This window comes from Dromiciops gliroides, chromosome 2 (assembly GCF_019393635.1).
Source record: "Dromiciops gliroides isolate mDroGli1 chromosome 2, mDroGli1.pri, whole genome shotgun sequence".
NCBI lineage: Eukaryota > Metazoa > Chordata > Mammalia > Microbiotheria > Microbiotheriidae > Dromiciops > Dromiciops gliroides.
Window position 1 is genome coordinate 662,546,571 of NC_057862.1, and position 59,463 is coordinate 662,606,033.

At 40.1% G+C, this 59,463-nt stretch overlaps 1 protein-coding gene across 9 annotated transcripts; it reads left to right on the plus strand.

Annotated features, from left to right (window-relative positions):
* The first annotated feature begins 236 nt into the window (after positions 1-236).
* LOC122741056 (zinc finger protein 260-like) lies at positions 237-32,877 on the plus strand. 9 transcript variants are annotated; one of them, XM_043984113.1, is made up of 6 exons: positions 1,153-1,185; positions 8,677-8,768; positions 9,279-9,334; positions 21,838-21,964; positions 22,745-22,840; positions 29,567-32,874. In XM_043984113.1, the coding sequence occupies exons 4-6, from the start codon at positions 21,916-21,918 to the stop codon at positions 31,474-31,476; spliced, it is 2,055 nt and encodes a 684-aa protein (XP_043840048.1). In that variant the 5' UTR covers positions 1,153-1,185; positions 8,677-8,768; positions 9,279-9,334; positions 21,838-21,915; the 3' UTR covers positions 31,477-32,874. The 9 variants fall into 9 exon arrangements, with proteins under 9 accessions (XP_043840043.1, XP_043840044.1, XP_043840045.1 ...); XM_043984114.1 differs by having other exon boundaries at positions 1,157-1,177; XM_043984115.1 differs by lacking the exon at positions 1,153-1,185 and adding an exon at positions 1,224-1,252.
* Positions 32,878-59,463: the final 26,586 nt, after the last annotated feature.

The window sequence follows — 59,463 nt, forward strand, 5'->3', positions numbered from 1 at the left end:
TCTTTATTATTCATATTTTTATTGGTATAAAAACATCTTGTGTTGCTCAGGTGTCACTACGCTTTTACAGAGATGGGACTGACTCATTCCAGAAATAGTGCTATGGATGTGTATGCATTATTTAAAAGGAAAATAAGAGATAAAATGTGCACTATAGTAGCATGAGAAGATGAACATGCCTAAGGAAGTGCTTGAAATGGCAAAGGAGTGAATGCTAGAAAACCTTGGGGTGAAGGTGATGAGAAGAAAATTTAGGAAATTCGACAAACCATGCTAAGAAGCATACTATGTAGAAATGGTGAATTCTGATCCACCGGGAACCTCCTGGGTATTCCCTTTGAGAGACAGACAGACAGACAGAGAGGCAAAGACGAGAAGAGGGACAGAGACAGGGAGGCGGGGGCAGAGACAGAATAGGGGATAGGGACACGGGGAGCCTCTCCTCGGTCTCGATCCCTCGGCAGCCTCAGCCCCCTCTGAGCGCCCGGACCTCCCGGAATGAAGCCGCTGCCACAGGGATCCCACCGCCCCTCGTTCGGGCATCCTACAGGGTCCTGCGGGCACCGACTGCGGAGGTGGCTCGGACACACACGGAAGCCTCATTCGCTCCGGTCCAAGATTCCCGACACCCTCTTTTCTTCCTGGGCAGGGACACCCCCACCCCCGCCCTGGGGGAGAGGGAGGGGGCGGAAAGCCCAAGACCCTGCAGTGGCGGCAGGAAGGATGCGGGGAAGACTCGCTCGCCCTGCGCCCGGACATCTCGGCAAGAAGACCGATGGAGACCTCGGAGAGTTGACGCAATTGCGGAGGCCAGCAGGACACACTCTCGGCGGGGGTAAGCCCGGGCCCAGAGACCTCCAGGGTCCGGGAATCCAACAGGCAAAGAATAAAAGCCTCTAGACCGGTTGCTGGAGGGATTGGGTAGCGCGCCTGCGCAGCAGCATCCCGCCGACTACATTTCCCACGATGTCAGGCTGCAATGCGTCTGTTTCCCAGAATCCATGCCGAGGTAACTTCTCTAAGCACGCATGTGCTGACTGTTCCAATTTGGCTTCTCCTCGCCCCAGTGATTTCTGGGAATCGTAGTTCTGGGCTCAGTCTACGCAGGCGCAGTTTAGAAGGTGAGTGGGCGGGGCAGGGCTTTCCGCCCTTACTTCTTCGCCCGAGCTCAGTGCAGGTGAGCTGGTGAGTGGGGTGAATGTGGTGGTGCGCGCCCGTACGTGTGCGAGAGGATGAAAACAGGCGTGTGAATGTGAGTGCGGTCGAGTCCGGGCGGAGCCGGCCCAGGAGGGGGTTGGGCGTGGGGGAGGTGTGGGGGAGGGGCGCTAGGCGGGGCACTGAGTGTGTGAGCCGTTGGGGGGAGGGGCGGGGCAGGGGCTCAGCCCAGTCCGTGTCCTGGGGGGAGGGGGGGCGCGGTGAGGTTGGAGGAGGGAAGAGGATGTCCCCGAAGGGGAATTTGGGGGGGGTCATATTGTCGGAGTAGAACCCGCAGAGACGCCTTTTGTGACCTTCCAGACCCGCACCCCTTCCTCCTCCTTCGTCCTTTCTCCCCCGATCCTCCTTCTTCCCCTTCACCCATTCTTTTCTTTTCTCCCTTCGTCCCTTCACCCATTCTCCCCCGTCTCCCCCTTCTCCTTCGATCCACTCCCACTCGCGCCGCTCTTCCCCCCCATCCCCTCTACCCCCTGATCCCCTTCGTTTTTCCTCCACTTTCCCCCCCTTCTTCTGACCCTTCTCTTCTTCCCTTGGCCTCATCTCCCCCTTTGTCCGTCCCTTCTCCTCGTCTCCCTCCTTCCCCCCTTCTCGTCACCCCCTTTGTCCTTTCTTCCCCCTTCACTCCTTCACCCCTTCTTCTCTTCTCCCCCTTGGCCCCTTCTCTTCCCCTTCTTCCCTTCTCCCTCTCAGATGTAAATTCTGGTTTTCTTGCCTAATCTGTTCTTTACTGTTTGTGGAACAACCGAGTGAGCTTAAACCATCTGATCATCATCTATTAAGCATCTACCATGTGCCACGGACTGTGCGGCAGGGGGTGCAGAGATGAAAATTAAACAGTCCCTGCCCCTGAGGTGGCATTCTGTCATGTACCTGGAGAGATGGCAGGGCCCTCAGTAGGACAGTCTAGCTCCCCCACCCCCACCTCCATTACAAGAATCACCAGACATCACCTACACATCTCCTGCCTCTGCTGGAGGATCTTCCAGGAGTAGCCTCCCATTCCTCATAAGGCAGCTCATTCCAGTTCCCTTTGTTAGGAAGTTCTTCCAGCCTACGTTTGCTTTGCTTCTTTCCACCTTTATTTTATTTTATTTTTTTGGTGAGGCAATTGTGGTGAAGTGACTTGCCCAGGGTCAGCAGCTAGTAAGTGTCAAGTGTCTGAGGCCGGATTTGAACTCAGGTACTCCTGAATCCAGGGCCAGTTCTCTATCTACTGCGCCACCTAGCTGCCCCCTTCTTTCCATCTTTAACAGGTCCTTCTTGATTCCCACCTCCCAGGGAAAACAGAAGAAGTCCTTTTATGTGTGACAGACTTTCAGATAATTGAAGATGGTAGCTGTTGTTCCCCTCCTAGCCTTCCATTCTCCAAACTCAGTATGCCCAAGTCTTTAAGCCTCCAGCCATTCTGGTTGCCCCTCCTCTGGGCAGTCTAGTTTATCAGTATCCTTAAACCCTCTGATACCCAGACAGAACAGTACTACAGATGAAGGCAGAGTATGAAGGAATTGTCATCTGAAAGTTAGTCCTTTCTTAGTGCAGCCCAAGGTTGCATGAGCTTTTTTGGCTACCATTTAACTATATTGTCATTGAACCTGCACCCCACAACCCCCCCCCCACTCCCGTTCCTTTCAGTCTTGATGCCTGACTTGTTTTCAGATAAACTGCTATCTTCTTGTGAAGTTAGTTTTTTTTAACTCAAGTATAAATCTTTACATTTATTCTTACTAAATTTGATTTTGTTTCATTCAGTCCAATGCTCTAGCCCACTATACAAAATAAATCCTTTGTTATTTGTATTTAATAATACAGCCTCCCTGGTCACCCTTTCCAAGCATTGATTGCATTTTCATTCATTTCCCCCAGTAAAGGCTGGGGGATTCGGAATATTCTGCTCTCCATTGCTCTCCTACTACCATCATTCAGTAACATCTTCTTTGAAGTTCATTCAGTCAATATTTATCACCCAATCGAGATTCTGTTAGCAGACCCCTTCCGACATGCTTTTCATTTGTGCCTGACTCAGTTTTTCTCTCCTCCCCAACTCCTGCCCTCGTAACATACTAATATTCTTCAAGCACTATAACCTCCTATTTCCTTAGTGACCTACTCTTCCACCCCGACCGTAGCCATACACAAAGATGGTCACACTCTTGATTTTGCCATAGCCTGCAAAGTGACTACCTCCATGTTCACAAACTCTGAAATTGCTTTCCCTGATCACACCTTTCACTCTGCTCTGCAGCATCCAGATCTAGTCTTTTTCCTCACTGTGACCTCTGGTCTCATGACCCTGTAGTTCTTTCCCATGCGGTTACTCCTACCCTGTCTTGACCCCTTGTCAAACCAGTACAAACCCTATACTTTGTCTAAACTGTTTTGCTCCTTTATCCTGTCATCCATCGCTCTTGCCTTGCCACCCCTTAGCCTTGGATTATTTCCCACTGTCCATGCTGCCTTCATTCCTTATATGTGCTGGAGAATGAAGCTTGAAAAGATCATGACAACATGGTGTCAGGGCCCACTACAAATTTATATCACATAATCTCACCTGGGCTACAATGCAGACCTTTTAGCCCTCCCTAATTGAGTCACTTTCCTACTCATCATAGCTACTCTTCCAACACCCTTTATCCCAGACCTCCCATTGCTTCCCCATTCTCCACCCTCTCAACTGAGAACCTTGTCTCATACTTGGCTGAAAAAAGTGAAGACCATTTACCAAGAGCTCCCTTTTCTCCCCCTGTCCTCATCTCACATCACTGTCACCTTCTGCCACTTTCTCACGTGAAAAGGTGGTCTTTCTCCTCCTAAGGCTAGCCCCTCCACATGCACCAAATGATTCCATAGTTTCCTGTCTTCTCCAGCAGATTTCTCACTCCACCCTGCCCACTCATACTAGTCTTCAGTCTGTCCACTGGCTGCTTCCCTCCTGCCTACAAACATGCCTATGTCTCCCCTATCAGAAACCCTTGCTTTATCCAATCCATCCCTGCTAGCCAGCATCCTATATTTTTTCTCCCTTTCCTGGCTAAACTTCTCGAGAAGGCTGTTCACAATCAGTGCCTCCGCTTCCTTTCCTCTCACCCTCTTCTTAACTCTTTGCAGTCTGGCTTATTTATGACCTTATTACTCAACTGAAACTGCTCACTCTGAAGTTGCTATTGCTTTCTTAATTGTCGATTATAATGGCCTCTTGGTCCTCATCCTTCTTGACTTTTTTGTGGCCTGCAGCACTGGCCACTTCCCTTTTTCTTCTGGAGACTCTCATCTCTTCAGGTTTCTGTGATGCTCTTCTTCCTATCAGACTGTTCCTTCTCAGTCTCCTTGCTACATCTGCCACAGTATTTCCTCAAACAGCAAGTGTGGCTCCCAAGCTATTTGGTGGCTTTCCCCTCCTCCCATGGTTTCCGTGATCACCTCTATACAGATGGTTTTCAGATTTGTCCAGCCCTAATCTTTCCTGACCTCTAGTCCTCACATTTACAACTGCTTATTGGACATTTCAACAGGATGTCTCATAGACTTCTTCAACAAGGATCTCTAAAACTGAACTCCTTCTCTTCCTCTGCCCCCATCCTGCCCTCTTCTCAAGTTCCCTATTCTGTTGAGGGTCCCACCATTCACCCCTTCACCCAGGCTCACAAGCTAGCTGTCATCCTCAGCTTCTCACTGTCTCACTCCTCATAAGCCTCAGTTGCCCAGTCCTGTTGCTTCTTCCTTCCTAACATCCCTCATATATGTGGCCTACTCTCCTTTGATACTGACACCACCTCGCAGAAGCCTGCGGATTGATCTCCCTCCACACACCAGTCCCTCCTCCACTCAGCTATCAAATTGATCTTCCTAAAGCACAGGATTAGCCCCATCACCCCTCTTTATTCACTCATCTCCAGTATCAAATACAAAATCCTCTTTGATGTTCAATTCCATTTATAACTTGCCCCCCCCCCCCCACCTTTCCAGTCTTCCTTCACCTTAAACACTCCCCACATACGCAATCCAGAGGCCAGTGACACTCCCCTCCTGGCTGTTCCTCAGCCGAGATATGCTATCTTCTGAATCCATGCATTTTCTTTTCTTTCTTTCTTTTTGTCCCCCCAAGAGCAATGAGGGTTAAGTGACATGCCCCAAGGTCACACAGTAACTCTCATGTCTGAGGCCTGGATTTTGTTAAGGGGCTAAAATTCTAGCTAAACTGTCTAAAATATCTAATGAGTGGTCGCCAATAAATTATAAGCTTTAGCAAGAGTTAGACTTTTAAGCATTTATTAAGGAGAATAAGAATTTGGTAAAGAGAGAGAGAAAGGCCTAGATTCCTATCTATTAAAGGAGAGCACATTTTCTAGCTCCCTCTCTGCCAGCGTCCCCAGGAAAGAGCCTGAGACTGAGCGCCAGTCTCTTCTTCCTTTCCTCCTCCCACTAGCCCGCGTCCCTTCCTGACTCCTGGTCTTGCCCTCAAGACCTTCCTTCATGGCAGAACTCTTCTACAGTAAGTATCCAGCAGGTGGCGTTATTCCAATCGTTACAATTTGAACTCAGGTCCTCCTGAATCCAGGGCCGGTGCTTTATCTACTGTGCCACCCAGCTGCCCCCTGAATCCATGCATTTTCATGTATTTTCTCTCAGCTGGGATTCTTTCCTCATCTCTGTCTGTTTGCTTGCCTGTTTTCCTGCACGTCTCAGCCAAAGTCTGCAGGAAGCCTTTCCTGATCCCCCCTCAGCGCTTGTGCCCTCCCTTTATTGGTCATCTACAATTCATCCTGTATAGAGCTTGTCCATAAATTGTTTATTTTTCCTTGTTTTTTCCTCTGTTAGGCTGTGAGCTCCTTGAGAGCAGGGACTGCTGGCATTGTTTGTATCCCCAGCTCTTAGCACAGTCCCTGGCACATAGTAGGTACTTAATAAATTGGGGGTGGAGGCCACTAATTCCTGGGGAGGTCGGGAACGGGCAAAGCTATCTGGTATTGATTTGAAAGGAAATGAGATTCTACAAGGAAGACTTGAGGAGGGAGTTCATTCTAGCATAAAGATGAGAAATGGAGGATTCTGTGGAGAAATGTACAGTAAGTCTGGAAAGGTAGGTTGGGGCCAGTTGGTGAAAGCCTTCAGTGCCAAACCAAAGAATGGATATTTGATCTTAGAAGTGATAAGGAATCGCCGGAGTTTATTGAACAGAGGAGTGAGTTGTTAGACCTGCCTTTTAAGACCATTTTGCTACTTTGTGAAAGATGGATTGAAGGGGGAGGCTGTGTGGGGCAGTGCAGGTTGTGAAGTGATGAGGGCCCCAAATCCAAAGGTGGCCTTTAATAGAAGAGCAGTAGAGGAGGTACCAACTCTGACTTCTAGTCTGGAGACTACTCTCTTCCCTTGTTATAAAAAATTAAGATAATTAATTTTTGTGGGACCTCTCACACCCATCATTTTTCACAGTTTAATGAGAGCAGCTCAACAGTTAGGTCTCTTGGGTCTTTTGTTGCCTTGGTGAATCGGGGCCATTCATTAGTGTTGTCTGTTCAATTCCAAGTTTGAATGAGACCTATTTGTGTGAGCTCCAGAAGTTTTAAAATGAGACGGTGGGCCTAATCAGTATCTTCAGTCTCTTTCAAATCTTACATTTGGCAGGATTGTGGGTGGCGGGATCTTCCTGATGATCCTGTTCATAGGTGACAACGGTGCTAGTTGCCTCAAGTTTCAGAATGTTTCAGAGCCTCCTGAAAGAGATCTGTGACCGCTTGTTAGAGATTGGCCTGACTGTCCAAATGGGAGCGACCAAGGGATAGATAATGTCCATTGCTTGTGTAACAACATATATTGGTGGGCAACTTATAGAGCTTGCTAACAGTATATGTGTGTGTATATAGAATATACCCCTACATTTACCACTATAATATATAATTACATATATATGTGTATACAGTATATATGTGTGGTGTGTATATTACATACTTAGTGTGTGTATATATGCATATGACATATATGTATGTATATATATAGAGAGAGAGAGAGGGAGAGAGGGGAAGAGAATAAGAGATGTATCAGCATTCTATCAGAATTCTTTTATGGAAGAGAGATTTGGAATATGAATCTCTGAAAAATTTAAAATGAATATTACATAGAGAGCAATGGGACAGGAACCTGGTGGTTATGGAAGGCTGAAATATATATCAGAGGAAGAATTTTGAAGAACAGGAAGAAAAGGAAAGTATGGGGGGGCAGGGCAGGGCAGGGCAGGGATGGCTGGTCCTGTGCAAAAGGATGACATGGTGGGCAGCTAAGAGTGCTTCACTGACCCTGCTGTGGTGCCACGAGAAATCAAGGAAGGCCTTACGCTCTGGGGAGATACCATTCTACAGTCTTATAAAAGGATATGGACAGGAATCACATGGGGTAGACTGACTTGGAAGGGTCGGGGTTTGCATCATTACAATGAGCTTCCAAAGTAGTGGGGTCCCAGATCCATTGGATAGTTCAGGTTAATATTTGGCAACAGAAGCTTTTCAAATTAATGACGGAGTGGTAAGCGGGCATCTGCACCAGGAAGGAAAACAGGAGAAAACCCCCATGCACAAGGCTGATTTATCCGATTAGAAGTGTTTTAATGTATTTATTTACGTTCCAAATTAGATGTTATTTTCTGCCAGCTGGGAGTGGGAGGTTGCTGCAGTTTTCTAAGGCTTGTCCAGATTAGGGTGATGTGGCAGCTCTGAAGGTCGATTCCCAGCTCTCCCCTTTTGTACAGAAAAAGCCCTGTGTTAGGATGTTTCTACCTGTTGGGCTCCAGAGTGGTGACTGGTACGGAACAAGGTTTTATCGTTACCTTGCTTCCAGATCTGTGTTTTCAGACTTTTAGCATGGTAATTGGTGAGGAAAGACGCTGCCTCATCTCTGGACTGACTTTGGATCTATTCTCCCTCATGAAGATAAGAGTCTGTTCTTCATGGCCACGACTGGACATGCACGGGTAGTCCTGTGAGCCCATACAAGGAACAAAGTGCTAAAGTTTGCTTACGGCCTGGTTTTCTGATTTAACTTTTAACTTTCCTCTACAGATCTCTGGTCTCTAAAGCATACTGATGGTAGGTACAGGGAACAGTTTGGAATTTACTTAGGGCATCTTGTTTAGTATTTCACTAATAGCGCGGTCTCCAGGAGTTTGCAAGCAGATATTTAATCCTCAGGCTAGAATAGGGGTGGAGTTCATTGAAGGTAGCCGGTGCTCTCTATTATTTCTCTACTTTTCCTGGATTTCAGGTTTGATCTCTCCTCAGGAAATCAGTCCATGGCCTTTCCCTCGATTTTAGTAAAAGATGTGTCAGTTCTTAGTTTCCTTTTGACCTCTTCCCTCTGTAAGGACCATGGGGATCGCACCCAAAGGATAGGTGGTAAATTCTGTCCCCAGTGGGGCTTGTGAGCAACAAGACAGGGCTTGATCTCCTTCTTGATTTCTTTCTTGTCCTTCAGTTCTGGCTTCTCAAGATTCTGCCCTTGCCAAAGAAAGGAAAATGAAGGAGGAGATGGAAATGACTTCTGATCTCCTACCAGCCAGATCCCAGGTGAGTTAGGAGGTCCTCTTTCTTGAAATACCATTCCTTTTCTCAGAGTGTGGAGCCATCTTTCTATCCCTTGTCCCCCATTTTCTTTGTAGTTGCATTCAGGCCCTTGAACATCAGTTTTTCCTACTTCAGAATACTGGTGCTTCTGACAGATGATTATTAGAGATTATCATTGAGGAAATGCTAAAAATCACCCCTAATCCAATTTGTGAGGAAATCGAAGCCTAAAGAAGGTGGCATCATACTCAAATCTACCCTGAGCTAGAACCTGAGGCTTAACATATGCTCCAGGCCTACTGCTCTGGCCCTCTGTGTGGAATGTTTCCCACTTGCCATTTATCTTTACTCTGACCTCCCTCCTTTTGAAAATTCATTTGTTCTTAGTACTGAGGCAAAGAAGTATAAGGCCTGCTGCCTGTCTTTAAAGTTTTGTTAAGACAGAAAGATATGCTCACCAGAATTAATTTTTAAAATAACTGTATTGATAAATTTTGTCTTGATGCATCATAGATACCCATGAGTTACTCCCAGTTGAATCCCCTACAGTGTGTAGTTTTGGAAAAAAGGTAAGTAAAACAACGTAAATGAGTGATTGTGACCAACTACATGCAGCCTTAGTCCTTTACTGGTTAAAAGAAGAGATAGATTAAAAATTATTACTAATGTTATCCAGTGTTCATAGACGTAGAATTGTAATATACCTAATGGATCATCTGGTCCTATTGCCTTAAAAGGCAACAGACCCAAAGAGGTTAAGTAATTTGCTCAGGGTCCCAGAGGTATTAAATGATACAGCCAGAATTGAACTTAGGTCCTCAAACCCCCCAAACCAATATTCTTTCCTCTAATAAATGCCGTTCTTGTTTGTTTGCCATTTAAATTTGTTTTCATATGCAAGTTAAAGTAATTGTGTATGTTGTTCTTTTAATATTGCCTTGTTTACTTTTATGCTTTTCATATAGATCATACCATATTTCTTTGAAACCCTCATATTTATCATTATAGCACAGTAATATTCAGTCTTTGAGATCACAATTTGTTTTCACTTTTTTTCCTATTTCAAATAGTATTGCTATCAATATTTTTATACAGATATTTTCTTGTTGGCAATAACCTTCTTTGGGTATAAATAACTGGATCAGAGCACACGAACAGTTTTGTAAATTTTCTTGCTTAATTGCAAAGTATTTTGGTCAGACCAATGCATAACTACATAAGCAGTGTATACCTCCTGTTGTCTCACATCCCACAAATATCTGAATTTTTTCCATCTTTAGGAATTTGATCTATGTGAGATGAAAAAGCTCAAACTGGTTTTAATTTGAATCTCTCTGATTACTAGCAATGTTGAGCTGCTGGTTGATAGTTTGCATTTCATATTTTGAGAATTATTAGTTCATATCTCTTCTAAATTTTCTTTTTTTTTCAAGTAAGCATTTTCTCTCCATCACACCCACCTTTCTCCCCTCATGAAAAAAAAGAAGAGCAGAAACCTTATAACAAATATGGATTGTCATGCAAGGCAGACTCCCACATTGCCCAAACCTACCAACGTATAGTTCATTCTGCATTGCCTCTCTGTTAAAACATCTATACCGTGCTTCATCAACTCTGTGCTAGAATCATGGTTGGTTACAAATTGACGCCACCCTGAATCTCTTGTTTTTATTTGAACTGTGTGTGTGTGTGTGTATGTGTATTATATATACATATATATAATACACATACACACACACACATATATATACACATGTATATACATACACACATATATAGTGTATGTAATATATATACACATGTATACATACACACACACACATATAGTGTGTGTGAGAGAGTGAGTGAGTGAGGGTAAGGGTGCAGAAACTTTCTATTTTGATAGAATTGAAATAAACTATTTTATCTTTTGTGATACTGCCTTCTTTGAATCTGAGTTTGTTCCCATGCTCTTTCATTCATTGACCTCCAAGGAATTCAAAGACAGAATATTTTAGAATATGGACATTCTAAAATATTCATAGCAGCCCTCTTTGTTTTAGTGAAGAACTGGAAACAAATTGGGTTTCTATCATTTGGGGAATGGCTAAGTAATTTGTGTCATATAAATGTATAAAAAACAAGTGTAAGGGTGTCAGAGAAACACAGGAAGACTTGGATGAATTGATGCAGAATCAAGAAGGCAGAATCAGAAAAAATATGCACAATGACTAAAACACTGAGGAGAATTTAAAAAAAACAACAACAAAAGAACCGAGTTTAGATTAAATGCAATGACGACTCTTAGTTCTAAAGGACAAAGAGTAGAACATAGCTTCCTCTTCTTAGTAAAGAGATCAAGGACTGTGGTTGCAGGATGTCTCATACTTTGTCAGATTTGGTTGCTGCTTTGGTTTTGCTTTATCGTTTATTATTTTTACAGGGACAAGTAAGTTGGGAGGGAAGTATATTAAGAAATGCCTATGGTGTAAAAAACAAAAGGCATCAATAAAAAGTTTTCAATTATAAGCTATCTATAGTTGTGGGGAAAACTTTCATTATTTTCTCAGAGTTTAATTTGCATAGGATTTATCTCTACAGTTTATTATGACATAGCCAAAAGGTGCTGGTATATTTTCTGCTAAACTGCTCTCCAATATTCTCAGTAGTTTGTGAATAAAGAGTTCTGTCTCAAGTACATCGTGTTCTTAAATTTATTAAATATTAGATTGCTGCACACATTTCCTTTTTTTGTTTGTTTTGTTTTGTTTTTTGGTGGGGCAATGGGGGTTAAGTGACTTGCCCAGGGTCACACAGCTAGTAATTGTCAAGTGTCTGAGGCCGGATTTGAACTCAGGTACTCCTGAATCCAGGGCCGGTGCTTATCCACTGCGCCACCTAGCCGCCCCCACACATTTCCTTTTAACCTTACTTAGCCAGTCTTTTTCACGGGTCACTTTTTTTTTCAGGACCAGATAGAGTTGCTGATTATTGCTATATAGTGTAAATTAAAATTTGGTAGTACTACCTCTCATCTTAACATTCTTAGAGTTGGTTTTCTTTTTCATTGTCTCTCAAAGAATTCTTGACCTTTTGATTTGTGGAATGATTTTTATTATTATTTTGTTTAGTTCCATAAACTATCTCCTTGGTAATTTGAATACTATGGCTTTAAATTTTTAGATAAATTTGGGTAGTGCTTCTTTTTTCCCCTCTATTTTATTGCAACTTAGCTTTCAAAATTGAATTTTCTTCACTTATTTATGATTTTTTTTTTCACCCAGACCTGTAATTTCATTTGTATAGTGAACTTTTGATGAGGAAATGCTCTCCGCCAATGCAGACTGGCACCTTCTCTACAACTTATTCCCTTAGAACACTGCTTGGGGTCCTGAGAGGTAAATCTCCCTGCTCACAGTCACATAGTCATGATGTGTTGGACTTGAGCCCAGATTTTTCTGGCTCTGAGACTAGCTCTCTGTCCATTAGGCTAGTCTGCCTTTGGTTTTTATTTTTATGACCATTGTTTCTAGATGTGTGTGTGTACACACACATACACACATGTGTATATACACATGTACACATATAACATATACACAACACGTTATATACCTTTTTATGTGTATGTATATGTGTGTGTTTATAAATATATATGTATAAATGGTGGTCTCTTGTCAGTATTTTTTTCCTTTCAAGAAAGGCTTCTGGCAGAAGTGTTCCCCAAGAGTCTTTGTCTCCAGCATAAATGAAAGACAAGGATGACAGAAAATTAAATGAACCCAGACACAGAGGGAGCTGCCTAACTAGGGCTTGTAAGAGCTAAAGCTTACCAGCCCTGCCTCTGGTTCTTACCTCCAAAATGACAAGGGGGTCCAATTCAGATTATCACTGAATGAGTGTACTTCCCACCCTTGGAGGATAATACCAGGTGATAGTTAAAGCAGATCTTGGCTGAACCTCCCAAACTGACAAAGAACCAGACCAAGACGAGTCACAAAAGGCGAGAGAGATTTTCCTTGTTAACAAAGGGAGACAGATTTGGATTGCTCTGAGCAATCCATGCAAAGCATAGATGTACACTTTTATTCTCAGTGAATGTACTGCATCAAGAAGGAAAATAACAGCCAGAACATTTTGTGAGTTTAGGACCTGCCCTGGAACATTTTTCTTCATGTATAATTTCTGCAGCTAAAGTTACTAAACTAGATTAATTTGCTAATACTGATTTTTGTTCCATATAGTTACTTATTCTCCCTTCTCACTATTTTCCATCAAAAACAACTGACCTGAAACATTGTTTGAAGAGAGATAATTGAAGAATTGTCAGATTTCCTGAAAACCCCAACCAAACAAAAAATGTAGATGTGATATCCTAAGAAACCATGAAATAAAACTACTTATACCTATTAGAACAAGAAGGTAAAGTGAAAAAACAGAAAGAATCTCCAGTAATCTTCTAAAGAAATCCCCAACTCAAAACATTCAGAAATGTCATAGCTACTTGGTAGAATTTCTAAATTAAAGGAAAAATACTGCAAGGAGTCAGAAAGAGTCCAATGACCAAGGAACCACAGTCAGAATCACACAAGACTATGCTATAGGTATAACAAAGGATAGAAAATCTTGGGATACAACATTCTAAAAGGCAAAAGATAATGAGTTATGACCAGGAGTAACTTACCCTGCAAAACTTGAATATAATCCTGTAGGGGATAAACTAGGGGACTTTAAAGTAGTCCTAAAGATTAGAGCTGAGTATAGACTTTCAAATACAAACACAAGAATCAAAAGAAACCTATAAAGGTAATACATTTGAGCAGTTTGGAAGGGGTCAAAGAATGATGAAGTATTTATATTCTACTAAGCAGGGAGGAAAGGAATAACCTTTTAGAGGTAATTTTTTTTTTTTGGTTTTAAGAAGAAAAGAAAAAGGAGGGGAAATACACTAGGGAAAATAATGAAAATGGGGAAGGAATTTACTATTTAATATAAATGGGGGTGCTCAAGAAGAGTATACAAATATGGACAAAAGGATAGAGGAACCTGCTTCTCATGACCTTGTTCTTACCTGAGCCAGAGAGAAGGGCAAGCACAAACATCCAATAACTTTAGTATAAAAATACATTAAATTCAACAAGAATACCAGCAAGAAAAGGGAATGGAGAGAGAAGAGCATAGAAGGGAGATAAATCCGGAAGGGAATATTCACAAGCAAAATAAACTTCACCTTTGGAGAGCTGATCATAAAGGAAGGCTAGATTAAAGTGTAGAAATGGAAGAACCAGAGATCAGGGCGTGGGGAGCAGAGGAGCTGAATCAGACCACTTCTTTATCCCTTTTTTAGTAAAGAGAGGGAAAAGAGGACAGAAGAGGACGTGACGGAAGGAAATAAAGAGTTAAGGCATAACTATGACATGAACTCATCCTTAAAATAGAAAGGGGAAGCAGAAATACACTTGAAATAAAGGCTCTCAGTTCAATTGAGGTGCTGGAGGAGAACTTAGTAGTGATTCAGGTGAATTTTAAAAAGCAAGGGTAACATTCGTGTTCTCAGGCAAGGCAACTAAACAGAGCGAAACAGTAAAAATAAAGAGGGCTAAAAGGGCTAAATAGGGAAATAACATTCTCCTCAATGGTACTAGAACTAATGAGATAATATTTATTTGACATATGTACCAGATCACATGATATCTTGAAGAAGTTGAATTATAGAGACAAGTAGAGAGTACAACTATAAGAGTTGGAGGCCTCAATGTGTCCCTTTTGGATTTAGAAAAAAAAAGAAGAAAGGAAATATATAATTTTTTAAAAGTTAGATGTTATTGATGCTTGTCTATTACTAAATTTGTAACAAAAAGTCATTTGCTTATTTCTCAACTGGGTTGGTACCTTTAAAAATTTGATCATGTACTAGGACATAGAAGCCTCATAAACAAATTTCCACCATATGCCTACCTTTACCCTCCCCTTCCAGTTCCCTTTCCCCCCATTAAGTCCTTTGAGGGCAGGAACTGTTTTATATGCATGTACTTGCATGCCCATTCCTTGGCACTGTTCCTGACATATCATAAACAATGAGTGCATTATCAGGAAATTTATTTTAAATAATGAAAGAGATGATGTATAGGAGTGCACTTGAGAAGGGAAAGTGCTTTTAATAGATTTGTGAGGGACTAGAAAATAAAGGAATGAATAAAGGAATATCTTAGAGAGCTAATCAGAAGCAACACAGGTTACACTTAGGGCTTTTTATTTCCTTATCTACTGCAGTAGACTAGTCATAAAGATATTAATTGTATTATATTACTTTAATGAAAGCTAGATTTTATATAAAATTAAATTTATAACTCACAAATATGAGTCTTCACTGTAACACTTTGATGCATGAAATAAAGTACTAACAAGAAGTATATTTATGGGCACATTCTGTATTTTTAAATGGTAAGCAAAGGTAAGGAACTGTGGGTGTGGAATCTTACATATATTACCATGTCTGGTTGGCCCCAGTCCCAACCATGTTGTGCCAGAGGCTTCAGACTAGTCTCTTAGCTCACACCTTGGGGCATCCTTTTTTGATTGGTTAGAGTTCACAGTGTCTTAAGTGATGACAGGCCCAACCATAAGCTTTCTGTTCAGCTGTCTGTCATGGCATCCAGAGGTGCTGCCTCCACCTCTGACCTAGCCCTCTAGCTGTTGACCTTGGCACTGTACTCCTGGAGGGCAGGGCCTGCCTTACTTTTTATACCAATTTCTCCTCCTCTTCTTCCCCCTCCTCCTCCTCTTCTCTTCCTCCTCTCTTCCTTTTCTTCCTCTCTTTCTCCTCCTTCTCCAATCTGAACTCAGTCCCTGCCCCCTAGAGCTTGGTTTGATAAGTGAACCTTGGCCTTATTTTGCTTAGAACCCAAGTCACCACAATCTTCCTATTCATTTTTTTTTTTTTTTTTAGTGAGGCAATTGGGGTTAAGTGACTTGCCCAGGGTCACACAGCTAGTAAGTGTTAAGTGTCTGAGGCCGGATTTGAACTCAGGTATTCCTGACTCCTAGGCCGGTGCTCTATCCACTGCACCACCTAGCTGCCCCCCCCCAAATTTTTTTTTTTTTTACAGGGCAATGGGGTTAAGTGACTTGCCCAGGGTCACACAGCTAGTAAGTGTCAAGTGTCTGAGGCCAGATTTGAACTCAGGAACTCCTGAATCCAGGGTCGGTGCTTTATCCACTGCGCCACCTAGCTGCCCCCTTCCTATTCATTTCTAAACAGCCACCAACCTGCTTTATTCTCTGTCTTTCTAATGCTGTATGTTGTCTTCCCTAAGTTCAGTGCGAGTTCCTTGCAGGCAAGGACTGCTTTTTTTTTTCTCGTTTTTGTATCATGTCTTTAGTACGGTGCCTGGCACGTAGTAAATGATAAATAAATAATCATTCATTCATTCATGTCAAATGCTTAGAAAGAAATCACAGGTGCTATTCTTTTTTAAATGTGATTGGTAGGAGGTAACATAGGCACTGGATTTGAAGTAAAGAACCTGGGACCAAATCCTAGCCCTGCTACTCACTACCTGTGTGACTTTGGGCAAGCCATTTAAACTTTCCCTTCCAGCTGTAACTTGATCCTGTGATTCTAGTCATTACTAATCCAGATTGCCCATTGTCACCTCATATATGAGAATCCTTGATAAAAATATGAGTATGGAAGGGTCAGGCTTTTACAAATTCCTTTCTACAGTAGAACACCATATTCACATTCACACAATTTATCACAAGGAACAGAGATGGCAAGATCCTGCTGCTTATTTTTTGCTGCTTATTTTTACAAGCATTTGACTCATACATAGAAAAATGCAATCTAAGAAGCTTTTCTCTAATAATATATGTCTAATACATGTTAATATTTTGTAAGATTCCTTGAGCTCAGTGGATAAAGCACCTGCCCTGGAGTCTGAAGGACCTGAGTTCAAATCCATACTCAGACACTAGCTGTGTGACTCTGGGCAAGTCACTTAATTCTGATGGCCTCAAAAAAAAAAAAAAAAGATTCCACAAAAGGTACAACCATATTCAAGGCATTAAACAGGAAGATTATTCCAACATTAAGTTGTTTAATACTGATATAGGACATATTCTGTGCAGAATCCAAATGAGAAAAGGGTTCTCTTTAAATGATAAGGACTTTTGAATATTCTGTTGTGCATGTTGTGCTAAAATTAAAGCCCAGATTACTACAGATGTTTACTGATCTATGCATGGCCATTCAAGAGAATAGCTGACTAGTCTCTACAGGAGAAAAACCAAACAGTTAAGAATGACTGCTGTCCAAAATATATTGACTTATATGAGCGGTCCTTCAAAATAGTACATCAGTATATATATCATGGATATTTCTGATAGTGAACTAAATACTGAAACTGAATACAAGAGGGTAGGAGAGGGTGTTTGCTAGCATTTAGAAAGTTATATAATACTTTCAGTGACCCTAAAGGGCTCTTAATTAGAAAACATCTCATTTTTTAAACACCAATATTCTCTCCTGGCATTCACCCCAAAGCAAAGGCCCATCTTTTTAATATAAATATTTAGTCAGTGAGTCCATAAACACAATTGTTTGTTGGTAAATGCTTAGCAACCATATCTCTGGGGGAAAAATGTGTTCACCGCACACTTTTAGGTTTACTCTACGTTAACCTTTTCCTTAAGTCTACACCAGACAATCAACAAAACAATAAATCAAGCCCTGATTTGTAACTTTTGCCAATTTCCAAGGTGTGAATGCTCACACTGAACATTTGTGAGTGCTCTTAGGAGTTGACTCTAGCATACTCTGCATATCCCTCAACTCCTGCCCGAGAGCTAAGCCATAGTGATAACTGAGCATACCTAGGCCCCATGTCTACACAGCCCTGGATCGCACACCACACTGTGCTTCACATACCATCTAATTACCCACCTTGGCCATCTTGCCCTATGCCTGCTGCTGCATGGGAGTGTACCACTTGTTCATCCCTTCACTCTCCATCCTTTGTCCTGGGTATAGGAATCAATCAGTAGTACCATTGCTTGAGGAAAGGGTTTGTCACTTAACTGCCCTAAGGATCCAATCCAGTCACCATGCCCGAGACTCTCCAGACCACAGCCCTGTTTCCCAGTCCTCCGCATCCTTCCCTATATACGTTATCTCCCCCAATTAGAATGTAAGCTCCTTGGAGATGAAGACAGTCTCCCTTTTAGTATATATGTTTACACTTCTTTTAGTACAGTGGCTGGCAGTGTCGAATAAATGATTATTTAATAAATTGTTAATTCCTTGACTATAATATATATGATGTATATATATAACATATATAAATAGCATATAATTATTAATAAATGGTTTTTCATTGATTTATTTGTAATAGATTTGGTGCTTATGATTTTCAAAATCAAACGCTTTGGCCTGGCATTGTATATGTTTTGGCATCTTACCTTCTATTCCCTTCTAAACTAGACTATTTACTAACCCTTGCGAATCCCTCACACAGTCTTGCCTACATTTCTTTGTTCATTTTATTATACCTTTAATACTGTTCTCATCTCCATCTCTGCCTACTGACATTATGACCCTCCTTTATAATTTAGTACAAATGTCATCCCCATCCAGAAATAGGAGAACATAAATATGTTTCTGATGTCAATGATTTTTGACATGTTAGGTTTTTTCTTTTCAAAAGAGATGGCTCTTTGGGAGGGGGCAAATGAAGATGATTTAAAAAATATATAGATATATGTGTATATATGTATTTATACACTTATATGTATATGTCTTTAAAATGTATTTCCATGAACATTCCCTAATTGTTTTACCCTTCTCAAATTCCCCTTGTTTGGAGGAAAGAATTTTATGTATATGCACTTTGCACATGGTAGTGATTTAGAAGAGATCAGGGTTATATTATTTGTAGATGAAAAGAGAGGAGAGAATTTATACTCTGAGATATGATTTGAGGCCTACCTTCCAAGTAATTCTGCCCAAAATGTCATGATCAATAATGTAAAATAATTGATAGATGTACCTGGTTAGAAAATAGTATGGTCAGAGGCAGCTAGGTGGTACAATGGATAAAGCACTAGCCCTGGATTCAGGAGGACCTGAGTTCAAATCCAGCCTCACTTACTAGCTATGTGACCCTGGGCAAGTCACTTAACCCTCATTGCCTCGAAAAAAGAAAGAAAGAAAGAAAGTAGTATGGTCACCATGTTTAATTTATCAATTTGGGGTTTTGGAGTTTCTTAGTGTAGCCTAAGTGTGACCACAGTTCCAGCCACTTGGGCAGCATAACCTGGAGGGTGGTGCCTGATGTGGCTTCTATTCTGTGAGAATCAGAGCACTACCAACCTGCTGAGAAAGATATTGCAGGCAAGCTCCGCCATGAGGAGAAAGCGTGGGGTGACCTCTGAAGGTTTCAAAGGTCAGATTGATGTCAGGAAGTGATGTCTGCCGCCTGTGGGTCATGTCAGTGAGAGCTACCAGCCAATTAGCTTGGAGCTGTGTGTGTGGACAGCCCTGTTTCCTGTTTCACAGGAGGCTTCTGGGAGAAGCTGGGGAGAAGCAAGGATTTTTCCATTTCCAGGCTTCAGCGTGGAGGCAAGAGAGGCAGAATAGGGAGAGCAGACAAATCTCATTCTTTATCCACGTGTTTCTTTTTACTAACCCATAATATACTTTAATAAATACTTAATGCCCAAAGATTGGTGCTATACATTTCTTTTTTTTTTTTTTTTTGCGGGGCAATGAGGGTTAAGTGACTTGCCCAGGGTCACACAGCTAGTAAGCGTCAAGTGTCTGAGGCCGGATTTGAACTCAGGTACACCTGAATCCAGGGCCGGTGCTTTATCCACTGTGCCACCTAGCTGCCCCAGTGCTATACATTTCTAATTTAAGGTGACTACTCATTAGATTTTAGACATCACAGCTAGAATTTTAGACCTTACAGTTCCCGTATCCCTCTCTCTGGCCTAGTTTATACATCTCCACCTGCCTTCATACTAGCAGGTCTGGGAATTTTTCCCAGAGATGGTAACCACTTGGTCATAGCCATGACCACATGACTGCTATTCAAATTCTCTTGAACATTAATAGGGATAACCCTGCTTTGAGGGGTGGGGGGGGGAGTACACTCCTACTACTTGCCAGTGTTGCTTCTGAATACTCCCTGATATGTCCCATTGATTGGTACAAAATCAATCACAATAATACCATTGACACTTAAATACTTCCTAATTTCCTAATTACCTAAACATTTCCTAAATAATAAGGCAAAAAGGGGAAGATAATAACATTTGGTCAATAGAAGGTTAGAACAGTAATATTCATTAACAGTCTATCCATTAACCATTGAACATAGTATTTGTTAGGGAGAATTGGTACACACATACAGAAATTTAGCAAGGAGGCAGGCACATGAGTAGGGAAAACCATGTGGCCAGGTCAACTTAGACAATGGATGGCAGGCTTTAATGTCCTTGGTCTCTTTAGAGAATAGTCAGAGTCATGTGTCACTTATTGGGTAAAAATCTCTTCTTTCCTATGTGCTCTCTTTCTGGTCCTCACATCTCATTAAAGTGGATAGAACCACTTCTGTGCTACTCTAGAGATGAAGGAGCGAAATTCTTTTAGCACATAGCCACTGTTGACAAGGTGCTGAGAAAATGTTACACTCTTTCCATGACAAGCTATTCCCTTAAACTAGAGAACTGTCAGACTCCTCCGATAAGATCTGGGTGCTTGAGGAGTTTCTCCTAAAGCTCTATAGAGTAATAAAGCCATACAGCCTTTCCCTCATCCAGCTCTTCAAGTAGCAGGGGATTTTGTTTTATCCAGTTAGCCCTTAGAGAAATCCAAGCCTCTTATCACAGCAGCGCAGATACCAGGCCTGTCTTTCCCCTGCTGTTTGTCCCCCTTGAGCCAGAGAAGGCAGTAGAAGGTCACACAAATGCCCCTGAGAGATTTCCTCTTTCTGGCTATAGATGTTGCTAGAGAACTCAGAGAATTCTCTCTAGTGGGATTCAGCCATTTTAAAGGCTTCCAGGTGCTGCAGAGATTATGATACTCTCGCATTTGACTCAATCCCTGTGAGCTTGCTCTATTTTTTCATCTGTTAGCAGCCTTTCCCATTTCCTCCTGTGCCTTCTGTCCCTGACTCCTGCATTCAGCTTTCTCTCTTCTTATCTTCATCTGGTCATTTTCTCCTCCCTCTAATGCCTTAAAACAGTGCTGCCTCATGAGCAGTGACCCATCTCCAGCTTGTGAGCTGAAGCACAAAAGACCAACCTTTCTTTCAAGTATGACGCCAGCAGTCCACATAGAATCTTCCTCTAGATTCCAGTCTTGCTTGGTTTGTAATTTCTCACTAGATAAAACATTTTAAGCACTGGAAACAGTCACAGTCACATGAGTTTATGTACTACAATGCCCTGAAGCCAGTACCGTCATCAAACAGGTCCTCTCAGTACATTTATTTAAGTGGTAGTTCTCCCTCTGGTCCCCCAAACAGTCTATCTTTCTCAGTGTTTTGATGAAGATGCAGTATCTCTTCTTAAGATGAATTTGTGGGGGCAGCTAGGTGGCACAGTGGATAAAAGCACCGGCCCTGGATTCAGGAGGACCTGCGTTCAAATCTGGCCTCAGACACTTGGCACTTACTAGCTGTGTGACCTTGGGCAAGTCACTTAACCCTCATCGCCCCACAAAAAAACAAAAACAAAAAGAAAAAAGATGAATTTGTTAGTTTTTCTTATGTAAACATTCTTTTTCTGCTCCCATGAGCAACCAAAGTATTCATATAGAGAAGGAGCAGTGCCTAAGATGAGTAAAATCCATAATGTGCTTGGGGCCCAATTTGGGAGATCATTTTAAGGTTGACCTTGAGTACTAAAGCAGAGTTTCCTGTATGCTTCAGAGTCTGATAAAAAAAAATAGTGAGGCATTCAAATGAAGTGAGAATACTACAAACCCTTATCCTGAGAGATTGTCTCCCATTACATTCTGCTGCCTTCACATCCTCTTTGTTTTCCCTGTGAGGAGTGGTCCCTGGGTGAGCAAGAATATGATTTGGCATTTCAGGTATCACTCACCTTCCAGGATGTGACTGTGGACTTTTCCCAGGAGGAATGGGACCGCTTGGAGCCTGCTCAGAAAGATATGTACAGGGATGTGATGCTGGAGAACTATGAGAATTTTGTCTTCCTTGGTAAGGATGGCTTTTCCATCATGAATCATTATCTCTGCCTTCCCATTTCCTAATAGCTGTGGGATGTCTGCAATGTTTCACTGAGCATTGACTTTATATGCAGGGATGTTCTCATGAATACATGTAATGTGGGGGTTCCTAAATCCACCGATGTACAACAGTAATAATCACAGCCAGCAATTACGTAGTGCTTTAAGGTTTGCAAAGCAATTTACAGATATCTCATTTGATCTTCACAATAACCCTGGGAGGTGGGTGCTCTTACTATCCTCATTATATAGATGAGAAAACCAAGGCAGAGAGAGATGTTAAGTGGTTTACCCAGGGTCACACAGCTAGTGAGTGTTGGAGGCAATGGAATCTATCTGTGCCTTGCCCATCTTATATTTGTGGAGTTGGGTCATTTTCTTCCTAAGTGTAAGACTCCATTTATCCTTGTTGACTTTGCACTTATTAGATTCAGCCCAGTGCTATAGCTTGTCAGCATTCTTTTAGATCCCAGCTGTCATCTAGGATATTAGCTGTTCCTTCCAACTTGGTGTCTTCTGTTGATTGAATGAACATTCCATATATACCTTAAATGAGTGTGCTTTCTTGGAGACCAGATCATCCCCATTACCTACCCCCCACTGATTCCTGGGAACACAATATAGAGCTCCTTTGTCCCATCTTCTGGGCCTTCTTAGCATGCCCCTCTGCTCCCTAAAGGGAGAAGGTAAGACTGAATTTTGTGATGTCTCTTTTCTAAGCACTTTAACATTTACCTATCCCTCTGAGCAGGGCTTCCAGTTTCCAAACCTGATGTAATCTCCCATCTGGAAAGAAGAGAAACACCGTGGATGACAGAGAGTGAAGTCCTGATAAGCACTTATCTAGGTGAGTGAAAGCCAAACATGTGGAATCATTTAAAGGAACAATTTAAGGGTGTTAGGATATTTTCCCTAAAGTCTCCCTGGCCTCTGGAGAAGAGGTGTGGCTGGCCAGCCCGAGTTCTCTCCTGTAACCTCCTCTTTGACTCTGGTCAATCAGCTGCTCTCTCACTCTGCCCATATCCTCCAGTCTCAAAGAGAGATGTCTGTCTTCTTTCTAATGGTAACACCTCCACCTACACACCTTTCCTTTACTGCCTCCTGCCATGATTGTTTTCTCCTTTCATCTCCAAAGTTTCCTTTCCCTCTGCTTTCAGATATAACTGTATTCAACCTCTATTTAAAACCGACACAAAACAAATCCCTTCCTTGGTCTTGTTGTATCTTGTTTTTACTTTACATTTTTCCTCATTTCTTTCAAGCCCCAAACCCCCGTCTGTACTCTTTCCGATTCCTTTGGTCTCTTTCGCTTGTGAATTGCTAAAATCTGCCTTCTCTCCAGCTGTTCCAGAGACCAGGATCTTTAAGGCTGCTGTGGAGTTCCATGATGCTAGTGCTAGTTTGTGTACATAGAGAGAACTTTCTAGCTTACACTATGCTCTTCCACCTTGTAAGGTGAATCACGCATCAACATTTCCATTTTACAGCAGACGAGGCCAAGGCTCAGGGGCTTTTGTCTTGTCCGTGGTCACCTGGCTGCTAGAATCATACTGAGGCTTCAGATGGAAGCTCTCTCGAGTCCATGGCTTTTCCTGCTTCTCCTCTTCTGTCTTCCAAAGGCTTTCTCTCCCACCTTCATCTGGTCCCCCCTCTGCAGCATTTCACTTTGTGACCCTTCTTGGGGAAGCCTCAGATGGGATTCTCAGTCTGGCTTAGGTCAGACTTGATGGCTGCTGATGGCCCTGGGAGGCTCTGGGATTCTGTGAGAGCCTCGCTGGACTCTGCCTCGGTCAGGCCACAACTGGAATATTGAGCTCAGTTCTGGACACCTCATTTTAGGAAAGCCATTGACAAGGTGGAGCATAGTCAGAGGAAGGAAACCAGGAAATCAGACATGGAAGGATAGGAGACCATGCTCGTCTCAATGTATTGCAGCCCTTTAGAGGTCTTCATAGAAGGGGCAGATAGGCCAGTAATTCTGAAAACATTAGCCTTTTATAATGAGTGCGTCGTAGTGTGCACAAGAGAAATCATAAGGCCTACCTGGAAATATCCGGGGTATTGGGTGGGGGTTGGGCTAGAAAGAGGCAAGTGAAGAGGAGTTCAGAGCAAAGATCTGGATTAGGGTGAAGAGAGACAAGGCAGAAAGGAGATTTATCTTAGTTGCGATCTCTTGCCACAGAAAGATGCTGTCTTGTCTCACAGAGCATAGATGTGTCATTGTGCCCTGGTGAAGGTGATCTTAAGGCCACAGTAGCAGGAGGAATGGCGTTGATAATGCTGTGACCCAGCGTGCCTAGATTGTCTTATGCTCTATTCCTTGTTCATTGTGGGGAGATCTAGAATCTATCCCTAATTTTATTCTTGGCGTTTAGCAGTCATCATTCCTCAGGCCCCCCACCATTGTCACATTCCTAGGCACAATTCTTTTTTTTCAATCTTAATAGTATTTTTTCCAGTTAGGTGTAAAGATATTTTTCAACATTTGTTTTCATAAGATTTTTAGTTCCAAATTATTCTCCCTCCCCACCCTTCTCTCCCTGTTCCCCAAGACAGAAAGAGATCTAATATAGGTTATATATGTCCTGGTCAAAATTCTCCTGCCACTTGCCCTTTCCCAGAAATGTGCCTTAGGGGAATTGCCCAACCTTGTATTACCTCTGTTGTAGAAGAGGTCAGATATATAACTGGCAGCAGCATCTGACTCTTTCAGCACCTGGCTTTGGGACAGAGGGCAGAGTGGCCACACCTAGGCTGCCAGGATGAATCGGATCATTGAAGCAGTATGCATGGAAGACATTTACTAGCATTGTAAGACAAAGAAAGCTTGACTACTAATTGCCAGCAGATTGGAAGTTTTCCTTCTCAATGAAGGTTTTTAGGCAAGATTAAAAGTTCACTTGCTGGGGATGTTGTGAAGGTGATTCATGGGCTAGATGGTCTCACTGAGATCCTGCATTCCTTGTTGCCTTCTCTGTCCATACTAAACTGCTTCACCTTCAGACATCTTAATGATCTGTCCTTTAACTACTTAGCTACACGTACTTCCCAAGATTCCTTGCCATGTACTCATCTTCTGTGTCCATAGAAACAGAGATGATTGAGTGTTGTCGGTGTCCAGCTTGACCAGCCCCCTCTTCTTTCCATTAAGGAAATGGAATCCAGGGAGATTCAATGACTTGCCCATAGTCACTCAGGCAGTAAGTGGCAGAGCCAGGATTCAAACCCAGGTCCTCTGACTCTCTCCACTGTACCATAATTCCTCCTTATTGGGGATTCATCTCTGTAGATGTGGAAGTTAAACTTGAGGGAGTAAATGAAAGTGTCCAGAGATAGTGTATTAGTAGAAAAGAAGAGTCAATGACCAGACCTTTAAAAAGACCCACAAGGAGGTCAGCTAGGTGGCGCAGTGGATAGAGCACCAGCCCTGAATTCAGGAGAACTTGAGTTCAAATCTGGCCTCAGACCCTTGACACTTACCAGCTGTGTGACCCTGGGCAAGTCACTTAACCCCAATTGCCTCACCAAAAAAAAAAAAAAAAAAAGACCCACAAGGGATCAGAAAAAAGGATGAGCCCACAAGGAAACGAAGCAGGAAAAGGTGGTGTATGTGAAGCCATGGGAGGAGAGAGTGTCCAGGAGGAGGGAGAGCAGCCAACAGTGACCAAAACTGTGTTGAGGCCTTGAGAAATAAGACTTGAGAAAAGACCCAGAGATAGGGATTTAGGAGTCATTTGTATTCCAGAATTATGGCAGAAGCTCACTTGTAAGGGATTGGGGCAAAAGTAGGTATTGAAGAAGTGAGACATCAGACCTATACACATTTTAGAAATTTAGCAGTGAAAGAGAGGAGCAAGGTAGTGAGCAATGTGGGCCAGAAAAATCAAGAGAAGGTGTTAGTGTTTGGTTTTTTTAATTTTAAGACTCAAGAGGGACAGCTAGGTGGCGCAGTGGATAAAGCACTAGCCCTGGAGTCAGGAGGATCTGAGTTCAAATCTGGCCTCAGACACTTGACACTGACTAGCTGTGTGACCCTGGGCAAGTCACTTAACCCCAATTGCCTCACCAAACAAAACAAAAAAAAGAAGACTCAAGAGACCTGAGTGTATTTTCAGGCCAATGAATGAAAGAAGCACTGGTAAGATGAGAAATTGAAATTCCTAAGGAGAAAATATGTAATTGAAAACTTTTGGAAGAAGTGGGCAGGGAGTGAAATTAAGTTATATACACATGTATATGTGTATATACATGTATATGTATATATAACTTAATATGCATGCAGAATCACATTAATGACTAGTAAGAATGTTGTTTTCTTTTACTAGACTTTTAGCTCCTTAAAGTGGGGCACTATTTCTAGGCTGCAGTATCCCAAGCTTAAGAAGTCCCAGGTGGTATGATTTAAGGAGAATCAGGTTCTTCACTCCCCGGCCTGTTCCCTGGTCCGTACATGATCCCAGACCAACTTGCTAATCAACCAGCTTTGTGTGTTGTGGTTGTTAGCTCCGCGAGCCTGTGCCGCCCCGAGAGCCTGTGCCCCTCCCTGGCCACCTGGGCCACTGCTACTCGAGCCTACCTCCTGGTTCTCAGCAGGGGTATAAAATCCAAGTTCTGTCTTAGCACCAGCATAGACCCCTGTAGTCTCCCCCCTGCCCAGGGCTCAGCCCACTCACCAGACTGTGAGCTTACTTCCAGACAACACTGGTGCTTCAGCTGATTCAGAGGCTCTGGGGGTCTCCTTCTCTAGTGAGGCCTTTCTGGGACTGGATCTGTGTCAGGGTGACTGTGGGGTTGGGCCCAACTCCTGTATCAGCTCAGCAGCTGCCTCCTTCTGACCTTCCAAGCCGTTCTTGGCTAGAAGATGATTTCAGCACATTCTCCTGTGGGTTTTGCTGCTCTGGGCATTTTCCTATGGCCTTATTTGGATGTTTTTTGGAGTGATCGTGTCATGAGTTTGGGAGCTCACTGCCTTTCCTCTGCCATCTTCAAGAATATCATTTCTGTGATTAGCAAAAAGAGCAAGGATGATGATGTTGAGAAAATTTGGGGAATAGAATGGGGGCTAGTGTCAGATGGTTTCATTCTTCTCAGTGAAGTAGGAGCCTAGGTCATCTGCAGTAAGTATGGTGGTTGGGGAGCCTAGGGTGGTTTGAAGAAGACATGGAATAGTCTTTGCAGAATTAGATGTAGAAAAGTGGAATAGGGTTGTTGTGCAGAACATAAGAACTGTAGTGGGATTGTTGAGTGGGAGCAGAGCGGGAGCTAAGGTTATATACCCTGAATTGGGGTGTTTAGTTTACTCAATTTTATTGTTTTTCCAATGATATTCTATATCAACCCTAGAGTTGGCGCACACAAATCAAATAGTAGGAAGTTAGCTAGAATTAGATATAATATGAGTCTCTACCTGGGGTGCCCTTTAATGTGATCACCTACATAATGTGGCGCTATATAATCCCTCTCATGGGCCATGTCAACAGCCATTCATTCTTCTGGGTGGGCTCACTCACTCCAACTTGTCCTTATCCTGGTAGGTAAAGATTCCCACAGATAGACCCCTGTTACATGTTTAGCCTCAAGCTCTCCCAAAGACCTATGAGTAACTCTTTTGAGGGGAAATATACTTCCCTTAATCACCAGCCTAGCTCTTGAGCCTCCACTGAATTCGTTCTCTAGCTATACAACCATCACTCACAATGATACTTTTAGATATTAAATCTGGCCATTCATTTAACAAAAAGACAAAAGAAAATGTAATTTGCATCATAGCTACTAATAAAACCAATGCACATATGAAAACAGTCACAATACACATAAATCTGGATCACATTCTTCCACTAATCTTTAGTAAAGGGCAAGTATACCCTTATAAAACTTAGCAGGTAACTTAAAACTCTGGACTATATATAAGCTTTGATATTTCCGGTCCATTTAGGGATGTTTGCATCCCAGGAAATTTGCTTCTCACCTCACTGCTTGACTGTTGGTCCTTACCATTCTTCAGCTGGGAAGATCCACTCTTCTCTACTCGAACATAGCTTTTCCACACTCTTTCAATTTATATTTACTATTAACAGGGTGCTTAGAGAATGTTACTTTTTGTAAAAAGCATTTATTTATTTTGATCTGCATTTTAAATCAGTCTCTCCTACTACTCTATTGAACATTTTTTTAAAACCCCAAACAAAACCCCCATTGTAACTACACAGTACAGCAAAACCAATTCCAATATTGGCTATACCCCCAAATCTATATATTTATCTTCATTTAAAATTCATCGCTTCTCTGGCAGGAGGTGAGTGGCGTGTTTCATTTTAAATTTTCTGGATTCGTATTTATTCATTGCATTGATCAGAATTCTAAAGTCTTTCAAAGTTTTTCTCAGTATTACTGTAAATTTTTCATTGTTCTAGTTCTGCTCACTTTGCTCTGCATGATTTTATAGAGGTCTTCCCATTGAATAATAGTTTTCTTTAAGCCAGAGAACCACAAAGATCATGAAACTAACTATCTCTGAGATACACAGACCAGCCCAATTATTCATCCACCTGGATGCTGCCTTGTCAGAGAGCGCTTGTGGTAACAGAGCACAAGGTGGTTCTTTGGAGCTAAATATATAAACCTAGCTAGCTCACCAGAATACCAGAGCAGATACAAAAAACCTTTCTGCTTTCCTTTTTCAAGCTATAGATGGCATAAAAGATCAGCAGCCTCCCACCCCCATCACTTCTTCTTAGGCTCCTATGCCAGGTTCTTTTCAGGTTCCCATACCCTATTCTTAAATATTTTGGTGGCTAAAATGAGAACCTCCTGATTTTCAGTGACTCACCTTCCTTTTAAAAACTCAGAAACTCCCCAAATTCTCCCTATAAGATCTATAGTTCATTTTGAATCACACCTCACTGTTGAAATGTTTGTATGCCTTTAAAAAAAAAGATTTATCATCTATGTCATAAAACGTGTATTTATGTGAGCTGAGATACTATTATCCCTTGCAACTATAACTTCTCCATTGTGGTGCATTATCTCTTTGGTTTCATTATCTCTATTATACTTGAAGCAGTGTTTCTTTACATTCATATGTCTCTAGTTTCCAATGAATAAAAGATCTTTGTCTGCCTCTTTATAACATCAAAATTTTCCCAGACAAGTGAGGTATCAGTCTATGTTGTTCATAAGGGTATTTGTGCTTATAAATCATCTTTTTCAAAGTAGGTTCTTGAATTTTGATGGAGATTTTCTTCAAGCTTTTTTTATTTCTCCGAATTAATGTTTCCTCTTCCTGAATATTGACACATTTTTCCAAGAATTCCCATTATTGGTACTCTGATGAAATCTATAAAATTTTCCCATGTAATTAATGATTGTAATTCATTAAGTTCTGGATGGCTAGGTGCTTTTTTACTCTCTCCTTCCCTTTGCTGTCCTTCACTTCCCTCAATGTTCTACTTTTTCCAGACTAATATTCATTCACTTTGAATAAGAAAGCAAAAGTCTAGAACTTAGTATAAATAAATTTTCTTTCTCCCAACACAGGCAATGGTGAATATTAAAACTTTTCTATTCCTTGCAGATTCCCTTATTCAGAAGACAAGATATGAAATCGAGGAATCAATTCCAAAGCAGTATATTTCTATTGGAGACTCATCCAATGAGAGACTCACAAAGGAGGGTCCCTGGAATTCCATTTTGGGAGAAGCTTGGGATCATGATGTCAGGTTAGAGAGACAGAAGGGAAACCAAGAGAGACAGCCAAGGCAGGTACCAGTAACTCACCACTATAATGTATTTGGGAGAAAGCTCATTCTAGGGTCTTTCCTCATTCCACAACTGAGTTTTCCTAGAGGAGAAAGTCTCCATAAATATGATACACTTGGAGAGAGTTTCAAACAATTTTCAGACCTAATTAAATATAATAGGATTGAATTAGGGAAGAAACTTTGTAAATATAGTAAGTATAGGAAACCCTTCAATTATCAGTCAAACCTTATTCATTACTATAGAACACATACTAGAGGAAAACCTCTTAAATGTAGTGAATGTGGCAGAACTTTCAGTAGCATCTTAAACCTCACCTTACATCAGAGAAGTCATGCTGGAGGAAAACTTTTTATATGTGATGAATGTGGGAAAGCCTTCAGCCAGAAAGAAAACCTTGATACACATAAGATGTTTCATACTGAAGACAAACTTTTTCCATGTAATGCATGTGAGAAAGCCTTCAGTAACAATTCACGCCTTATTGTGCATCAAAGAATTCATACTGGAGAGAAACCCTACATATGTAATGAATGTGGGAAAGCCTTCAGCCAGAAGGGAAACCTTAAAACACATAAGAGAATTCATACAGGTGAGAAGCCTTTTGAATGTAATGAATGTGGGAAAGTCTTCAGCAGTAACAGACACCTAACTCGACATCAACGAATTCATTCTCAAGAGAAACCATTTGTATTGAATACATTTGGTAAAGCCTTTAGCAACACCTCTTACCTTAGTAAACGTAGGGTAGTTAATAATAATAATAATAATAATACTGGAGAGAAACCTTTTAAATGTTATGAATGTGGAAAAGGCTTTAGGTACAGTTCTTCTCTTATGCAACATCAGAGAATTCATACTGGTGAGAAGCCCTTTATATGTAATGAATGTGGAAAAGCTTTCAACCAGAAGGGAATCCTTAATACACATAAAATAACTCATACTGGAGAGAAGCGCTTTCAATGTAATGCATGTGGGAGAGCCTTCAGACACCGTTCATCCCTTATGCGACATCAGAGAATTCATACTGGAGAGAAACCCTATAAATGTAATCTATGTGATAAAGCCTTTAGTCAGAAGGGAGGCCTTAATGCACATAAGATTGCTCATACTGGAGAGAAACATTTTGAATGTAGTGAATGTGGAAAAGGCTTCCGATACTGCTCATTCCTTGTGCAACATCAGAGAATTCATACTGGTGAGAAGCCCTATATATGCAGTGATTGTGGGAAAGCCTTTGGCCGGAAGGGAAGCCTTAACACCCATAAGAGAATTCATACAGGTGAAACTCCTTTTGGATGTAATGAATGTGAGAAAGCTTTCACCAATAACCAGAGCTTAGCTCGACATCAAATATTCTCTCATATTCGAGAGAAACCCTTTCATTGTAATGAATGTCAGAAATCTTTCAGCCAGAGAGGAGATCTTAATAAACATAAGAGAATTCATACTGGAGAGAAACCTTTTCAGTGTGAGGAGTGTGGGAAAGCTTTTACCCGTAGTGAAAACCTCAAAGGGCATAAGAAAATTCATACTGAAGAGAAGCCGTTTCAGTGTGATGAATGTGAGAAAGCTTTCAAATGGAGTGGAAACCTTAAAGAACACAAAAAAACTCATGCTGGGATGAAGCTCTTTGAATGGAATGAAGGAGGAAGTGTTTATAGTCCAAACTTTGTTGCATATGATAAGATTCATAATAGAGAGACCCCCTTTGAATATAAATAGATATGAGAAAACTTTCAGAAACAGCTCATTGCTGAAAAGAAGTTGAGAATTTCTACTATAGATCATTTCAATATAAGGAAATTGGGAAAGCCTTCAGCAAGAAAAAAAAAACAACCTTATTGCACATCAGAGAATTCATACTGGAGAGAAAAGTTTTCGTGATTAAAAATTGTGAGAAAATTTTCAATTTGAGTAGAAAACTTAAGGATATAAGTGGATTCATTCATCATTATAACCAGGATTCAAGACTTCAACAGTGTGGGAACTCCCATCGACCAATGTAGATCACAGCCTATCCATAACATTGTCTTAGAGAGTTTCCTGACACTCAGAAATGTTAAGTGACTTGCCCCAATAGCATCAGGCTAGGGCTCCTTGACTCTTCAGTTTTATGTTCTGTCCAGTAATACCAACTAATAACCTCTCAAAGATATTCATACTGGAGAAAAACTCTTTGAATGTAATAAATTTCATAAGGTCCTTAGCAATAGTGCAACCTGTATTAGTCATCAAAGAATTCATACCGAAGAGAAGCCCTTTCAGTGACATAAATAAATGTAGGAATGCTTTCACCTAGAGTAGAAACCTGAAGCACCAGAAGTTGATTCATGCTGGAGAGATTCTTTGAATGTGATGAATGTTGTACATCTTTCAGGCTGATATAAAAGCTTTGATATACATATAAGAAAATTCATACTGGCTAGAAATCTTTTGATTATAATGTTTTTGGGAAAGCTTTCAATCTAGAAAACCTTGTAGAACATTGGATAATTCATACCGGTGAGGATGTTCATAAATATAATAAATGTGGAAATCTCCTCAGAATGAGCTCATCCCTTGCGAAGCAGAATGACCCTGGTAAAAATCTTTGGAGTCCATTCTTCATCAGAATTCTCATACTGGAGATTAACCATGCATATAAATGAAGGAATGCTTCATAAAGTTTTATCATCTATTAAATATTGGAGAGTCAAGATGTCAAGTTTTGTCATCAATTAAATTGTTTATTGCTTTGAGAGGAAAAAAGAGACCCATCCTCCTTTATGTCCCTCTTTTTTGTTAGCTACCAATCAGGTGGCAGTTCAGTTGCAAAAGTGCAAACTTTGAAGTACTGCCTATAAAATACATGTCTTTGATGTTTTTGAAAGTAGTTTTAGTAAATATAACAAAATATTAATTAGCAAAATAGTTAAATTTTTTCTAACTTCTTAGAACCAAGGAATAAAAGATGGTATATAAATGTCCTAGGATGATTCCCCCACCTCCAGGGGATGTTTAATATGGGAACTACCTCTTTGGAAGTTTTTATGAAATGTAAACTAATTGGGGCAGCTAGGTGGCGCAATGGATAAAGCATCGGCCCTGGATTCAGGAGGACCTGAGTTCAAATTTGGCTTCAGACACTTGATACTTACCAGCTGTGTGACCCTGGGCAAGTCACTGAACCCCCATTGCGCCCCCCCACCCCAAAAGGAGTGAAATGTAAACTAATTACCCTTATACCCTTGGGCTTATCTGGATCAGATTTATACACACTGTACTTCCCAGTCTGGAGTAGCATTATAAAAAGGAAGGGACTTTAAAAATTACCTGGTTCAACTGTTATTTTGGAACTTAAGGATGCAAAGTAGAGAAAATAACAAATGGACTTTAAGAAAAAATTTGCTTCCTGATCCAAGGGGAAAATGTAGCAACTCAAAGAACTCCAGATCACTCAAGGAGTTCTGGATTTGATCTTAGTATCCATCTTAGTTCATTGATTCTGGTTCTTGAATGAAGCCATGGAAATCCTGGCTTATTGTTTCCTCAACAATTTTAAAATCAGCATCTCGAGGAAATCTACACCTTATCAGGATCCTAAAGGGCAGTACAGTAGGCATCCTAATGGTGACTCAGTCCACGGTCAAACAGTAAGACTCATGTTGTACAAGAAAGGTAACATGGTTTAGTAAATGGAGTGCTGGATTTGGAGTAAAGAAGACCCAGGTTTGGATCCTACCTTAGATACTAGCTGTATCTGTATCTCAGATACATAGCCAATCACTTTACCTCTCTGGGCCTCAGTTTTCTCATCTTTAAAATGGGGTAGTTGATCAAAACTTTCTTTTAAAACTCAGTGTTAACAAGTATGTTTACATGTACTTGGGGGAGGGGAAACAAAACATTATTTATTTTTTAATGGGGTAGTTGGACCTTTAAGGTCCTTTCCAACTCTTAAATCTATGATCCTATGGTAAGTCTACTGGGGCTGGGAATTGGATTAGGCTGGATTGGATTGGATTGAGATTGACTGGGAATTGACCCTTGGTAGGGAATGGTGTTAAAGGACTCAATTACCCCCTTCCTTCTCAAAGGTTCAAAATTTTTGCTCTGCAACTGTGGCCCAGAAGAGTATGTGTGGAATTCCTCAGCCTCATTTTTAGTTCCAGGATAAGATTATCTGCCCTTCCTACAGGATATCTTGAGCGTTACAGCTTCTACCAGTGGAAAAGGTGATCCCATAGTTTGATAGGAGAAGGTCAAAGTCTTACCTTAAATTTTGAGACTGAAAGTTTTGGACCAACAAAAACTGCCTCCTGCTTCATTGGGAACAAAGGCCACCCTAACTGGTCAAGGTCCCTCCAAAATCTAAAAGGTTCTGTAAATGGGGTGGAGACCTGCAGCTAGGAAAGTTTCTATAAAAATAGCAAGAGTGAGAGATTTACATATCAGCATGACTCCTACCCACCTCCCCATTACAGAAATGCCTCAAAAAGCAATTTAGTTACCAGAAGAAGAGTGAAAAAGAAACTTTCCCACAAGGTAAAAGGCTTCTAAAATGACATCAGAAGATTGATGGACCCACTTCCCCTGGATGTACGCAGTCCCTCTTGCTCTCAGGGTGATCATTTCATTAAGCCTGAATTTCCAGTGTTGGGTATGGTGGCATTTACCCTGTTCTCAGTAAGGTCTCTTAGAACTCATCCAGCCTCAATGACAGAGAAATTGGGTTACTCTAGGTGGTGGAGAGACTGAGAAATACAAAGCCAAGCAGAGGGGAAGGGGCTTGTGTGGTGAGTAAAAAGGGGTGTATAAGCTCAACTGTAGTCATCTCTCTATGGAGTTTCTTCAAGACATATCCACCTGGATTCTAAACCCTAGCACTTAAGTTGGTTATTAAAGTTGCTCAATTTGGTTATGAAGATAGACAAAAGCAAGGGGCACTGTGTGGAGGAAGGAATCAAACAAAGAAATGGGTCCTGATTAAAAATATGTTTGGAACCATTGAAAAGGGATGGTGAGCAGGAAGGCTAGGTGAGAAAGGTTGGGTATAAGGCCAGCCTCCAGGCAGATAAACATTCAATGCATTGAAACAAATAAGGGAAAGGGGGCAAACAATCTAGAAAATAATAGGATCACATATATAAATATATAATGAAAGATTGACACTCAAATAATTTCATCAAGAGAAAACTGAGGCGGGCAGTGGGGGGGGGGCTAAGTGGCACAGTGGATAAAGCACCAATCCTGGATTCAGGAGGACCTGAGTTCAAAAGCGTCTGGCCTCAGACACTTGACACTTACTAGATGTGTGACCCTGGGCAAGTCACTTAACCCCCATTGCCCCCCCCCAACAAAAAGCCAAAAACAACAACAAAAGAAAACTGAGGAAGGTGAATAAACACAGATAACAGAAAGTAAGCAACAAAATCAATGTTCAGTGGCTTCTAAGGAAAGATAAGGCTGTTTTAAAATTTCATCTTAGTTGAGGGTTAAGGAGAAAACAAATCTTGAAGCACAAGGATCTAAGAGGCTAATGAACAAAGGGATTAAGGAATTAGGAAGAGTAAAGGAGGAAAAAATTATATTGTTTGGACTAAAACCCACTTTCCTTCATAAATAAATCAGAGGAGAGCAGTTTAGGTTTAATGATGAAGTTAGAAACCAATCTAAAGATTTAAGAAGAGAGTGAGATATCCTATGAAAAGGAATATATAGGGGCAGCTAGATGGCGCAGTGGATAGAGCACTGGCTCTGGAGTCAGGAGTACCTGAGTTCAAATCCGACCTCAGACACTTAACACTTACTAGCTGTGTGACCCTGGGCAAGTCACTTAACCCCAATTGCCTCACTAAAAAAACAAAAGGAATATAGAACAACTTCTACCATACCACAAAGCTGCCTTCATAAAGCAACATTTCTGGGCATCAGACTTTGCAAAGCAATGCTTTGCAGAAAAACAAAATAGATGAAAAAAGAAATGGAGCACAGAGTGGCCAAAATCTACACTAGCTCTAATAGATGAATTGGACTAAAGTGGGAGCACGGTTTTTGTTTTTCAGAAGCCTTATCTCTTATGAGAGTTGATTATAGAGCCCATACATGAAAGATTCCCTTTCAGAAGAGCCTAGAATAAATAATCATAGAGTAAGACTATACAAATGTCTTAGCATCGCATGCTCTTTTTATAAAAATTGAGTATGGGTTAGGACATGAAGAAATCATAAATAAATGGGAAAAAGCAAATATTAAACAGATCCCTTATTAGATTATACTAATAAAAAAAACTGGTATGAAGAACACATGAAATAAATATATACTTAAATATAGACTAAATAATGGTATCCTGAATAATGATTGTGTCAAGAAACAAATCACAGAAAATATATATTTAAGAGAATGAGAAGTACTTGGAAGATTACTGAGTGGGAGTTAACCAAAGATGTAGCTCTCTCATCCCACCTCAAATAACCAGAAAGTGCTCCCAAATGCCGCAAAATGCAATGACAGAAGAAAATGAAAAAATAAGCCACAAGGCAATCCTTTAAAAAAAAATAATAATGATTGGGGGCAGCTAGGTGGCACAGTGGATAAAGCACCAAGCCTGGATTCAGGAGGACCTGAGTTCAAATCCCGCCTCAGACACTTGACACTTACTTGACCCTGGGCAAGTCACCTAGCCCTCATTGCCTCACCAAAATAATAATAATGATGATTGAAGATAAATGGGCCAGCTCATCCACTCTCATGAGCATTATCTTCTACATATAGTCCACAATCACATTGGTCCTTGGTGCCTCATGTAGGCTGTAACTTTAGGCATCAATTTGTTTTAAATTAAAATTTTTTGGGGGGTGGGGCAGGGCAATGAGGGTTAAGTGACTTGCCCAGGGTTACACAGCTACTAAATGTCAAGTGTCTGAGACCAGATTTGAACTCAGGTCCTCCTAAATCCAGGACCAGTGCTTTATCCACTGTGCCACCTAGCTGCCTTGGCATCAATTTTTATAGTTAACTCTTTTTCAGTGTTACAGGGAAGACCCTGCTCCCTAATTGGTTTAAGATTTGTGAATCAAGCCCCAAAGCCTGAAAAGAAAGGAAGAGTATGATGGTGGAAGACTTGGGGAAATAGGGGCCCAGAAAGAGGGTATTGGTTACAACAATTTAATATTATACAAGGACAGCCAAGAAAAATAAGATGAATTGCAAAAAAAAATACATCATCATCGTTCAGTTCCTCAGCAAAAAGGGAATCCTTGGTCATCATTATGATGTTAACCAACAGGTGGAAGGGAGTAAGACAAGGGTATTGCAACAAACTACCATGGGGTAGGGGGAAGGAGTAAACATTTAGAGAATACAACTTCTCTAACAGCAGACATGTGTTTCAGTACTCTAACTCCCATGGGGGTGGGGTATGAGGGAATGGTTAGAACCTCAGGAGGAGCATGTCTGAGCAAAGGTGTAAAGTCTCAAAAGGAGGATAGCATGGTATAAAGAGGACTAGGCAATGGTTGGAAAAGAACAGGATCTAGCAGCCTAGATACAGGTCATAGATTATTTCCCATTGAATTCAGTGTTTTATCAAGAATTAGCATGTCTAGGAATTAGTTATAATTTCATCCCAGAACAGATAGAAACAAGAACAGCATTTGAATGAAAGCCACATTTCCCAATGGAGCAAGGTGAAATGGATGGAGAATAATAACCATCATCTGTAGCAAATATTATGGGAATCTTCCACAATCACTTGTAGGTCATCAGCCTGCTAATTGACTCAGCATTCACTTCTACACCAGCTCACCCAAGGGATATTCATTGTGGGTAGAGGGGCAAGTTCAGAGGTAGAACCTATTGGCCTTAGAATGGGCAAGTGGAGTGGTCTAGACAAGCAGACTGAGAATCATCTCCATAGAGACCATTGAACTCAGGGGACCTGATGAGTTCATTAACTGAAGTAGCATCAGGGAAGAAGAGGACCTAGAAGAGAGCCTTGGAGCCCCCACCCCCACCCTGCTCCCCACCCCACCCCCATTTAGTGGCCATGCCCTGGTGAAGATCCAATGCTTCATTTTATTATCCTGAGCCCTAAAGCAGTCCAGTGCTATGATTGCATGGTGTCTTATTAATTAACAAAATTGCATCTTTCTCAGCCCAAGGAGCCACCTCAGTTCATATAAACTGGAAAAACCTTTCACAATAATTAACAAATCAAGTAAGTAATAAAATGAAGATATAGATAACTTAATATTTCATCTTTGATAAAGTTCACAGCCACTTACCTCTAACCCTCAATATCTACTTCTCAGCAAGCTCTAAATCTTGCTTTCTCCACTCTGGCCATTATACCTAATACCTCCACACTGGAACCTTTGACTCAACCCCTAAAACTACCCTGGGCTCTGATAGGTGAGCTTTAGACTTATCTTATACTTGGCCTCCGTAGCACTTTATTTTCCTCTAATGGCTGCTTTAGTTAAATCCTATAAATTTTGGTATGTTTCTTTGTTATCATATTCAATAAATAAGCATTAATTGACTACTCTGTATTAGGGAGCTAAGCCTGTGAGATAAAAAAAAAATCTTTGAAAACTATTAGGTATATAAAGATAAGATCAGTGAACTGAGGTGTAACTTAACAAAGAATGGAAAATGTTATCAACTCTCAAAGTATACAAGAAGTCTAAAATTAAGAGAAAAATAGAGAAACTATAATGATAACAGAATTTATCAAACTCGAGCTGGTTTGATTTAAGAAACTACTACACACAATTTCTATTCCAGCAAAACTGAGGAATCAAAGGAGATGGACGAGTGGTTACAAAAATATAAAATGCCAAAATTAGCAAAGCAAGAAATCAAGAGTTAAACACCCAATCTTGGAAAAAATAAGAATGAGCAAGCCAAATGGGGGTGGAAATCTGGAACAAATGGATTTACAAATGAATTCAACAAATATTTAAAAGTAATCCATACCTATGCTATAAGAATTATTCTCCAAAATAGACACAGAAGGCATTCTATTAAAGTTCATTTCTGAGACAAAAATGACCTTGATTCCAAACCAGGAAGAGGCAGAGCAGAGAAGAACTACTGGCCAATCTCACTAAGGAATAATGATTCAATAAAATTTCCTTTTTAGATGATAGCTTTTTATTCTAAGTCTATTTTTTCTTTCAAATAAATTTTATTGATGTATTTTGTCTTCACGTTGCCCAAATTTCTCCCAGTCTTCCTCTCTCTCCCTCCCACCAGCCATTCTGTGTAACTAAGAATATTTTTAAAGAAAGGAAAAAGAGGAAGAAGAGGGGGCAAGAAGCAAAAGCAATCAATATATTGAGAAAATCTAAAAATATATGTATTGTTCCACATACATGGATTTCCCACTTTTGCAAAGGAGTTGGAAGGGTGTGCCTTTTCATACCTCTTCATTGGGGCAGTACTTGTTTGTAATTGTGTAACATTCATTTTTGATTATTTTGTGGTTCTTTCCATTTTACATTGTTGTAGTTGTGTATATTGGTTTTGGTTTTGGTTTTAAATAAGTTTTTATTGATGTCTTTAGGGGTTTTTGTATCACCATAATTTGCTCCAGTATCCCTTCCCATTTCCCTCTCAGAATGTGTCTCATATAACAATGACAATAGCAACAAAAATAATATTTTGAAGGCAAAAAAAGGAAAAATAGGGAAAATATCAGCATAATTGATCAATAAATTGAAAAAATCTAAAAATATGTGTAATATATCAGCTAGATGACTCAGTGGATGGAACATGGGACTTAGAGCTGGGAAGTCATGAGTTCAGATCCTTGGACACTTCCTAACTATGTGACCCTGAGGAATTCACTTACCCACTGTCTGCCCCAGTTTCCTCAGCTGTAAAATGGGAATAATAACAGCACCTACCTCCCAGGGTTGTTGTGAGGATCAAATAAACTCACATAGGTAAAATACTTAGCACAGTGCCTGGAGCATGTTGTTATTGTTTTTCCTTCCTTCATTCTTTTTTTTTTTTTTAAGTGAGGCAATTGGGGTTAAGTGACTTGCCCAGGGTCACACAGCTAGTAAGTGTTAAGTGTCTGAGACCAGATTTGAACTCAGGTATTCCTGAATCCAGGGCTGGTGCTCTATCCACTGAGCCACCTAGCTGCCCCATTTTTCCTTCATTCTTGAAGAGGACCATGACATGGGGAGGTGATGTCATGATTTGGAATGAATTAGATTTAAGTGAGGAAGGGCTATGCAAAGTCACCAGCCTCACTCTTTCCTCCAGAGCCATCACCTAGCACATTATAGGCACAAATAAATGCTGCTTCTCTTGTTCTTCCCACATCTTCAAAAGAGTGAACAGGGATTGTCTTCTCATAAATATTTTAAGCTATCCTTATTTAGGCTTATTATGAAGGTGTTGTAATGATCAAATTAAATATTTGTAAAAACACTTGGCACAATGCCTGGCACATAGCAGACACTATATAAATGTTTGTTCCCTTTCCTTCCCTTCTTTATAATTTTGCAGCAGTCACTTTTGATTTGTGTGTGTGTGTGTGTGTATGTGTATGCATGTATGTATGTGCCCACAGTGGATAGTGTGCTGAGCCTGAAGAAAGGAAAATTTATCTTCCTAAATTCAAACCTGGTCTCAGACATTTATTAAATGTGTGACCAAGTCATATTATTATTAAGTGTGGGCAAGTTACTTAACCCTTTTTGCCTCAGTTTCTTCATCTGTAAAATGAGCTGGAGAAATGGCAAACCACTCTAGTATCTTTGCTAAGAAAACTCCAAATGGGATCACCAAGAGTCAGACATGACTAAAAACAATGACAACAACAACAGTTATTGTATATCATGTTAGGGCAGTGAGGTGGGGGGAGGAGGGGTCATAAGAAATGTAAGCTTGGACATAGGCAGGGATAGTAGATGGTCTAATTTCCCTTAGCCATAGTTATTATTAAAATACATTTTCTGAGTCTTTGTATGAATTGTTCTAATGCATATATTGTGGGGAAAAAACAACCCTCATCATAAAAGGATACTTCCAACCCAATCAACCTTATCTAGGACTCTAACCAAATCACTCATCTCCAATTTCTATACCCATTTCATCTGGGGTAGTTAGAGAGACAGGTAGTTCATTTCCATGTCCGAAACATATATCTGAGGGGCAGCTAGGTGGCGCAGTGGATAGAGCACCGGCCCTAGATTCAGGAGTACCTAGTTCAAATCCAGCCTCAGACACTTAACACTTACTAGCTGTGTGACCCTGGGCAAGTCACTTAACCCCAATTGCCTCACTAAAACAACAACAATAACAACAACAACAAAAACATATATCTGGTATTTTTTATTAGCACCCATATTATACTTTCTCAGTGTCTTGACGTACTACATACTTATCACTGGATACAATGTCTGTGGGCAGACAGAGCAGATTCGGACATCTTCCCTACTTGACCCCTTGTAAATGTGAGGTTGTAACCATGTTTGAAAAGACAGTTTCTTCCCATCTGAAAGAGAGGAGAGATCTGAAATCTCAAGAGATAGGAGGTGGGCAGTGTGCTCAAGGAAGGATGGAATTTGTCCAAGTTGTAAAGGATTGAAAGAAACAGGAGAACCTCTAGGCATTCAGGCAGCCATTACTGTTGTTGCTGCCATGATTGGGGTGTAATATGTGCTGAATCCCCATAGAACTGATCCCTAAAAGATTGTAACTGACTGGTGTCTTTTCCTGTCTCTCCTCTCTCCTCTCCTTTGTTAGGGTCAGTGACTATTCCAAAGCTTATCTCACTTTTCTTAAGTTTATATTACATATAATATAAAATTAATAGTAGATTAATATTATATATCATACTGAATATTATATATTATATTGTTTATAGTAAGTTTGTATTTCTTTAAGTTTATATTACATTACTATTCACCTAGTTCCTATAAATCCATATTAAGATAAAATTGGTTAACCCAATATATGTATAGAATTTGCTCAAGGGCAGTTTTAAGGGAAATTATAGTCAGCTACACAGAGCTTGAAGGAGACTTTCTAAATTGCTATAGTATCTCCAGGTAGGAGCTAGAAATGAGTCAGAGATTTTATTGATAAGCATTATTATAACTCCTCATAATCAGGGAAAAGATTAAGTCAAATTAGTCTAAGCCATAATAAGAGATATTGTCACAGTGGATAAATTACAAGACATAGAAGGCCCAAGTTCAAATCCTGCCTCAGACATATACTAGCTGTGTGAGTGTTGCAAGTCTCTTAACCTGTCTGCTTTAATTTCCTCATCTGTAAAGTTAACATAATAGCACCTCCCAAGAATGTTGTGAGGATAAATTGAAATGATATTTTCAAAGTGCTTTTCAAATCTTAAAGTGCAGCTATTATTATAATGGATTATATTATAAATAGGAACTATTATCATTATATTGGATTTCTCTGGGCACAATTGACCTAAACTGTAGTATTAGAGCAAAATAGGCTTAGTAAGGAGAAGCTTTCTTTGTAAGCTTCTCAGAGTAAATTGGGCATGGGTTACTCCCCTCCTGTTTTTTTTTCCTCCTGCGGCAGATTCAAAGGGCCTTATCTATCCCTAAGGACAGGAATAAAGGTGTTGACAAAGGAAAAATCATGCCAGTGAGGATGACCTGCAAGGAAGAGGTGGGAAAGAGTAGTTTCTCCAACAAGAGGGTGGGAGCCATCAGAGAGGGAGCAGTTAACCTTCCTGTTGAACCAAGCAATTCCAAACCCTAGCCGTCTTGTGGACTGCCCAAACCCACATATATTCTCTACCCACTCAGGCTCCTACACACCATGGCCCCAGACTCTCAAAATGGGGCCCTAGGCTTGAAAGGTACATTATGAGAGTCTCAACCTGAGCACTCCCAAGCATACCTTGATAGCTAGGATCAGAAAGAATTCCTAAACTATTTAAACTGTCAAGCCATGAATAAAGTCATTATATAATCCCTGAAGCTGGTCATTCAAGAAATTGTGGGGGCAGCTAGGTGGTGCACTGGATAGAGTGCCAGCCCTGGATTCAGGAGGACCTGAGTTCAAATCTGGCCTCAGATACTTGACCCTGGGCAAGTCACTTAACCCCAATTGCATCAAAAGAAGAAAGAAAGAAAGAAAGGAAGGAAGGAAGGAAGGAAGGAAGGAAGGAAGGAAGGAAGGAAGGAAGGAAGAAAGAAAGAAAGAAAGAAAGAAATTGTGGCCTTCAGAGCATTCTCTGTCTCATGGGAGTGTCTTGGTTTATTTTTATAATTTCACTTACTAATGAGGAGAAGATCTTTGTGTGATTACTTAATGAAAAAAAAAAGATGAACTCTCCCAAACCCACCTGGAACTGATTCTTTTAGGTTCCTAATCATAAGGACAAGGGTTTATTCTAATTTTCTGAACCAATCAACTATTTCTTTATATTCTCAACTGAGACTGCAGTGTTGTCCCCATCCCAGATATTTCCAATTAAATCTCACCTTTCCCAGACAATAAGGGTTCCCTATGCACTAGTAAGAGTTCTGAATTTTACCAGTTGGATAGCTGTTTCTCAAGGTGTTGGGAAGCAACATCAAAAATTGTTAATGAAGGGGTACATTTTATAACTTCTAGCATAACATTTACAGCCATCTACTTTTTTCTAATTCATTTTTAGATTCTACAATAAGATAGCAAAATGGTCCCACTGCTCAGTGGATAAGTAGCAGGAACCATGACCATTTCAATTCCCTTACCAATGTAGCAATATTATTATAAAGGACAGTATGATCAACACACACACGGCAATCATTATAGATCTGTTTGAATGGCGATATGTTTTCCTATTAAATCTGAAAAACACATTTCTGGTGCTTTATGAGATAGGTGAGTGGGATGGTCTGAACCACTCTTTTGAGCTGAAAATGATCCTCTTTAGGGAGAGGAGGAGATGTTGAGAGAATAGTGGTTGTGAGATTGCTGACTGCAGCTCACTGGACAGCCTCTTGGTACTCTTTATCTGATAGCCACTCAAGTAGAGAATAGCAGGCAGAAGGTTGTTAATTATAAGGCAGCTCCAAAGTCTAGACAGTGATAAATTCCATGTTCCCAGCTAAGTCTTTTGTGATTTACTCTATAAGGGCACTCAATAGGACTTGAGCATAAGGGCTTAATATAAAGCCTAGTAGTGGTTGTGGTGGTGGCAGTAGTAGTAGCTGCAGCAGCAGCTTTTTTCATTATTAATTTGTCCATAAAAAAGATGGTTACCCCAGTCACCCTGCTCTCTTATTTCAAATTCGATGAGAGAAGAAATTCACTTAGTATGTGATTCAGGAACTTGGGGCTGAGGACCTTGGTTTCTGGAAGCAATATTGGGAATTAACAGTACTTGGTTACAAAATCTTTCAAAATTTTCTTTGGAGGCATTTTTAGCAGTAAGGTAGAATTTAACCCATTCTGAAAACACACATATTACAGCAAGAATATATTCATTGTTACAACAATCAGACAAATGATAAAATGTACCTATATATTAACAAATGGACTTTATAAAGGGGATTGTGTTATTTTATTTTGATTACTTTCTCAAAACAAAGGCCTAGCCAGTGAGGCAGCTATGGCAAGATTATTGGGTTATCAAAGGAAAACTGGGGATGCACCCAACAATTTGGGCTACAGGAACTCTCCTTGATTTGCTGAAGTTCACTGTGCTCCAAATTACACAATCAAGGTAAGAAAGGATCACCAAGGTTGAATCAATGGCCTGGTCTTCTAGATTGGCTAATGATGGCAAGGGAGAAGAGAAAATAATAATGATTCTTTCTGAAAAGTGACACAGTTGCAGTCTTGTCTATGGAATCAACCAAAATATTTTCAAGAAATCACCTGAATAGAGTGCATCAGTAGGGTTCATATTTTCACTAAATTCATCACTTAAATACTTAATTCTCTTTGAAAACCTTCATCCTCCTCCTGACTATGCTTCTGACATTCTGGAGCTCAACACCATGCCCAGGGCTTCTGTATGCCAGCCTTCTGCCTCCATTGGTGAGTTCCTCCCAGGGTCTCACTGTCTTTATTCACCTCCCAGCTGTACTTCTAACTTTATGTACTTCAACACTAGTTACCCCTCCTCTCTTTTATGTGTTGTCTTGCCCCATTGGAACTTAAACTACATGATGTTAGGGGCTATCTTCCTTTTTGCTTGTATTCACATCCCCAATGTTTAGCACAGTGCCTGGCACATAAATGCTACTAAGTGCTTAATACATGTAGTTGCCTTTTCTTGCATAGACAGGCTATGCCACATTTTTTTTGCGTTCTGAATTGTCTCAGTCATTATGAACTTCATTGTTTTCAAGCTAGGCTCTGATAGGATTTCTCAGCTTCCCAAGATCAGCTCTTGACCAAATCAACTCTTGACATACTAGAGTATATACATCTAAATCTTTAGACTATCATTGACCTGAGAGCTCCATTTCTCCCCTTCTTTTCCTAGCATTGGATGAGGCAACAATTTCTGCCTAGCAGGTCTCCTCATGCCATTCTGAGGGCCCACCCCTCAGAAAACCACACAGTCTTCAACCTGTCTCCAACAGGCAAATTAACCTTTCCCTCTCAGGTCAAGGGATTAGCCTTTGACAATCAAAAGCTTTGCGACCATGGCCCTATTAGGGTAGTTGTCTTACCTCCCAGAAACCAAATATGAAATGAATCAATGGCATCCTGCAAAGGGGGATGATCCTCTAGTCCAGAGACTTCTCTGACCCAGCCTCTAGGAAGACTTGGTAAGGATGTACTGTTGTTGGCATGCTTACAGTTGACACTTTCTCAGTCAGTCAGTTAATAAGCAATCATTGAGCACCTAATGAAAAGGAGCACCATTTTTCCTGGTTTACCAGTGGCTCTACCCACTACAAGAAAGCCACTGAACTTTCATAGCCATTAATCTAATTATAAGGTACTCTGAGGTTGAGGTGGTGGGAAGGGGAATCCTAACATCTTTTTGATACCAGTATTCTCCTGGTGGCTCAAAAGGAGAGAGCAGGCGTCTCCCCTAACCTCACCCTCCATCCCTGCCTATTCTATGTGAGTCTTTTCATGTCCTTACTTTTAAAAAATTCACTTCTAGGGGCCTACCCAACATGGTAGAAACCTTGCTTCTTTTTTTCCAATTGATATTGCAAGTATTTCAGTGGAACACCCAGGCTCTCTATCCATTTTCTTGGTTATTCCTAACTTGATACATGACTAGCCCATTAATTTTTCAATCATACTTTTCTTTGATATCCTTGGTCTTCTTCCTCTTCCTGCCCCTTGTTTATAATGTGTAGCATTCCACTCACTCCTACCATGTACCTCTCCATTTCCCTTTGAATGATATTCTTAATCCTTCAGATACTATTATCCTAAAATTTGTATTCATGTATACAACCATGATTTTTCTCCACAACTTCACCAACAAGCTTCTTCTTGAAGACCTCCACTGAGCCAAAACCACCATCTTGTACAGTTCATTCTTCTTGTGGAGAGCTCTACTTATATCAAGCTCAAGATTTCTCCTCTGCAACTTTTCACTCACTATTTCTAATCCTGCCTTCTGGAGCCAAATAGAACAAGCGTAATTTATCTTTCATACAACAGATAACCTTTCACATACTTGAAGTCAATGATCGTGGTCCCTTCAAACATGACCTGGGAATGAATTATAGCACCCCTCAGTCCCACTCGGCAGTCATAATCCATGATGAAATGTGATGATGAAATCTGCTGCAGATTTAGCAATCCTTGTGTCCTCAGCAGCCACAGCTACTGAAAAATGGAAAATCAAGGTTCTTGACACCAAAGTCCTTGGAACTATCAAATGATTCAGTATAAGAAATTGTTATGCTAATGAAAATGGAACTAAAGAAGATTCAGTGTTCCCCTCTTTCTATTCTTCTTACACTTTAATCCCCTTTACTTACTCCACAATTCAGCTACATTAGTCTCTGTGCTTTCCCTTGTGCACAACACTCTAGTTACAAACTTCTTGCCTTTCATTGGCTGTTCCCCATACCTGGGATCCTCTTCCTCCTCATTTTTACTTCTTAGTTTCCTTGGTTCCCTTTAGGATTCAGTTCAAATTCCATGTCCTGGAGGAAGCCTTTCCATGTCCTCTCTTACTGCCAATGCCTTCCCTCTAAGATTAATTTTTCATTTACATTGTATATATCTTTATGTACATATTGTTTGCATGTTGACTATCCCATTACACTGTGGGTTCCTTGAAAGTAGAGACTATTTTTTCCTTTCTTTGAATCCCAATGATTAGCACAGGCCCAGCATATAATTAACACTTAAATGCTTATTGATCAAATGCTTTGCCAATGCACCCTATGGACCACTGGGTATTTCCATTTCTCTTGCAGCCAAAACCTCCTGTTATGTACTGTCTTTCTCTATCAGAATGCTAGCTCCTTTGAGATGAGGGACTAATTGAACTTTTCTGTTTGTATCTCCAGCACTTAGCACAGTGCTTTGCACATAGTCAATTCTCAATAAATACTTTTTCATTCATTCTTTTCCAAGTCTTCTCTTTGTTGAGGCTCAACATACCAAGTTCCTTCATTTAACCTTGGATATCAATTCTCTCATTGTCTTTATAATCCTGTTGTGATGTTGCTCTATATTGTCTATTCCTTTCCAAAATTGTGCCACACAGAACTTCACGCAGTACAACAGATATAGCCTGATCATGGCAGAGTTCAGGTCAACACTACTGAAAATCAGATTGGAAAGGACCTCAGAAATCTTCTAATCCAAATAATGTCCAAGTCATAATTTCTTCTATAAATGTCTAAGTAGTGCCATAAATAGTGAATATTGTGAAAGATTGCAAAGAGGTGAAAGAAGGTAAAGGTTTGAGAAAACAACCTTTAATTAATTTGGTTAGAAGAAAGAAACATCAGGGGGCAGCTAGGTGGCTCAGTGGATAAAGCACTGGCCCTGGATTCAGGAAGACCTGAGTTCAAATCCAGCCTCAGACACTTGACACTTACTAGCTGTGTGACCCTGGGCAAGTCACTTAACCCTCATTGCCCTGCCAGAAACAAAACCAAAAAATGTAACTGGAAAGTATTTAACCAAATTAATAAAATTATAATAAAACATAGATAATATCACATTTCTAAAAAAGAAGAAACATCATACAGTAAGTGCTGGACTCCAGATGGAAAGCATAAATTTGAGTCACTGTACATCCTATTGCTACTAGCCATGCTACTATCATAGAGAGATCAAAACTTCTGGGCAGCTAGGTGGTGCAGTGGATAGAGTACCAGCCCTGAAGTCAGGAGTACCTGAGTTCAAATCCAGCCTCAGACACTTAACACTTACTAGCTGTGTGACCCTGAGCAAGTCACTTAACCCCAATTGCCTCACTAAAAAAACAAACAACAAACTTCATTGAGCATTACTCAGATCCTGTCTATAAAATTGGAATAACACTATTTTTACTCTTCATCCTAGAGATAGGAAAAGCAGGTTGTAAATGATTAAGTACCATTTGTATGTAAGCTACTGCTCATATCATGGAAATCAGTGACAACTTCAAAGATCATTTTCTATAGAGAAGCAGGACTAGGAAACTGATCTCAGTATTTCAAGAAGGATGAGACCAGATAAAATGGAGATAAAAGGTGTAGATCACATGTTTGTAGAGTTTGGTGGTAAAAGGATTGATGTGAATTAGAATTTAGATGATTAGGCTTTGTTCTTTTAAAACATAGATCAGACTTATTTATATCTGAAAGAAGAAAAGGGATATTTTAAGCAAGAGAGATTAATGATGAAAGAAGAGGAGAAAACAATTGAAAGAAAAGGAAGGAAAATAATGGGATCTGGAGAACAGTGGGAAGATGGGAACTACTAAAAACATCTTTTCCTCTAAGGCTAGAGGGAAATATGAAGGAAGAAAGATCAGGAGTGTGATTTGCTGAAATGAAAGATAAGTTTATATGAAGTGAAGAGACAGACAGACACACAGATACACAGACACAGAGACAAAGAGAGAACTCTTCTCCATGATCTTGGAAGTCTTTAGGGAGAGCTCCCTATCTAACACCTTTACTGACCAGCCAAGCTGATGCATGCAATGATTTGCACCTGCCCGGTTTTAATCCACTTACCCAGGTAAATTGTCAGGATTTTGCCTGCTGACAACTATGCTTCTCTTCTCTCCAAATGGAAGATCAGGGCTGGTTTGGGAACTAAACGTCCATGGGGAAATGAATGGAAAAGTGCTGAGAACAGAGAGACATTTCAGAATTCAATCTTAGCCTCCTTCTCTTCAGGTTGTAGAAGGAATACTAGAAATGACCTGTGAAGGATGTTATGTATTGTGTTTTCAGGAAATATGGGAGATGGATAACAGTATGAATTACTACCTGGCAAGGGAAGACAACTCAGAATGTTTCCATTTTTATTATTACCCTCATCTCAGACACAGCACCTCTTTTAAATGTTGACTTATGTTAAGATGGGAGTCCACTAAAATCTCTAGATTGTTTTCAGACCAATGACTGACCAGCTCTGCCATCCTTAGCTTATACTTGTGAACATAAGAAACAGACCCAATTCTAAGGCTCTATACTTGTCTTTATTTCATCTTTGATTGGATCTCAAATTCTAGCCTGTCAAGGACTTCTCAAATCATGCCTCTGACAATACAGCATATTGGCCCCCTCTTCCAGCTCTGTATCACTTCTAAATTATGTCACTGACATCTTTATTCAAGTTCTTGATAAAACTGTTATATACCACGAGGCCACACACAGATTCCTGGGTTACTACACTGGAGATCTTTAAAGTTAACAATGCACCCTTTGGGTTTGGTAATTCAACTAGTTCCAACTCCATTTAAGTGTACTATCTTCTCTCCATGTAGTTCACACAAAGAGCATGAAAAACTTTATCAAGTGTTTTGCTAAAATATAAGTAAACTATGTGCAATAGTCTTCTGGTTTACCCATTTAATAACTCTGAATAAAGTAACTAAGGTTAGTCTGACATGATCTGTTCTTAATGAATCCATGCAGGTCATTTGTCACTGATGCTTTCTTTTCTGGCTATCCAATAAGCATCTAATAATACATTCTAGAATTTTTCCAGGAATAAAAATAGAGCTCATTGGGCCCTATAATCTGCAGAATCAATTCTCTTTCAATTTTTAAAGTAGAAAAACGTTTGCTCCCTTTCCAATTTTACAATACTTTTCCCTTTCTTCATGACCCTTTAAAAGGCACTTTCTGTGTGCAAAGATATAACTCTTCAGAGCCCTAGGATTTAAATAAGTGCAGCTAGGTGCTTTCTTTCTTACTTCTCTGAGATGTCAACTTTCTATTGACCATTTTTTCTTGGTCTTTTCAAGTTCGAAGTCTCTTCTCCTTGGTGTGAAAATTTTAAAAAGTGAAAAAATAATTAGGCATTCTTTGTTTTTCTTGTCAATTATCATTGTCCCATATGCCACAAGCAAGGGCCTTATCCCTTCCTTAAACTATCATTCTTCCCCATTATTGCTTTAAAATAAAACCCAACCCTTAGATACCTTTAGTTTTCCTGACTAGTTTATTCTAAGTTTCAACACTGCAGATACTGTCCTTTATGATAGATAGATAGAGATATTGATATTTTCCAGTAATGCAATGTCATTCTATGTCACAGAATATAAAAGTCTCTGAAAAACTAAAGTACCTGAGTTGCCTGGTGGGAATGAGTGGACTGCAGGAAAATAACAAAACTTGCTTAATAGAACTGATGTGATGGGTATGTTCAGAGATGTATGTGATTGGAAAAGAATTTTCTTTGAGGCTGGGTCTTTAGTAAAAGGGATAAGCAATGGATTATCTAAATATTCCACTGGTATCAATGCAATTTCAAGACATATAGAGGGGAAGATCCTCAGAACACTGAGTGAACCTCCACTGGAAGATTAATGGGAGGACACATACAAGACATACAGAATAAGAGGGTGAGAAGAGGGTGCCACAGATGTCTATAGTGGCATTGGATCTAGTACCTCAGCAGAGTGTGACACAGAAACACCTAAGTATCAATAAATATATGCTAATGCATTCATGTGTTTATTTCATATATATGTATACACAATAAACACATGGATGCTTTAGAGAGTGCAAAGAAAGAATGGGTATCTATATAATCTATATAGATACATATGGATTTAGATACCTGTTCTCTCTGTTTTTCTCTCTGTCTCTTTCACTCACTCTCTCTCACACACACACACACAAAATACCGTGTGATCTCATTGTTTTAGATGATTTTCTGTCAACATTGCTAATTGCAGTCCATCTATGCTTGCCTGTTTTGTGTAGCTCTTGTCCATGTTGTCTCAAAAGTTTGCTACCAACAAGGCAAACTATGTCTATATAATAAAACAGTAAAAAATGAATTCTTTTATTTCCCCTAAAGATAGAAAGGAAATCATGTCTTCTACTACTTTGATAATATAGAATTTGTCAGGAATGAGGTTAATGGATACAAAATTAATTGTTGACACAATGAAAGGTAATAAATATAATACAAACAAATAAATGAATGGTAAAAATAATTCCTAACAAATATGATGCCTAACAATTTCATTAAAAAACTTCGAGAAATTTGACCAAAAAGCACAAAAGGTTACCATAAGAAGACAAAGAACAAGCACTTTGAAAATCAATCAGCAAAAAAAAAAGAAAAAGAAAATCAATCAGCACCACCGATAGTCAAAAGATAAAAAGTAAACACATGAGGTACCACCTCATTCTCATTAAAGAAGGAAAAAGAAATTAATAAGATAAAATCTGATGCTGACAGGGCTTGTGGGGAAACAAATCTACACCTATATGGTGGGATGCAATATTTCTGGAGGACAATCTGGCATTGAGACTCTTGCCCTTCCTTGGTTGAGAGGGCAGCAGTATCCACTGTGGGATGGGCTTAATCACCCATTTTGGTTCTTCCATTGCCACTAAATCTGAGTACCCAGTTCTAGAATCTACTTTCCTTCTTTATATTCTTACCTTTCTCACATACTCTAGTCCACAAGAGTATATTTTCCAGAATATATTTACAAGGGAAACAAGAACATACAAATTCAGAAATAAATCTACAGTGAAAGGCTCATTAAAATACATACGGTTTGTCTCAGACATCTAGGACTAAAGACAATCATGATGGGCTGAGCAATGCCTTTGTAAGTTAGAGAATCCAGGTCTAGTACCAGGTCATAAAAGGGGGATGGGCCATAAAGGATCACACATGACTGATTCCTGAAACCAGAGAGCAAGGAAGGTCAAAAGTAACAGTGCTATACAGTCTTATGTTTTATTTATTGTTATCTTTTTCTTCACCCCTGTTACTATTTACAGTCACCCCTCTCCCTGCCCCCAAAACTTCCTTTTAAACAAATAAGCATGATCAAGAAAAAACTATTGGACACAATGGGCATGTTTAAGAATGTATTTCTGATTTTATATGTCCAGTCCATCTCTAACAAGAAATGAGTTCAAAGGTTTATTTTCTATCTTCTGAAGTGTTAATTGGTCACTGCTTCAATCAGAGATCTTTCAATCAGAATCTCATTTTTCTTTGCATTATAGAGGACACTGGGGAATTTGTTCTCCTGTTTCTGCTCATTTTACTATATCAGTTAAATAAGTCTTTTTAAGTTTCTCTGAAGTCATCATATTTGGCAATATATATTTATGTATTTATGTTATTTACATTTCCAACAATATTGTATTATATTCATATGCAAAAATGTATTCAGCTATTCCCTAGTTAATGGGCATGTGTGTTTGCGTGTATCCTATTCAGTTTGGTGACTTTTGGGTTATAGTTCCAAATTGCTTCTAAGAATAATTGGACCCTTTAATGTACTATATAAATGTAGTTTACTATAAAAAAAAATGATGGGCAGGATGCTATCAGAAAAACCTGGAAAGACCTACATGAGCTGATGCAGTGTGAAATGTACTGTATACAAAATAATAGCAGGTGATCTGCTGTGAATGACTTGGTTATTTTCAGCAATGCAGTGATCCAAGACAATCTTGAAGGTCTTATGAAAAATGTACAGAAAAAGAACTGATGGTATCTGAATACAGATTGAAGCATAATCTTTTTTGTTAGTTCCTTTATCTGAAGTTTTGTTTTTGTCTGATTTCTTTCACAACCTGGTTAATGTGGAAATGTTTTGCATGACTGCTTATGTATAACATATATTGAATTGCTTGAGTTCTTGGCAGGGGGAGGAAGAGAATTTGGAACACAAAATTTTTAAAAATTGATGTCAAAATTTATAATTTACATGTAACTTGGGAAAATAAAATTGTAAATATTGAAAAAAATAAAATCCTTTTCAGTTCACTTATCCAAACAAAAATAAAATAAAGAATAAAAAAAGAATAATCAGACCAATTCACAAATCCAAAGACAGTGTATTAGTGTGCCTGTGTTTTCATAATCCTAGTCTTGATTATTCCCATCTTTTGTCATCTTTGCCAACTTGATAGATATAAGGCAAAACTTTAGAATTGTTCTGAGTTGGAGTAGTCTTTTCTTGATAATTAATAGTTAATTATTTTTAAAATTAGCTGTTCATCTCTTGATCACTTATCAATTAGGGAATAACACTTGGTCTAATGTATATATTTGTCATATATATCATACTTGTACATATATATTTGCATTAGTTCTTCATGTAACTTGTAAACAGGTTTATTAAAGATATTTGATGCAAACTTATTCCTAATTACATTGATTTTTGTTGATGTAAAAGGCTATTTTATGTTCAATAATCTTTTGTAATTACTTTTATCCCTTTTTGGTGAAGAATTTTCCTCCTAGGGGCAGAGCCAAGAGGGTGGAGAGAAGCTAGGAAGTTGCCTGAGCTTTCCTATATTTCCCTCAAAAACAACATTAAACCAAGCCTCTAAACAGGTTCTGGAACTACAGAGCCTACAAAAAGACAGACACAATCCTCCTACTTGAGATAATTTAGAAGACTTCAGGAAAGGTCTGTTTCACCTGGGTGAAAGGAGAGGGTGGCTCAGCACTACTTGACTCAGCTGGCAGCTCAGCTCAGCACAGCTAGACTCAGTGGGCAGCTCAGCTCAGCACAGGTCAGCTGAGTGGGCAGCTCTACACTCCTGCAATTCAACACAGCTGAGAGTGGGGCAGCTGAAAGCTGTAACAGTGAACCCTGTGCCCCAGGAGCAGACTTCAACTTTATAAGTTTAAAAATAGGCTACTGGGGCAGCTAGGTGGCGCAGTGGATAGAGCACCAGCCCTGGAGTCAGGAGTACTTGAGTTCAAATCCAGCCTCAGACACTTAACACTTACTAGCTGTGTGACCCTGGGCAAGTCACTTAACCCCAATTGCCTCACTAAAAGAAAAAAATAGGCTACAACATGAGCAGGAAACAAAAAAGGCCCCTTACCATTGTAACGATTGGAATAACGCCACCTGCTGGAGACTTACTGTAGAAGAGTTCTGCCCATGAAGGTCTTTGAGGGCAAGACCAGGAGTCTTTTCTTTGGCATCAGGAAGTGACGCGGACTAGTGGGAGGAGGAAGGAAGAGACTGGCGCTCACTCTCGCGCTCTTTCCTGAGGACTCTGGCGGAGAAGGGAGCTAGAAATGTGCTCTCCCTTTAATAGATAGGAATCTAGGCCTTTCTCTCTCTTTACCAAATTCTTATTCTCCTTAATAAATGCTTAAAAGTCTAACTCTTGCTAAAGCTTATAATTTATTGGCGACCACTCATTAGATATTTTAGACAGTTTAGCTAGAATTTTAACCCTTAACACCATTGACAGTTTCTATGGTGAAAGGGAAGACCAAAACTCAAACTCAGATGAGTTTGTCAAAATGCCTACAAGTGAAGACTCAAGTGGGAAGATGATTTTGTCTCAAGACCAAAAAGCCTTCTTTGAAGAGCTCAAAAAGGCTTTAAAAAAACCAAATAAGAGAAGTAGAAGAAAAAATGGAAAAAGAAACAAGAGAAATGAGAGTTATACTGCAGAAAGAAGCACAAAAATTTACTGAGGAAAACAATTCCTTAAAAAATACAATTGGCCAAATGGGAGAAAAAATGACCAAATGGAACAATCTTTGTTTTTTGTTTTTTTGTGAGGCAGTGAGGGTTAAGTGACTTTCCCAGGGTCACACAGCTAGTAAGTATCAAGTGTTGGAGACTGGTTTTGAACTCAGGTCCCCCTGAATCCAGGGCCAGTGCTTTATCCACTGTGCCACCTAGCTGACCCAAAAACGGCCAAATGGAAAAAGAGGTGCAAAAGCTTACTGAAGAAAATAAGGCCTTAAAAATTAAAATTGGGCAGATGGAAGCTGATAACTCCATGAAACACCAAGAATTTGTCAAGCAGAATCAAAAGACTGAAAAAATAGAAGAAAATGTGAAATACCTCATTGGAAAAACAACTGACCTGGAAAATAGAACCAGGAGAGATAATCTGAGAATTATTGGACCACCTGAAAGCCAATTATTGGACTACCAAGAAAAGAGTCTAGACACCATATTCCAGGAAATTATCAAGGAGAACTGCCCTGAAATTGTAGAATCAGGATAAAATCATCATTGAAAGAATCCACAGATCACCTCCTGAAAGAGAACCGAAAAGGAAAACTTCAAGGAATATAGTAGCCAAACTCCAGAATTATCAGGTGAGGGAGAAAATACTCCAAGCAGCCAGAAAGAAACCATTTAAAAATCATGGAGCCACAGTAAGGATTTCACAGGACCTGGCAGCTTCAACATTAAAGGATTGCAGGGCTTGGAATATGATATTCAGGTAGGCAAAAGAGCTTGGATTACAATCCATAACCAACTACCCAGCAAAACTGAGGATTCTCTTTCAGAGAGGAAAAGATGGACATTAAATGAAATAGGGGACTTCCAAGGCTTCCTGAGAAAAAAACAAAACTAAACAGAAAATTTGATCTTCAAATACAAGACTCTAGAGAAATATAAAGAGGTAAACAAGGGCGGGGGGAGGGGGGGCAGATTGTTCAATGATGTTAAATTGCTTGCATCCATATGAGGGAAGATAATACTTTTAATTCTTGGGATCTGTATCTCTGTTGAGGTATTGTTGTTAAATTGACTTTGATGTGATGATATAAAGAAACTTAAGAGGCAGAATAAAAGGAGACTAGGGGGAGGAGAGGAAGGGTGAGGTGCAATGGGGTTAATCATATCATATTTATCTGCAGCTATCCCCAATCTCTTTGTGGTTGAAACAAAATTCAGGTTATTAGAAAACTTTGGGTGAAGAGTCAAGGAGTGTTACAGTGTCAGTTAATGGACAGGAACTGGAAGGGGAAATTTAAGAAACAGAAAAAAAACTTTTATTGGATCCTCCCTCTGTCCTTGAAGGTAAAACCAGCAGCTTCAGCTGGAGTCTTCTGCTCAGAAATACTTGTAAGGCTGATGACCCTCCTCATTCTCCCTTCTTTGCCATTGCTCAATCCTACTTCAGTTTTCTCCTTTTTCTGCTGCCCCTTCCCACTTCACTAAGCTCTGAGAGGGACTCCATTCTTACTGTTGCTTCTCAGCTCTGGAGATTCTTATAGTACTTAGCCTCTCTTCTGCAGATTATGTGTCCCTTTAAAGACTCTGGGGTGTAACTATATTCTACCTTCAAATTCAAAGACTGTGATAGTCTCAAATCACTCCTTAGGCCTGAGAGGAGAATGTTTGTTTCTATGAAGTCCAAATCCCCAAGATGCCAGTCAGTTCTCCAACCTGTGTCTGTAAGCTAAGAATTGCTTATTGGAAACTGGGGCTAGCAAGTATTAGATCTTGGGGTGGAAGTAGTTCTATGTAGTGCAAATGTCCAGGCTACAGATTTATAAAGTCAGATATGACATTGGTTTTGATTTGGAATCAACAAGAGTGATAGCTGGGACAAGATGGAGAAACAAAATATGAAGTTGGTGCTGGTCATCTAAGAAAGTAGAAGTTGCTTTCAGGAGGTGATAGGTAGATTAGAACCACACGTGACAACAATTGATTAAAGGCTTTTTGTATAAGTTCAAGGAATTTTTAAATGAGGTTTGATCAATTTCTTCTACCCATTTCAATTCCTATTTCGTAGCAAATATATTATCAAATGAATTGTGATGGACCAGCATCTGCACTGGAGAGAAAAAGAAGAAAGTCCACACATAATATCCAAAAGAGATATTACAGGGTCTTTTGAATAGCCACCTGGAGAGCCAGGATGGTGGTGTTGTCCTCCAAATGTGCATCCAGGTTGGAATGATGTTGTGTTGTTGAACATCTCTTTGAAAATTGATTTTGTGGATGTCTCTTTTGTATAGAAGTCTCATCTCTAATATGTTAGAGGAGCTCCCTCCTCTTCCATGGTTCATGGATGAAGATTGATTCTAGCAAGAAGTTATATGCTCCTCCTGCATCCAGATCTAAGATCTTTGGGTGATGTAAATGGTTAAGGAAGGGGATGGTGGTGAGGGTGTAAGACTGAAATGATTCCTGATTTACTCAAGGCTGGCTAACAAGGAGGCAGTGCAGGGGTGTTGGCAGGTTAGGAGGTAGATGATATTACCTATGATTCCAGGGACTGTGGGATTGTTTGGAAACAAATAGAAACTTATGAAGTTATAATTGAAAAAGTAGGGGGAGCGTTTCTCAGCAATTTTCAGGAATGAAAGCAATCAGTAATTAGAATGACATAGGTAGCCAGTTAATAGGGGCATGAGGCCTTCCTTTTAAATTGCCTATATAGTCCCAGAATGCACTTGGGCTGTTCTCTTAGAGGGAGATTCAAAGGTCTTTTGGAGATGCTCATGGTTTTCTTCCTTGGGATTCTCTATAGGAAAGGCAACTAGGATTCTTATAAAGGAGAAAAAAACCTTCCAATACACGAAGACCTTAACAAGGGGAGAAAAGCCCTTTATATTAATGAAGCCATGTACAAATGTGCTCACGTGTGTATATATTTTACAACAAGCAATATTAATCCATTTACATTTCCCAGAGTGGGGAATCACAGCACTTGTGGAAGTAAACATATACTTATATACATCATAAGAAAGGGTCAGACACCACAAAGCAGCCACCATGAGATGAATTGGAGCTTTCATTGTTCAACAGATCCTACAAATGCAGGCAAAGCCAAAGATTTGCAAAGGAGTGCAGAGAAATGTTCTTAGAATGAAGAGAATTAGTGAGAGGGTGGTAGAACCCAGCTCTGGTAGCATAATGAAAGCCATGGAGTCAGAGGGCCAGCCTGGGATAAAATCCTGCCTCCAACATTTACTATCAGTGAGAATTTGGGCAAGGTCCATCATTTCCCTGGGCTTTAGTCTCCTCCAATGTAAAATAACTTGGAGGCTTCTTTGATCCCTTTTAGTTCTATCGCCCTAAGTGACATTTGGAAGCAAAGACAGAGCAGAGCAAGACAGCCCCATGTGACTTAAAAGATTTTTTCAAAGTAGAAGGAACATGAGACAAAGGTTCAAAATAAAGAGCCATTTGTCCCTAATGGTTTGTAGTTTCCAAGGTGTACAGTGGTAGTAGAGTAAGGCAGAAGGGAGGGTGGGTGTGCACTGGTGTGTGGCTATTTCTATTACCAACACTAATGTAGGCCCCCAATACCACCAATTTGGATTGTGGCAATAAATTCTTAACTAGTTCTTCTTTTTCTAGTGCCTTCTACAGTCCATCATAAAAGAGGCCAATTGATAGCATAGGCATAGAAGACCCAAGTTCAAATTCAATCCCAGACACTTACTGTGTGTCTTTCAGCAAGTCATTTAACTTTTCAGTCTGTTTCCTTATTTGTAAAATGGAGATAATAATAGCACCTACCTTACAGGTTGTATCAAATGAAGCTATACATACATATATACAGATATATATATTTATACATACAAATAAGGCTATATATGTGTTTGTATATACATATATAGACTTATTTACATATATAACTTTGAATGACTTCAAGTGCTCCATAAATATTAGTTATTAACATATTCATCTTGCTTATGCTTAAATCTAATCACATCCCTTCCTCTGCTCAACACCTTTTAGTGACTTTCAATTGCCTATCAAAAAAAGTTCAAGCTTTTTAGCCATGGCAGTTAGAGCTCCCCTAAATTGGTATTGCCATACCTTTTCATCTCGTCATACGGATAGGATCATCATTGAATTGTTAAAGGATTTTTATTAAGTGCTTATTAAATGCAAAGCACTGTGCTATGTGCTGGGCATTAAAAATTGAATGTAAAATGTCATCTTCATGGAAAGAGCTGGAAGGAACATTGCGCTAAATGTGAAACTTTATTGGTTTGGGGGAAACTCTCAGTGTAGAAACTCTTTCCACTGATGAAGACTGGTGAACAATCTATAATTTTAGACCTTAGAGAGTCACCTGAGGGATTAAGGGATTTGCCCAGGGTCAAACAACCAGTATGTGTCAGGGACAAGATGTCCAGGCTGTCCTGACTCCAACACCATTACACCATGCTGTCTCTCGGCAATGACCCTAGATGTTATATGTTATGGGGTTAGGGCTATTAAAGTTTAATAGCCCACTAACTGAAGGACAGACACACCTTGAGAAGAGAGATAAGCCCATTAGGTGCAGCTGCTGCCTGAGGGGCACCAACAAGACAGAGACAGCTCCAAAAATCAGAACCGCCCCTCACCCAACTTCT

Excerpts from the sequence above, each read along its gene's own strand:
- LOC122741056 (XM_043984108.1), top strand. The coding sequence starts at position 499 with ATGAAGCCGCTGCCACAGGGATCCCACCGCCCCTCGTTCGGGCATCCT. Across the intron at positions 8,769-21,837 it reads TCCTACCAGCCAGATCCCAG|GTATCACTCACCTTCCAGGA; the intron begins GTGAGTTAGGAG and ends TTGGCATTTCAG. Across the intron at positions 22,841-29,566 it reads CCTGATAAGCACTTATCTAG|ATTCCCTTATTCAGAAGACA; the intron begins GTGAGTGAAAGC and ends TATTCCTTGCAG.